Source organism: Equus quagga, chromosome 7 (genome assembly GCF_021613505.1).
Source record: "Equus quagga isolate Etosha38 chromosome 7, UCLA_HA_Equagga_1.0, whole genome shotgun sequence".
NCBI lineage: Eukaryota > Metazoa > Chordata > Mammalia > Perissodactyla > Equidae > Equus > Equus quagga.
Genome location: NC_060273.1, coordinates 61976727 through 62048815, shown reverse-complemented (window position 1 = coordinate 62048815; position 72089 = coordinate 61976727).

The window sequence follows — 72089 nt, the reverse complement described above, 5'->3', positions numbered from 1 at the left end:
ACAATAAAAAATAGGATAGCGAATCTGTCCAGCAACAATAACCACTAACAATCCCACTAACCAGGAATGAAAGAGAAGACTGAGGGTTCAAAAGGTGTTAGAAGAGTCTAGAAAAGGATTTTGTTGCATGTCCCCTCCCCAGCTCAGGGATAAGGAAAGAAGAGTGCCCCTTCACAAGACAAATGTGTTGGAGTGGGGAGGGTGGCCAACAGAAACATTCCCAGAGACTGAGGATGCCTGGAAGAAGATGAGGCTGGTGTCTCTCATCTGCCCGGGTCTTCACAAAGGTGCAGAATTGTAGGATCTAGTGCTTTCCTGGGACTGGGGACTGAGAAGACTCCTAGAATAGCGTGGTATGTCTTTGATGGCATCCATGACCACAGAGAGCAGGCATTACAGAAGACAGGAGGTTGGATGGAGCCACATGCCACTTTAGGGCCAGAAAACAGGACTTGGTAGGGAACAGCCTACCGGTTGGTGAGGCAAGAATGCATGAGTTTCCCATGGGCCAAGGGGACGCTGCAGAAGCCAGCAGGCTTTAAGCCCTCATTATGGGCCCCCAGCAGTTAGATGCTGTGGCGTGGACAACCAGGGCAGGAGCTAAGAATGTCATGAGAGGCTAGCCTCAGTGTTCAATCAGGGCCTCTGAGGATCTGCAGGTGTGCCCATGAAAGCACCAAGTGGACACCTGCCGAAGAGGCACTGATAGCCGATTTCAGCAGTCCTGTACAGGGGTCCCTCTTCCCTTAATCCTCACCTCAACCCTGTCCCTGAAGAAAGCAGCCAGCCACAGGGACAGGAAAGAAACTTAATGACAAGTGAAATAAGAGATGATGCTCCACCCCTCATCCCCGCTGCAGATCCCTATAGCCTGAGTCGGGGGTGCGAGGACTTTGAATGAGATGGGGGACTGAGGTTCAGTATAGCCTAGCGGGGACCGTTTAATACCTGAACTGAGTGTGAACGAACAAAACAGGACTTGTTTTCATAACCTAAACTGATCAGAAAGTGGGAGATGGATCTATTCAAGATATCACCCAGGGGCTGGGAGGGAGTCTGTAGAGTGTTCTGGAGTGCAGCGTCTAGAGAGCAAAAGAAATCCACTTGCTGTTTGTGCTCCCCTTGAGTTCTGCCTGCTCAGTAGACTGGGTACAAATATCTGGTGCTTAACTCAGGCACTGGTACGTGGCTCAGCTGTCAGATGACAGTGATTAGTACTATTGTCTTTATCTTAACATTCGTTGCAAACTGATTTAGACCTTTTAGTCAATATATAGAAATACAATCCACCTAGTAAATGAGAGGATGGAGAGATTTCTTACCCTATTTCAAAAATCTCTTAAAGCTCCTGTCTTCACTGGCAAATCCAGAACCATCTTCAGAATCAGGCTGCCGTGAAGTCTGTCGATTTACTGTAATTGAGTCCTGCAAGGGCCCTTCTCACACCTCGAAATATCATGGTGATGTTGTGTCTGCCACCAGCTTCAGCCACAGGGAGGGAGCGTGGGGTTACTGGTGTGGCTGGCCATCCCCCCAACGCCTGGGTAAGGTGTAATGAAAGTCGGATGCTGCTGGCCTCGCTTTGGAACAGAATCCCCAGCATGCTTGGAGCCTTCCTCTCATTGTCCCTCACCAAAATCTTCCTCTTCTAGGGCTCGTTTCCTCCAGGTCCTGCTCTCTGCTGTCCTAGCATGTCTGAGAAACCAAGCCATTTGTTGACATATCTCCAAGAGGCCAAGGGCCTGAATGTGAATCCTTGCTCTGCCATTTACTCTCTAGGATCGCTGGGCAATTATCTTCCTCTCACCTGGCTTCTGCATTCCCCTCTGTAAGATAGGAATGGTGGTGCCTGCCCTGTTTTCCTCTCATGGCTACTCTGGGGTTCAATTGCAGTTGTGGATATGGAAGGGTTTGGAAAACTTTAAGTACAATATAAATGATGATCGAAAGGCTCAGGAGTGTAATGTCCACCTTCATTAAATCCAGACAACACTCTGCATGCAAATAGGTTGGATCCAAAGGACTTCAGAGGTGGAAATTCTAGCAATGTGATAGGGTCAGTGTGAAACACATTTGTCCAACCTCAACCTGTCCCGCTAATCACTTAAAGATCTAGGTGTGCTTCTGATGCTAAAATTCCCCTAGATTCAGTGTTTGATCCAGCCCACTCCAGGATCTGCCCAAAATTTGCTGTTTAAAAAAAAAAAAGAAAATTACTATCAAAATAGGTTTCTTTAGAACTTTCTCCCTTTTCCCCGTAATCATTGCCCAGGCTGAGCGCTCGGGGCCTCTAAAGCAGTCAATATCACGGCTCAGCCCAGCCTTCCTCTGACGTAAGAGATTGCATTTTGTCTGATGCCCCAGTGTGGGTCCCCTCACTTGCCAGTGGGGTCAGACTCACCTGTATGGCTCTCTGCACTGGCCCAGAATCTTCCAAGGAGAGAGGCCTTTGTCCTCAGCGCTGACAAGCAGCACCAACTCTGTCAAGCCAAGAAAAACATTTCCATCGGCCGCCGAGAGGTAACGTCCAGTTCCACTGTGGCTCCAGACTGAATCCAGCAATTAACTCCGCGTCCGCCCCTGCCCCAGACCTCAAAAATGTTAACATCTTGCACGTGTCAAGAGGGTTATTTATGAAACTATTTGCTTGTCAACCCCAGGAGGACATTCTGTACTTTTTTGCTGAAATACTGTATATTTATGAACCGTGGCTGGAAAACTAACTTTGGCAGGAGTATTTATCGGAGAAAAACTCTATCAACCCCTCGCACAGCACAGCCTGCATTCGTTCACCATTGCGCGGTGGCTGGGCAGGGTCCTGGTAGAGAGCTAGTCCGAGGCTCGCTGCTGCAGAGGATGAATTCCAGATGTGTGCTTCCTCAGGGGAAGGATTTCAATTCAGATAAGAGGCTTGCTTTCTTTTTTTTTTTTTTAACTCTAGCACCCCATTCCCAATCTTGAATAATTAGCCTTGAACATTTAGGACTGGCGGTCAATTCCTTACCTGCTGCACTTGATGCATTAGCAACCCCCATCCCTGACCTTATGAAGTTTCCCAGTTTGGAGAGCTAGCCTTCTGATGTCCCAGTTTTAGGATCTGGTTATCTGTTCCTAGCGTGTGACATGCAGTGAGCCACTTGGTTGGAGAACAGGAGGTTTGGTGTAAAGTAGGACAGTAATATACCCACAAGGAGCTGTTGACACAAACCTTCCCCATGGAGCCAGTGTACCTTCAATCTGTCCCCATGGTCAGCTCCATCAGCCAATAGGGTTTTCTGCCAACAGGAATGCAGAGCCCATCCATCATCACAGCAGATTTCTTGCTCTCTTGTGAGCTTGGGAAATGAACTTATAATTCGTTTTTCCACTCTTTTCAGGATTGAAGGACCCAAGGGGCGAGTGGTCTGTGAGTGTGTGTATATTGTTCAGTGACAGATGAAAGAACCTGTATCCAGGGACCTAGAGAGACCTGGAGGAACAGAGAGATGTGCACACTCAGAGGGCGACACGTGCGATTGATCCTCATGCAGTCTCTGCAATGTTTTCCCATAGCTGTAATGCCTCCATTTTTCATTCTTAAAAGCCTTTGAACCTTGATTAAGGGCTTATTCCTAAAAGTCTTGATCTGTGATGACACGCCCAGTAGGTATACTTGGAGATAAAGTGAAATCCCTTTGCTAGTTTCCTTACCATGCCACATAACAGTCATCCTAAATTATTATCATTATTGTCATTTATCAAATATTTGGCATTTAGCACGATCTATTTCCAATTCTCGGAAACTGCAAAGATTTTTATCATCCGTATTTTACAGTAGAAAAAACTGAGACATGGTGAGGTTAAGTGGTTTTCCAACAGCCACACGGCTGATTATGAGGGGAACTGGTATTTGAACCCGGAATGTACTGGTTCTGTGATGGGAGAGGAGAGAAAAGAGATAAGAAGCTGAAGGAAGGAGAGAGGCGGAAAGTTGAAGCATAAAACAGAACCATCAGCACTTGGAGTTTGTTGCCGTTTGCCCTGAGCCGCCCTTCCAGCCGCAGCTGACCTCCTTGAGGGATGCATGCCGCCTAGAGGACACGCCCCTGAGTGGAGGGCTCCAGGATGCACGTCCATGGGGGCTCGGCGGGTGAGAGGTCTCCATGGGAGAGGACTCGTGTCATCCTTGGGTTTTTTGGCAATGGAGACATCAGCAGATCCAGCAGGGGGTTATTTGGGGCCACATGAGGAATCTGAAATCCTGAAAGCTTCTGGGGTTGGTCACTGGGACTCAGACTCCCTTGAATGTCTCTCGGCGCCAAGGTCAGGGCACAGAATCAAGCTGTCTCTCCTCGTTCCTCTCCTGCCCCAGCCTTAGCCCACCCCACCCATGGCTGGCACCTTGCCGGCAGGGAGCAATGCCTTCTGGGAGAGCTGGGTTGTCAGGACCTCAGGCCATCATCCAGGCTTGGGAGACTGTGGGAGGGCTCCCCAGGGGTGTGAAGGCAGCCCAGGCTATAAATCCCAGGCCTGGGCATGGGCACAGAGCCAGCAAACTCACTTAGACAGCAGGGGACAGGGAATGAGGACGGCTTGAGGAAAGACTTCTGGCAGACTCCAGACCTTGGCAGGGAGGGGGCTTGGCCAGGAGGATTCATCCAAAAGTGGTTTGTTTCCTGGAGTCACCAGCCCCGCATTTCTGAGGCTCCACATCCCTGTGAATGTGAATGGAGACCGTGTGACTGTGTCACAAAAGCTCCATCCATAAAATTAAGCCCCAGGCTGGTTCTTATGCTTATTCTGCTGATGTGTGAATTTAGGCATATCTCTTGGCGCCTGAAAAATGGGAAGAACATTTTTTAATCTAACGAAGATTAGATGATAGAAGTTGTGTATTTGAACTCTTAATTCAGTCAGTCGCCTTCACTTCTGGGATATGGGACTTAGGATGAGTGACTTAATCTGTTTCCTAGTCTTTAAAGTGGAAATAATGAAATACCTACTCCGTAGAGGTGTTGTGAAAATAAACTAGAACACGAATATAAGCAGATTTGGTTCCTGGCACAGAAGTGCTCAATAACTGTGAGCTTTTTAACATTATTATTAATTTAACTTCCTGCTGACAAAATAAAACCATGGGAATGGGAATGTGCTTGAGACACTGTGTATTAATGTGAGGAATTATGAGTCTCAAAGAGGAAAAGTAAGTTCAGAAATGCTACCAGATTTGGCCAAGTTGCATAGCCAGGCATCGCTGGTTTGGGAAATGAACTCACATCTGAGATTACAAGAAAATTGCTTCCAGGCTGACCTGGGAAAGTGTATTTGCTGGGAGGGAGGCGGGCAGGTTGGAGAGCTCAGGAAAGGGAAGGATGCCCTAGATTGGGAGTCAATGACAGTGTTGGTGCTGTTAGACCTTCCGAGGAGGATGAGGCCTCCAGAATGTACCTTTGTCAGTCACCCAATGGCCTCTCCTTGCTCAAGGTCACCGCCCAAGAGAAGAAGGAGTGATATAAGTTTTCCAGATGTGGACTGATCCCAGCCGGCGAGGGCTAGTGGGAAGACCACCTGCATTGAAGGCAGAGAATCCTACATTTAAATCCTCTCTTAGCCACTTCCTCACTGACTTTGGGCTACTTACCTTTAATCTCAGTTTCCCCAGGCTGTAAGGCATGGATAATAAGTGCCTACGTCTTGGGTTTGTTGTGAGAATTAAGAGAAGTAATTAGTAGGTGCTGGACTTATTGAGTGCCTTACTTTTCCTTTCTGCTCGCCTCAGTGAAATGGGCCATTGGACAAATTCTGTGAAGTAAGAGAGCCCTCCATATTTGTGAATGCCCTGATGGCTAAGTACTAGATATTGGAGGCATGGGGTCAACTTCTAGTCAAGATGGCAGAGTCAACTGAGATAAGAAGCCCTGCTCCCTCAACATTAGAAATGTCAGAGTAAATATTATTTTTAATTTTTAACAAAATATATTGGCTGAAAATCAAAAAAGAAGATCTCCAGGTGCCAGAAATGAAGGGAGGAAACAAAACTCTTTATATGTCCCTCATCTCACAAAGAGAGGAAGTCCCAGGCTTGGGTCTGCCTGAGGAGCTCTGGAAGCCTATGGCTCCCAGAACAATGACCTCGGAACTATACAAAGTGCTCAGTCAGCAGAGAGTTGCTCTGTCTGCCGTACTACTCTTAGAGAAGCAGGAAAGTGGATTCAGACACTAGAAAAATTAATCCCGAAGTATCCAAAAAATTCCTTTACCCAGAACCCCACACTCAGCTGCCTTCATTTAGTCCAGGTTTTACCAAGTATATCAGGAAATGATCATGCTGACTTTTCCTTTTATCCGTAATCACTCAGAATATTTAGCCATTTTTCTTTTCTGCATTACTTGGCTCCTTTGGAGGGGAGTGGGAGACCCTCCTCCAACAAAGATGAAATAGTCTGACTGTGGTTTTAAGGGACCATGAACATCTTTCTCGTATGCCATTAAAGACTATTTACGGGGGAGGAAATGGAGACAAGGGCTTTTAGGGTGGAGAGCATAAGTGAGAGTCAGAGAAGGAAAGAGGAAGGAGGTCAGAAGACAGTCTGGTGTGGAGGGAGGGTTGTTCAAAAGAGGGAAGGGCCCGGGGTTCAAGCGAGCAGAGGACGACGCTGCCAAGGGCTCCATTTGAGCCAAGCTGGACTAACCAGCCCTCATAGGATCCGAGAAGAGAATGATGCAATCTGAGCCCTGAAGGGAAGAGAATTAGAGTCAGCAGAAAGCTCTGTACCTGCCAGGAAACGTATGGTTATTAGGGCCATGTGCATTTAAGATACAAAGAGAAACTCACTCCTCAGAATCTATTCCTACAAAGGAGGAAACTGCAAATGTTTCCTAATAAGAATTTTTTTTAGATTCATGAAAATGCCGCCAACTTAAATCTCTAACTGATAAGGAAATTTCCAAGTCATTGATGCTGAGAGTGGAATAATGAAAATGAAATAAAACATGCCTTTGAACCCTAGCTGTACCATTTACTAGAGGCGTGAAACGAGCACACTTCTTATTTCTGAACCTGTTTCTCCACCTATAAAATGGGGATGATAATAGTACCCACTTCATGAGGAACATTGTGAGAATTAAATGAAATTGTGCATTTAAGTGTTTATTAAGGACAGTGATGGTTCATCATAAACCCTAGATAAATGGCTGTGGTTCAGGTTGTGATTATTATTATTAAGGCAGAATCGGGGCTCTTTTCCTCAGATGCTCATCAGCTATTTTGTGACCTTAGCTGACTTTGCTTTGAAAATCTGAGTTTGTAGATACACTGGTCAAGTGTATATGAGCCTAGTTGTAGGCTGCTTGGGATTGCATCCCAACTCTGCCATTTACCAAAGGAGTGAGTTGGGACATATTATATAACCTCACTGAGCCTCACTTTTTCATCTATAAAATGGGGATGGTGACAGTACCCACCTGATAGCAAACTCTCAAATGATGGTTATTACTGTTAATGTTAAGAAGGCAAGGTCCTTCCTCTGCTCGGCTTCCTCTCGGTAGCCTCTAAAGAGAACAGTCCCCACGTTCATGGCAGGGATTTTGTGCTCAGTAGTTCAGAGGTCTGCAGGCAAACTACAAACCGTGACGAAAGGTGTGGAAGCTCTTGTTGTACGGATGGGATTCGTCACTGATTTTCCAAGTCAAGAATTCCAGATAAGGTGTTTCAGCCTTCACCTGCAGATCCTGACAAATACGGTGGGGATCCACAGCACCCTCATCCGCTACATATCGTCACCAGAATAAAAAGTACAAAAGGACGTCCATATCGGGAAAAAGATACAATAAAGATGCTTGGATTAGAAAAAGCACATACTTCTCAGGTTCACAGAATATCCCCTCAGTGAATGCGAAACTCAAAGCGGTGGAATGTTTGATAAGAATCAAGCTGCTGAAACTGCCACAAGTCACCCAGCAGAGGAAGATGGGGGCAGGGTGTGCCCCAAGAGCACTGGGAGTTAGGAGTATGGGGGCAGCTAAACCCTGTGGACCAGGAAACAATTAAGTCCTAATGCCAGAGCAATTTCAGATTTAAAAAGGCAAATCATTTTTATTTAAAGGTGGTGAGAAGGTGTTTTCATTGAAATATATTTTAAATACCAAAAAAAGAAGGCAAGTACCAGAATTGTTTACCTTCCCTTTGTGGATCTGAGCTGGTGGATGTCCTCGAGGTCAGACCCAAGCCGTCACACCTTTCCCACTGTCCTTCTTACCTTTCCCGCCTACACCATGAAAGGAGGCACAATGAGGATCAGACCCCCATTAAAGCCCTGTCCTATGCTAGGGATCCATCTATGCCCCTCTCAGGTTCTAATATTCAAATGACATTGACACAGTTGTTGCTTCGGAATCACCACACAATTTCTCATCATTACAGGGGCAGCCCAAATATCGGCAGCTGAAATCAAAAATAATGTTATTAGGGGCAACAAGAAGAAGTGGGCCTGAAATTACCTAACGGTAAAATCAGCCTGCAGTAAACAATCCTGGTTAATTGTCCAGAAAAAAGAAGCTTCCATCTCCACACCCACTTCTCCCATCCCTTTTGAAATCCGTTTCAGAAAGTTGGAGACATAAATATAGACGGGAGCTCAAGTAAGTGGCAAGTCAGTCAAAATATTTAAAGGGAAGGAATCTCTGATTCATGTGCCTCTGGTTGCAGTTTGTCATTGCTCTTTTCATGCTTAATGGGCTTCCCCGGGCAAGACTGGGAAATCGAGAAGACTGGGAAACCGAGAAGCACCCGGGGCCACAGCCCATTCGGGTTCTCCCTCATGTCACGTGACTATGCTGTACCAGCATCCAACCTCATCGACGGAGCAACAGAGACAGAGTGAGAAGTGTGAGCCTGTTGGCGGGGATATTTGGAGTGTTGGATTTTTAAAGCCAGGGAACAGGGCAGTCAGACTAGAGAGTGGTTTAGAACTCAGATGGTGAAGGAGGACAGACCTGGTTTCAATCCCACCCCTTCCTGTGTGGCCTTAGACAAGGACTAACCCCCCACCCTTAGACAAGGCCTGGGCTCCCCACCAATGAAATCTCATGGGGCTATTGAGAGAATTAAATTAGAGCGTGGATGTAAACCATAGATCACAGGGCGGGCACATTATAACTGCTCTGTAATTTATTCATTTAACACGTGTTCAGCCAACCAATAAGCAGTGACTTGATATTTTGAATGGAAATCTCAGGCGCAGAGGAGGCAGGGGTTTGCCCAAGGTTGATATTCAGTTATTAGAACTCAGGAATCCCAGTTTCCAGGCCAGTGCTGTTTCCCTGACTGGGGCAGTACAATCTCAATCATTCCTCCAGCTCTTGGGCTGGCCTAGTCGTGGGAAATCAAGCCTGCCCTATTTCAGAGGCATTAACCAACAGAGTGTGATTTTGAGGACACCATGAGACCCCAAGTGCCCTGGGAGCCCTCCCTAATGGATTCTCCTCTCCTCTCTCCCGACCTGAGGTTCCCCATTCTCTCTGGGTTAGGCAACAGAGCAGAAAGGGACCAACAATTCCTGAATTCCATTGTGTGTCAAATACGATTCTTGGCATATTCAATGTATCTTCTCATTTATTCCTCATAATACCTTTATGAGGTAAATATTTTTGCCCCCAATCTGCAAATGAAAAAACTGGGGCACAGAGATGTTAAGTGACTGTCATGGGTTAAATCGTGTCATCCCTCCCAGAACTCTTCTGTGGAACTCCTAACCCCCAGTACCCCAGAATGTGACCTTATTTGGAAAGAGAGTCATTGTGGATGTAATTAGGTAAGTAAGATGAGGTCATTAGGGTGAGCCCTAAACCGCTGTGACTGGTATCCTTATAAAAAGGGGAAACTTGGACATAGAGGCATGCCCAGAGGGAGAACGTCATGTGAAAACGAAGGCAGAGACTGGGGTAAAGCCAAGGAATGGCAAAGACTGCCAGCACACCACCAGAAGCTAGGGGAGAGGCCTGGAACAGATCCTTCTTCACCAGCCTCAGAAGGAGCCAACCCTGCCGACAGCTCAATCTCAGACTTCTAGCTTCCAGAATTGCGATGTAATAAAGTTGTGTTGTTTAAGCCACCGGTTTGTGATACTTCGTTACAGTAGCCCCAGTAAATTAATATAGTGACTGTGGACCCTCAATGGCCACTAGCTTGTTCAAGTAGAAACCTGAGAGTCATTACAGCTTCCTTTACCCTCCAATCCAATCCATCACCAAATCCTGTTGATACTTTTCCTACTTAATGTTTCTAATTCATCACCTCTTTCCGTCTCCGTTGCCATTGCTATCATCCAAGCCACCGTCATCTCTCAGCTGGATCACCACAATCATTTTACATCAGGTTTCCCTGACTCTCGCCCTATCCTAACATAAATTCACTTTCCTCACAACTGCCAGGGTAATCTTCATCAATCAGATCTCATCACTCTCCTGCTTAAAAACCTTGCAATGGCTCCCCAGTCCTCTTGGGATAAAACCTAAACTTTTTCCCCGGACCAGCAATCCTAGTCCCTGCCCCAATCCTACTACATCTCATCTTTCATCTCTGTGTTTCATCCACATTGGCTTACTTTTAGTTATTCAGTTTCATCAAGCTCTTGACTATCTCATGGTCTTCGCGCATGCTGGTCCTTACGCTTGGAATGCTTCCACACCCACCTACCACCCACATTTTCCCTCCTGCTGACTTCCATGCAGCCTTCAGCTCTCAACCTAAGTGACTCCTCAAGAAGACTTCCCTGACCTCCCTCTCCTTCTAATCATTTCCACCTTATCGTTCTCTGACTGGGCACCATGTTCTTTTTCTTCAAAGATCTTCCTACAATCTGTATCTGCGTATTATTTAATGCATACACTACTCAAGAAGACTTTATAAGAATAGAGAGCTTGCGTTTTGTTCACCATCATACCCCCAGTGCTTAGTACACAATGCCTGGAATATTGTTGGCGTTCAATAAATATTTGTTGAATGAATCCATGAAAGTCGGCCTTGGCATTTAAGCTGGGTTCTGTGTGACTCTGAGGCTATTCCACCATAGCATGCAGGCAACTGCCTCTTGATGGTTATCGTTAAAAATTAACCCATTATGTAACTTCTGCTTCTGACTATGATGGAGTAGCTTGATTTAGACCAACCCTCCCATTATATTTAGTTAAAAATAACTATAAATGCTGGATTAAAGACCAAAAAACAGTCTGTTTGACAGCGTCAGAGAACAATCAAGGACGCCAGGACTTGAGGGCACAAGGTGCCAGAGGAAAGGGACCCCAAGAGAAGTGAGCCTGACATTTTGCTCCACCTTCTACCTCACGGAATTTGGTGCATCCTAGGCTGAGTTGGCGCGAGGGGCCAAGAAACCAAGCAGAAGGCAGCTGGTCAGAAACTAAAAAACTAACTCTCACACAGCTGGATGACATCAGCTAGAACCTCCAAAATTTCTCCTACAGTCAGTCCAACATCTTTTCTTTGCACCCTGCAAGCAGTCTGTTGTCTTCAAAGACCTAAGGTGAATTCCACGTAAAGCTGAATCCCCTTGGACAGGCCCAGGCAGAGCACAGGGTGAGGAGAAGAATCCTGGGTGACCGGACAAAGCTGATAATTTGAAGTGGCCAACTGAGAGCTCAGCTCTGTGGAATTTCACTCGGAAAATGGAAAGCGGCCTACTGTGCAGTCGGCACGCAGACGTGTGGAGACCCTCTGCAAAGAGCACGCAATGCAAATATCAGCCAAGGAATGACTTCCCTTTCAATGAGCAATGAAATTGGCTTCAAGTTATTAGAATAAGGGAATATTACAGCTGGAAAGGCCCCTACGATTTGTCTAAGCCAAATTTTTGAAACTTTTGCTTTCACTGACTGAGGCCCTGAGATGGGAAATGATCCCGCTGTGTCCACATAAAAAAATTGAGTTTTTTCTTGAACACAGGCGTCTGGGCTCCCCGCGCTGCAGGACTCCCTCCCGGCTTCACTGCCTCACTGAAGCTCCGAGCTCAGAGGACTCTAGCAGCAGCCTATCAACACTGCAAACAGCTTCAACAAGACTATAAATGTCACGCCAGACTTCAGATGATAAATGCGATTTCTCCTCCGCAAAGAGAACCCTAATGGGGGAATACAATGGGATTCCCATGCAATTACGTTCTTCATCTCCCCAAGGACACCACAGCAATTTCCCATTTGTAGTGTTGTCCTAGTCAATACAAAGGAAGTCATAATTCACTGCTATTATTTAAAATAGTCGAGATGTCCTGGCTTTTATAAAGCCAGGTTGGGCAGGATGTTTTCTATCAAGTAGCAGCTGGGTCTTTCAAAACACAAAGCTGGCGCTTCCATCTATGTTGTTACCTTGAAAATAGCAATGGAGCCTCAGGGTCTGGGAAAAGGGCAGCCAAGGAGGTGGTAGGAGGTCCAGGGTCTAGCCCTTGCCTTGGCACTTTCTGATCTAGATGCTTTGAGCAAATCTCTTAAGTTTGAAATAATGTGAACTACTTTGTTGAGCTCTGTGCTAAGAACCAGCAAAGTTCCTCTCCTGCTGCCTTCACAGCAATCTCTGAGGCAGAAACTGAGGCAATGGAGGACTTTTGACTTGCTTAAGGCCATGGAACTTGTATGCTAGCTGGGATTCAAACTCAATCCCAGGGCAGTTGGTTCTAGAGCTAGAATTCTTTTAGTTTTGTTGTGCTTTGTTTGTTTTTATCAATGTCTTGTTGCCTTGGCAACGCTTCCTCATCTGCATGTAACCCCAGTGTCAGCTGAAGCTGCCCATCCCTCGGACATCTAAATAAACTTGACCCAAATGTCTCCCTATCTACGGCCTGCAGCAGACCATAATTTCTCCACATCCTCAAGGGCATGCCTTGTCATGGGCGTCTTTGACTTTGGGTCTTCAAGTACTGTCCCTGTCTGTTCCCAGAGGAGAAACTCAGATCCTATGAGTCCAAAACAGAAAAACAGGAAAGTGCAACTAGGAATCCATGGGTTTAATGACTTTAAAAACAATTTGAGGGGCCAGCCTGGTGGACTAGTGGTTGAGGTCACACCTTCTGCTTCGATGGCATGGGGTTCACAGGTTCAGATGCTGGGCACTCATCAAGCTATGCTATGCTGTGGCAGCATCCCACATGCAAAACAGAGGAAGATTGGTACAGATGTTAGCTCAGGGCTAATCTTCCTCACACACACACAATAATTTGAGAGGTCATGGGAAAAGTCACAGCACATAGTTCAGCCTCTCCTTCACTCCACCCCATCTGGCCAACTCTCTCAACTCCTCTCTCCTTCCTCCAGGACCCAGGAATGTCTTGAGTGCAATAGTTCTAGACCTTTCTCAAAAGCCTTGAGGTTGGCCAACATTCATGGACTGCAAGGACTCACCTAGCCGAGTGGGCGTATCCAACCAAGCATCGTCTCAATAAAACCAGAGTTTTCTCTAAACGAGAGTTTCAGGCATCTGCTGAGAACGCAGATCTTTTTCTAAACCTTCCATGCAAGAGGAAGGGGTTAAGAGAGATCAAAGCTGCCCAAACTCCAAACTGGGTTCTCTGAACCCCTAGGACCGTGAACTCTTTTCAGTATTTCCAAAAGCCAGATGAATACTGCACATTTATCTGAATGAAGATACCTACAATGTCAGGTGTCTTTGCTGAGGGCTAGAATTATATCAGCTCTGTGTGGTATCATGGTTTTCTCATCTCATCAAAAACTCTGGTAGACAACTATTTATTTCTGGTTTAATTAAAAGAGCTCACATAAATCCTTTATTACTTAACATTTTTGTTCATTCACTCATTTAATAAACATTTATTGATCAATTACTCTATGCCAGGCTCAGGTATTCAGTGGTAATCAACATGAATTCCCTGCCTTCAAGGTGGTGACAGACAGTAAACAAATAAATTTGCATAATAGTGTTAGATAGTGACTTGGGGACTTAGATTTCGGGATATATGCCTGAGTAAGTCCCCCATTGAAATCCAGCCTGAACTTTTTTTTACAAGTCTCTCTGCAATGGTTTTAACTCAGAACACTCTCCACCCAGAATGTAAGCCCCCAGTCTTCATTGGATTATAAACATGAAAATGCTTCTTTTGGGGATACGTGATATTATTTCAGCAAATGCTACAGGCTGCACAGTTATACCGTGACTTCAGTATCTGATTTGCATACAATACAGGTTGGATCTTAATTTAGACCTGGGTGCCAAAGCCTCTCCACAGAAAGGGAAGAGGGCAGAGGAAGACAGCTGAGAAAGAGCAACGTTCCTTGCTGTTCCTGCTCCTGCTTTCATCTCCACGGAAGCACAATTAACCAGGCGGCCCCTTCCCACTGCTTTCATCACCCTCACTCAGAGATGAGCTTTCTCTGGGCACAATCAAGTGCTTTCAAAGCTTAAAAGTCATGGCTTTTGAGTGAATGTAGCTTGTCTATTTCCTTTTCATTCAGAACATGAGGGAAAGACAAGATTGCTCGTTGACAAGTGGATTAAAAGTAGGGGGTGGAAGGGAAGACTACAGACCAAAGAGAATCTATATTCCAAGAGCGTGTAAGTAACTCTTCAGTGGGGATGTTTAAATATACAGGATTCTGAGCAGTCTGTTAAGATTTCATAGACCCATAGAAGAGAGTTGGAGAGAATCTTAAGAGACCTACAGGTCCAATTCTGTGCTTGCCATAAGGGGAAACTGAGTCTCAAAAAGGAAAAGCAGTCTTTTGAAGGCCACACAGTCGGTTGTTGGCAGAGGAAGGGCTAGAACCCTGACCGGTGCCCTTGCTGTCACCCCACACTGTCTCCATGTTCCCTTTCTTCATTTATCCTCCTTCCTGTTGTTTTTATAAATTTGTGGCGGCACGTAGAATCACCCCTTTTGTACTAACCCAAATGTTCTCTAGTTTTCAGCGTGGAGATGTGCTTCAAGAAGTTAGCCTGGTTATTCAGGGAATAATTTCTGCTCCGTTCTCTGAAATCACCAATTTGTAATCTGAGTCACGCATTTGTTTGTGTTGTAACTTGCAAGTGACAATCTAGAATTTAAATTGTCTTAAGCAAAAATAAAAAGGGACAATTTGTTAGCTGCAAAACTGAAAAATCTGGGGGTAAATCTGACTTCAGGCATGACTGGATCCTGAGGCTCAAATGATAGCATTGAGACTCAGCGTGATTTTCTCCACGTCTCTCTTCCTCTGAGTGGGCTCCTTTCTCAAGCTCTCCATCCCGGGATGGCATGATGGCTGCCAGCAGCTCCACGCTGAATCTTGTTCTCTTAACAGCAATAGCTGGGAGCTGATTCTCTTTCCCAGCAGTTCCACAGAATTCCCATGGAGGAATCTCACTGGGTCTCACTGTGTATGTGCCTTTTGCGGTCCTGCTGTGCTCACCTCCTCCTGGACCCTAGAGATAACTGTCATCATGAGATGGTTGTGGCACCAACATAGGGCCATTTTGTTGTTATTACATGACTTGTGGACAATGCAGCACGCTGGTGTTAATGGCGAACTAAGAAATTGACGAGACTTGCTAAAGTCAGTTTTTGCAACCATGATGCTACAGTTTTATAGTATAATGCTTCACTGGAACCTTTCTGAGATCTGTCAGGGCCTCATGCCTAATGGGCCCATTTCATCACCACCAACCCAAGAGCATCTTCCATGGGGAACTGGGGCATCTCAAGAAGCTGAAGTCTCTGAAGATCCCACAGCCTCTTGTTTCCTGGTATATTCTGCTGATAACATATCCTTTGTGCTTGTCAGAGTAATCTGCAACTTCTGTAAGAATTCAGTTCAGAGAGCACATTTTTGACAAGCTTCTGATGACTTTCTGCACATCTCTGAACCAATCTCTGTAGCCACAGTAATCTTATGCTATAATTGGTCAGGCCTGAGTCAAATGACCGCCTGAGCAGCTCCACATGGCCACGTGGCAGAAATAACTATTGTGCTGGATTCTTCAACAGTATATTTTTCCTGGAGACAGCTGAACAGCTCCTAAGAGCCTGGAGTGTGGAGTGGCAATTCCAGGAAGGAAAATCAGGGTGTGTTACCAGAAAAATGAGAAAGGGATGTTGGGCAGAGAAGAGAGATGGAGATCCATCACAAGCAGTGCTCTCCCATTGTTTCAAATGTATAAACCTTGCTTTTCCAAATCAAGTTTAAGCTCTCTTTTTCTTTTTCTTTTCTTTCTTTTCTTTTTTTGTTTTGGTGAGGAAGATTGGACCTGAGGTAACATCCATTGCCAATCTTCCTCTTTTTGCCTGAGGAAAACTGTCACTGAGCTAATATCTGTGCTAATCCTCCTCTACTTTGTATGTGGGATGCCGTCACAGCATGGCTTGATAAACACTGTTTAGGTCCACACCCGAGATCTGAACCAGCGAATCTCGGGCCACCGAAGCAGAACATGTGAGCTTTACCACTCTGCTAGACAGCCAGCCCCAAGTTTAAGCTCCTTGAGAGTGAAAACGGAGCTGTCCCTAATCAATAGTCTCTACATTCTTATTGATTAGTCAAAAGCAAATATTTATTGGGCACCCACAGAGAACAGGATGCTATGATGCTGAGAAGGCTCTTAAAGATCAGACATTGCTTCAGATTTGGAACTCCAGTTTAGTGCAACAAACATATCTTAAACGTCTACGACATGCCAAGCATGGTGCTGGTGCTGTGGATACAAAGTCGAACAAAATATAATCCCTGTGTTTACAAAGCCTCATCTAGCGGGAGTGAGAACAGTGATGCCAGCATTTATTGAGAGTCTACCATGTGTCTATATTTCACACGCATTAATCTTAAGTCTTAGCACAACCCTCACAAGGTATGATGTAATACTTCAGTATGATTTTCCTGAGACCTAGAGAATGACACCTAAAATCTGATAGTCAAGTGTGGAGGCCAAATAAAGCATTAAGAATACCCAAAGTCACACTGCTAATCTGTAGTAGAGTGGAGAATTCTGGTTGCGAGGTAGTTCAGAGTTGGTTCTGATCATTTAGATGTATAGATATCAAAATATGAGGGGGAATAAACAGAGAAAAGAAAATCCATTGCAGATGCACTTTTAGCACTCTTTGTTTTCTGAAGAATTCTAAAAAGCCCTTAAGACCCTATTGTTTGCTGCCATACACATAGACACACACTCCTTTCACTGTACTTTCGAACATATCGCATCCTCAACCCTTTTCTATATGAGTTACAAAGCCATTCAACCATTAGAGGAGCTCAGTGCCAGACAAATACAATGTATTATAATTTCCATTTTGCTCCTAATTATTTTTTTTCTTTAATGGAGCATACTCTTTGTGGCCACCGAACACTACTTCTGGTTGATTATGCTCTTAGTATTTAATAAGTTTCAATAGGAAATGAGCAAAATTAGTACAGTATCTTGAATAATGAGCTATTAATGTATTTCTAATGACCAAGATGTTCTGACAAGAAACTTGTTGGTTTTTGTCACTGTAACATTATTGGAAAAATGATCTGCACGTAGACTGGATGGTGTTTTACTATGTGGAGTGGGGTGATGTTTTAGTACATTCAGGGCACTCTTGGAGAAGCCAGCTCGATTTAGGGAAGTTGTCACAGAAAGAAGAAAGAGCTTCGAGCTCAGAACTGAGTATGAACTGTAACATTTTTATAGTATTCTAACCCAAATATATATTTATATATTTCCTCCCATAGAGGATCTCACTTTGTCTCCTCTGCTCTTTGCTTGTTAGTAACTATTAACCCATTTTACAGATGGGCAAAGTGGAAAGGCTAGTCCTTCTCTTTTCTTCTCTAAATTAGAAGGATCATTTCTTTCTGGGTCTGACTTCCAGCACAATCATAGAGTTGCTATTTTTTTTCTTTTTTTTAAGTATAAGAGATTATATAACATTTCTGGGCCTTGGTTTCTTCATCTGCTAAATGGAGATAATAAAGTCCATGTGTCATAGGACATTACAAGAATTAAATGAGGTAATTCATTTAAAGTACCCCTAGATCTTCCCCTCCTTTGTTCTCTAGCCTACCTGCCCCTTTTATCCCTAATTAATGTCTCCTGCCAAAGATATTACTCCTTGGGGAAGTTCTGCATTTTAGTAGCCTTTAACATCCTACTTAGGTTGTGAGCTCCCTGAGGTCAGGGACTGTATGTGTAAGACACATTTTCCTTTTTAGTCCTCGTGTTTAGCACCATATTGAGCACAAAGCAGGTGATCAATAGATAACTATCAAAAGATTGCCTACAAGGTGACTTCCAGCACTTCTATGCTATGACCACTTCCAACAGACTTCTCAAGGAGATACAGAAGCTAAATTTATACCTAGAGTCACCTGCGCCTTTTGTAGAATCAGGGCCCTAGAATCCCAGGCTTCAAGTGGAGAAGCATGAACGTGGCTCACCCAATGATCATTCACTAGGACATCAACACTTTTCAATTCCGTGATAGTAATGAATTTAATTGTAAGGAATCTATGGTTAGACACCATCTTTCCAGCAACAAGTAGCTGCAATTGCTTCTTTAGGATAAATTTGAAGGGTAATGTTAAGTAAAGTTGACCCAAGAAGAGAAGAAAGGAAGAAGCCAAGTATCTAGCATATTTGTATGTAACGTTTTATTTTAAATGATTATTTTTGGTAACTAAGTAGACTGGGATATTTAAGGTAGGGAAGAGTAAGGAAAGTAAAGTGTATTTGCCATCTAACAGAACATTTATGATGATGATGATGATGACAGTTACCATTTTTTGAGCAATTACTACATTCAGGTACTATGCCCATCAGTTTTCATCTATCGTTTCATTTCATCTTCACAACACTAAAAGGCAAGTGCTATTGTTCCCATTTTACTGATGAAAGAGAAGTTAAATCCTTTGACAAAGTCAATAGTCAACAACTGGTAGAGGTAGAATTTGAACCCAGTTCTGATGACTTAAAAATAGCATATTTTTCCAATTTTCTAGCTCAATCCTCAGCTTCTCCCTTCTTCTAATGCCAACAATACATAGTAATTTAACTAGAAAAAGATTACTATGACTATATGTTGAGGGAATAAGAAAAATCCTATGCTGCATGGACAGATTTATTTAGCAATGTAATAATAATAATTGCCAGGGCCTTATCCAGGATTAACGATGGGTCAGAAATTTTATACAGAGACATTGCAGGTATCATCTCTCATCTACAACTCTGCAAAGAAGGTACAGTAGCCCTATCTTACAGACGAGGAAACTAAAGTTCGTGCTACGAAATAGCCTCTCCTGGCTCCCAGAGGTGGTGAACGGCAAAGGACAAACCTTGAAGACAGGGCATTTTTTTCCTTTGACCTCCACTGAGGCAGCATCATACCAGGAAAACCCTTTGTTATATAGAAAGAGTGGTTGAGGACAAGCTGTGGAAAAGACATCATAATTCAGCTTGCTTTCCAAGTTCTGAGACAAAGGAGGGTTTGGAGGAGTTCTTTTGTTTTTTTTAAGAAACTATTCAAAAGCATCTCTCAAAATGTTTGGACCTTGAGTAAGGAACGCCAAAACATGCTTGTTCCCTTGAGAATGTTCTTTGCTGTCTATTAAAATCTCTATGTAATTTCAGGAGAAATTTAATCCATATGTATCTGATCCGCTTCCTCAAACTTATTACCATGTTTTGTAGGGCCTGCTTGAAGTCTACAACTTTTGGAGTTTCTCTGAACTACTTGTCTTTCAAGGAGGAAGTTATGTTTCCCACCAGGGCAGAGGACTTGGCTCTCAGAGGAAAGGGGATGCATTCCAAGCCCCAAGGTATGTGTGATTTCCAAACCTGCCTGGTGTCTGCTTCTCTCCCCATCTCCTGGAAGCCTCGGCCAGTGACACTTCACACACTGCCCTGAATCAGGCTGTTTCATTCCCCATTTCCTCCAATTCTCTGTTCAAAATTCAGTATAGTGTTTGAATCTAATTTTTCTCTCCCTGAATTATTTTTAACATCATTGAAATTTATTGTATGGACAACAGAAATGCTTTTTAAAGAGACAAAGAATAGAGACGACATTCCATAAAAAAATTATTTTCTTCGAGTTTTTTTCCAACTCTTTTCTACGTATAGTCATAAATTTGCACACAGCTGCAATCAAAGTGGTGATATGATTTTATATCATGAAAATTTTACTTAAACATAAATGTGTTGCTTGCTTGCTCTTGGTCTTAATTATTTTTAATGCCTGCACAATATGCCATTAAGTTGATGTCCCATAACATAAGTTCAGAATTTTTAGTTTCTTTCAAATAGTTTGAGATACACGTACAAAAAGTTAACACATTCAGAGCTCCAGAGTTCCATTTTGGTATGCAAATTAAATTTCTAACAGACTGACCATCCTCCAAACACCAACTATAAACTCTCAAGAACATGTTTAAAACAACTATCAGAAGACTCCAGAAAGTGAACAAAAGTAGTATGGGGGACTGGAATTGGCCACCCCAAGATATGTCTCTTTGGCATGAGGATTATTTGCGGCTGGTTATTTTTAAAAAACTGCGCACAGGAAAGAAACTCTGAAAAGTAGAATTTACTTACCCTTTGTTAAGAGACAGTTACCTTTGTAAAGGAAATCTCCATCTATAACAGTGTCTCCCTCTCTGTACCAGGAAGAAGGGAGGATGAGCTTATCTCTAGAAACTCTTAATCAATGTGGAAGGCAAGGACTTACATCTGCATAATAATCTTACTCTTGTTTACTGTGTTTGTCTGGTAATCTCCCATAACTGACTCCCCCATCCCCAACATCCTCCTTGTCTTTAGCTGAAGATGATATTTAAGGTGGTGGCTTCAGCCATTTTGGTGAGTTGCACAGTTTGCCTGAGCCTCTCCCATGTATACATGTTATAAAGCTTTGTTTAATTTTCTCCTGTTATTCTGTCTCAAGTGATTTTAATTCATTCTCCAGCCAGAAGCACCCAGAGCAGGTAGAGGAAATGTCTTCCTCCCCTACAGTAGGCATACTTTAGAGAAAAATCAAAACTTGGAAGAAGGGACTACTACACAGAGAGTTTCTAGTTTTTATAGCTTTAGCCTTAGGTGAGACCTAAGAAGTGGTGCCACGTGAAGCAGTTAAAACTACAAAGAAAACCCACCATCTTTCTAACCTGAAGAAACAGAGGTCAGAGACTAGTCAACCACAGTTACTAGACAGTGAGGGGAAAAACTCAGAAAAGAGAGGGCCAGAAAAGGGGTGCCCCAAATTCTATGTAAAAACCCTTTCTAAGTATCTGGCTAACCCCTACACCACACATGTGAAGCAGACACATAGCATCTTGTGGCTAAAACTGGACCAACATCTGAGCTGCCACCCATTACAGGCAATAATTGTAGTTCAAGTCTAAACAAGTTAATTGCCAACTGAAACAAAAACATCTGCACTCTTTCAGGGAGTATAACAGAATCCCGAGTCTTCACAATGTAGCATTTGTAATCCCCAGGATATAGTTCAAAATTACGCAAGAGATGAAGAACCAGGAAAATGGGAATCATTCTCTAGGGATGACCAAGCTCCAAGATGACCCAGATGTTGGAATTATCAAACAAGGAGTTTAAAGCAGCTAATATAACCACAATAAACAAGAAAAAAAAATACCCCTATAATGAATAAAAATCTAAGTAGATAAACGGAAAATATTTTTAAACTCAATGGCAACTCTAGAACTGAAAAATATAATATATGAAATTTTTTTTTAAAGATTTTATTTTTTTTCCTTTTTCTCCCCAAAGACCCCTGGTACATAGTTGTATATTCTTTGTTGTGGGTCCTTCTAGTTGTGGCATGTGGGACGCTGCCTCAGCATAGTTTGATGAGCAGTGCCATGTCCGCGCCCAGGATTCGAACCAACGAAACACTGGGCCGCCTGCAGCAGAGCACGCGAATTTAACCACTCAGCCACGGGGTCAGCCCCATAATATCTGAAATTTTTAAAAAATCATTGGATGAGTTTAATAGCAAATGGAGTTGACAGAAAAGCATTGGTAAACTTGAAGACAGAGCAATAGAAATTATGCAATCTAAAAGAGAGAGAAAAATAAGATTTAAAAAAATGAACATGGCCTCACAGAACTGTAGGATAATATCAAAAGATCTAATATATGTGTAATTGGGTTCTCAGAAGGAAAAGGTGAAAAAAATGGAGTGGAAAAAATATGAAAAGAAATCATGACTGAAAACTTTATAAGTTTGGCCAAACACCATAAATTTATAGATGCAAAATACTCAACAAAATCGAAACAGAAGGGAAAAATTGCCTAACACATTGTAGTTAATTGCTGGAAAACAAATACAACAAGAGAATCTTGAAAGCCAGAGAAAAACAGCACATTATGTGAAAGGGACCAATAACTCAAATGACCATGAACTTCTTACCAGAAATCATGGTGGTCAGAAAATAAGGGAGCAGTATCTTTCAAATGCTACAAGCAAAAAACTATCAATCCAAAATGCTATATCCAGGGACATAATTTTATATACAACCTCTTCAAAAAGGGGGCTGACATGACATTTTCAGTTAAAAGAAAATTAAGACAATTTGCAGCCAGCACACTTGTACTACAAGAAATGATAAAGGAAATTCATCAAGCTTAAAGGAAACGATACCAGAGGAAAACTCAAATCTTCAGGAGGGAATTAAGGGCATCAGAAATGGTAAACATCTGGATAAATAAAAAAGCTATTTCTTTAAATGCATATGACAGTTTAAGGAAAAAGAATAATATTGTCTTGCAGTGTTTATAACATGAGTACATAGACTATGTATGACAACTATAGCACAAAGGGTGGCAGAGTGTGGGGGGTAAATGGAACTATATCATTGCAAGTGTTCTATGTTTTACATGCAGAGGCACAGTATTAACTCTAATTAAACTCTGAAAAGCGAAAAATTTGTATTGCAGTTCCTTAGAGTAAACAGTAAAAATGTAATGCAAAGGGGTAGAGCTAAAAAGCCAATGGAGACATTAAGTGGGGATTCTAAAATTAAAATAACCCAAAAGAAGACAAGAAGAATAAAAAACAGAAATCAAATATTGAAATGGTAGATCTCAATCCAACCATATCAATAATTATATTAAAAGTAATGGGCCACTAATGTAAGATGTTACTTAATAGGAGAAACTCGTTGTGCAGTATGTTGGAAGTCTCTGGATTATCTTTACAATCCTTTTGTAACTCTAAAACCGTCTTAATTAAAAATGTAATGGACTAAACACTCCAACTAAATTATCAGAATGGATATAAAACCAAGATTAGACCATATGCTACCTGCAACTCACACTTTAAACATAAAGACACATATAAGTTGAAAACAGTTGGATGTCCTATGCACATCCATGGAGTAAATGCCTGTACCAGGCATACAGTAAGCATAAGAAGGCTAGAGTGGCTACATTAAATTAAAATTAGACATATTTTGAGACCAAAAAATGTGATACCAGAGATAAATAGGGGTATTTCAAGATAACAAAGGGTCAATTCACCAAAAAGACATGGTAATCATAAATATGTAAATACCTCATAAAAAGCTTCAAAAGACTTGAAACAAGAATTGACAGAATCAAAGAAATACATAGATAAATCAATAATTACAGTAGGAAATTTTAACTCCACTTTTTTACTAATTGATAGAACTAATTGGGTGCTATGATGGAGGCCCTCAAATATCAGTAGCTTAAACCAAAAGGAAGCTGTTTACATCTCTTCTTCTAGCTTGTTCCTCCACTATCGCAGAGCGGTGCCTCTATCCACATGGCTCATGATGGCTCGCCACCATATCCTCTCTCTCTCCAGTAAGACGAAGAAATGGGAGGGAGCATATCCTTTCCCTTTAAGAGCACGACCAGAAGTTTCACACATGCTTCTGCTCACATCTCATTGGTCAGAATTTAGTCACATGGGCACTCTCCTCTGCCAAAGAGGATGGAAAATATGATCTTTATTTTCTGCAGCCAAATGCTGAGTTATAAATCAGGGGTTCTATTACCTAGAAGATGAGAGGAGGATATCAGGATGTGATGGGAAGTCTCCGGCATCCTGCATTTTCATGATGTATTTACCTGTAGAAGGAAAGAGTTCTGTGAACTACCAAAATAATAAGTTGTCATGTCATGTGATCATAGATCTTAAATCCCAAGGGACTTAGGGGATCGCCTGGTGTGGCTCCCATTTTAGGTTTGAAAGGCAGTACCACATTTCACGGGCCATCTCAAAGCCTTTGGGAGCCTGGCTTGCTTGCTCGTCCTCGCTTCCTCAGCATCTAAAACAACACCTGACATGTAAGAGTGGCTCAATAAAACTCGTTGAATAAGTGTATACATGTTTCTCCATTTTATTTCCTCATTGGGAATTTCTGGGTCTGTTCCATTAAAAACACCTTAGAAATCATTTGGGGCCCAATTTGACAAGGAATGTTAGGAATCTTCTAAGACAACTTAAGAAAGAGCCTTTATGAAGGGGGCAGAGTTGAAAGAGAAGCACCATCAACCTTGCAGTCAGGATGGACTCAGGGGACACCCTGAGCAGCCTTGGCCCTCCTCCTTCACGACTTTCTGTGGTGCGATCTCAGGCCCTCTCAACCAAAAATGTCTCCCTCATTGGCCTGTGCAGAGGCCTGAAATTCCGCCAATAATCCTTCCTTGGGGTTAACTGAAGGCCCCTGTGAGAATATCAGTAAGCGATCTGAGAGGGCACAGTGACCCATCACATCACTGTGAGTTAACACCTTCGTAGAAGATGATTCCATCAGACTAGTAAGCAGGGGCCTGAAAGAAAGGAACAATGAGAAGCCAAATTTTTGTTAATTGTGGGGAGGAGTCCAGATCTTAGTGAGCTGCCAAAAAGAGCAGACCAGAGTCGGGGGAGAAGGTGAACAGCCCAGCCCAGCCAAGAGGTAACCTAAGGACACTGGGTTCAAGGGAGAGGGGGGTGGAGACCCAGGCTCCCAACTACAACCCCTTAATTTCCCAGATGGTCACAGGTGCTAGAGAAATATTTGTTGAAGAGGTCAATGGGGTGTGATATTTATTTAATTTATTTATTATTAAACACTTATATCAGGCTTCCTGTGTGCCAGGCAGCATTCTAAGTGCTTAACAAACGTTAACTTGAATTTAACCAATGCAACGGCCTTGTCAAAAGTCAGAGTTTGCCAACTTCACCGTTTTCTGGCTGTGTGACCTCAGGCCAGTGACCCTTGGCCTCTGAGGCTCCTTTTTATCCCTCAGGAAAGGAGTACCATAGTGAAAGTCCCTCAGAGTCACTGTGAGGAACTATCGAGTGAAGAGCCATAAAGGCACTTTATAGACAGTGAAATGTTTTGCAAATCATAACAAATAAGTAAGCCTAGGACTAGCTTGATCTCTAGAGCGAATAGCAACAAAAACTCATCCTGGTGGTACTCATGATTGCTAACCTCCTTTCCGTACGTTGTGGGCTCTGGAATTGGATGACTTTGTTCAAGTCCCCATTCCCAATCTTTTAACTGCCTGACTTAAGGCGAGCTGCTTTATCTCTTAGCAATTCCACATTCTCCTCTAAAAAAACCAGGGCTGATGATAGTATCTACTTCATAGAGTTGTTGTGAAAACTTAAAATAAGATGATAAAAATGAGGCATTTGGGGCGCTAGCCCCGTGGCCGAGTGGTTAAGTTCGCACACTCCACTTTGGCAGCCCAGGGTTTCACTGGTTTGAATCCTGGGCACGGACATGGCACCACTCATCAAGCCATGCCGAGGCGGCGTCCCACATAGCACAACCAGAAGGACCTACAACTAGGAATATACAACTATGTACTGGGGGGCTTTGGGGAGGAGAAGAAGAAGGAAAAAACAAAAAAGAAGATTGACAGCAGTTGTTAGCTCAGGCGCCAATCTTTAAGAAAAAAAAAATAATAATAAGGCACTTGGGACAACAACCTGGAGTAAATGCACCATAAATGGTACCTACCTCTGCTCTTTGAAGCTTCACAATGTTACGAAGTCAACGTTATTACTGTTATTGTCCTTATTTTCTAGAGGAGAAAGTAGAGGCACAGAGAGGTTGGATCACTCACCCAACGCCGCATACCTAGGGAGTGATAAAGCTAGGATTCCTGGGCAGGTCTGTCTGACTTGGGCATTTTTGTGGTTGCCTAAGCAAATGTTCTCATTGCCCATAATGACACAGCAGAAACACCTAAGGGAATTCTTGAGCAAAACAAAAAGAATTACAAAGCTAAAAAAGAAAGAGAGCCGACTAGTACCTGACTTCTCCTTAACTGCCAAGTTGTTGCAAAAAGGAGACAGAACTCTTCAAACAGAAGTGCTGGGAATTGGAGAGGCTCCCTGAAGCCATCTGCTCCCACCTCCTGCCCAATGCAGGCATGCACAGCCTGACGGATTATCAACCAGACTCAGCCCCGCTCTCTCCTGGGCCATGACCTACACCTCGCAATGAGATAGGATGGAGTTCTAGCAAAGGAGTGTGAGCAGAAGGGATGTGTCCCTCTTCTGGGCATGGCCTGTAATCCCCCTTTTCCCTTCTAACTGCTGTGTGCCATTGAGCATGTTGACCTAAAAAGCCACATACTGAAGATGACAGAGCCACAAGGTGACAGAGGCCTGAATCCTGGAACCACACCCTAGAGAAGAGCTGCCTACCCATCAGAAACAGCCAGCTGAGACTTTACACGAGCAAAACAACTTTCTGTCAGGACCGAACCACCATATAGTTTGGGTTCGGTCATCCCAGCGGCTGGCGTAACGAACCAAAGCAGGGAGGAGGAGAAGGAGGGTTTCCAGCCTCCCTGACTATTGGCCGCGCAGCCTCTGCTTAAATCCTTCCTCTGGTGGGGAATTCATTCCCTCCTGAAGTATTCATTCATTCTTCATTTGTTCAATCAACACCTGTTTCTTGAGCTCCTACTATGTGCCAGGCCCCGTGCTGGGCCCTGGTGAAGTAAGGATGAATGAGGCGATAAGAGTTCTGCCCTCGTGAAGCTTATCACCCAGACTGAAAGGCAGAAACTAAACAAGCGAGCAGGCAGAGGCATGATATTTACTGACTTTCATAAGTAACTTACCAGAAATAAACAGATTGATGGCGCAGAATAACTGGGGGGAGGATCAAATTTAAATGGAGGAGAGGAAGAGGGGTTCATGGGAGCCTCTGAGGAGGTGACTAAGACCACAGATACAACAACTGGCAGATATCCCTGACTGCTAAAAAAAAAAGTTGGGTTTGTTGTTGTTGTGCTTATATTTACAGGAAAATGTGTCTCTTTTAGTGCCATCTCTGGTCCTAATTATATAGTCTGAGGTCCCAGAGAAGTCTATTTTCTCCCATTTCCAATTGAAGTTTCTCCACCATCCAACATTTGCAGACAGCTGTCACCTCTCTCCTATCCCCCCGAGTCCCTCCTCCCCCCCGGCTCCCTCAAGCAGCCCCCACAGGATTTGGAGGCCCAGACACGTGCTGCAGGTGTTAAAAACAGCAAGTGGCTTGCTGCAAGGATCCAGGTAAACGAAGGGGTCCCAGAGACCCCCATACTGAGGCTATGTGGATCCCCAACATCTTGGGGATAATTGGCCACACTCCTGAGACACTGCTTCTTCATTTTCCTCGGGCTGCTTGCTGACTGCTGACTGCCATCAGGCGTTGATTCTCTGACACGGGGAGGGAGCAGGCAGGGTTAGAGCCTTCAAGGGCTCCCTCTGGAAGCCTTCTCTCTCTCTCTCTCTCTCGAAACAATTCATTTTTTTGATGTTAAAACCATGTCCTTCCCCCCTGGGTTGAACACCAAAACAAAGCCAGCTGTCCCCAGTGCTGGGCCTAAACCACAGGCGTGTGGCTGGAGAGCCAAGAAGGCAGCAAGAGGAGCTGCTCAGAGTCTTGCCCCTCCAGGTTCCTGCTAAGCTCTACTCAGGAGGCAGGGAGGCTGTGTTGCCCAAAGGCCCAGCATCCTCCTCGGCAGAACTAACCAGGACGGCCTCAAAGACATTGAGTCTGCCCTGCCCCCGAGGGGGTTCACAGAGGATGCAGAGGCCTATGCAAGCTTCTGGGGCCTCTGGGTTAGCTGACACCCTCCCCCACCCCCCAGGAAAGGTCCCCAGGAGCCCCTGGGGGGCTCCTGGACAGTCAGGAAGACTGAGGCCCTAGACCCGGGCACAGTGTGGACCACTGTTTTCCTTGCTTGGTTTGGGGACAAAAAGAACCACTGCTCCTTGCTTTCTCACCCTTTCCACTGAAGTCACTGGGCCAGGACAGAGCCAAGGCTTCCAGAGGACGTGGCAAAACGGGGGAAGCAAACAGTGGTATGATAAGCACAAGACACACTCTGCCCAGATCCCCCCAAGGCAGGGAGGTCAGAGCAGAATCATGCCACCAGCAAAAGTGGCCTTCAGTGGCCTTCGTGCCACTTTGTCCAATTCCTGGGATCTCCTACACTCAGCCTGACCTATAGATATGCTTTCTCTGACTCATATCTGGCCTTCTTCCTTCTCCTACACACCCTCCCATGCTCAAGTCAGGCCAGTGCAAAATTTAAGGAGGTCCTCAGTCTCTGGATTGTGCAAGTTCAGGGTCAGCCCCGAGAGTGTACACCTCCTTAAATTTTGCACCCTAGGCCCCTCTCTTGCCTCACTCCACTCGGCCATGCACTCGCTGCCCAAACCTTGTCACGAGATGATCTGGAGAAGAGCACCCAAGTCATCTCCAGACATTGCACGTTGCCAAATATTCCTGGGGGGTGCAAAAATGCCCCCAGATGAGAAGTGACACATACCCCACCATAGCTAACACTATAAGACTCTTGGGACTGACACGCGTCTTTCTTAACCCACAGAGCCTACAAACAAAATGGTTTTGGCCACCAAATCAGGGGCAGCATGAATTGGTCCCCAACAAAGAAAAAACAAATGCCCTCTCGCAAAATGTTGTTTTATCTCCTTATTCTCTGGTGTACCAGGTTTTTTCCATAGTCATCTGTTCTCTGGTTGAGTAAGTAACGGAGTGGGGGGCAAAAAGTGATGAAACCTAGTGGTGGGTGGGATATTCCACTCCAGGGCTGTTTGCCTCCAGACAAAACACAAGACAATAGGGGGCTAGCCCAGTGGCCTAGCAGTTAAGTTCACGCACTCCACTTTAGTGGCCCGGGGTTCACCAGCCCGGATCCCGGGTGCGGACCTATGCACTGCTTGTCAAGCCATGCTGTGGCAGCATCCCACATACAAAGTAGAGGAAGATGGGCATGGATGTGGGACATAATGGATGTTAGCTCAAGGCTAATCTTCCTCAAAAAAAAGCAGGACAGTAGCTCCAATTTGCTGTTTTTAATGCTAGGACAAACCTCCTGCAACCCTAGCTCGAGATAGACATGACAGCATCAGGAATTTATTTCAATTATCCCTGTTGTTTAAGGTAGACTTTTTACAGCTATTTGTGTCTATGCCTTTATTTTTATTGTGCTTTTTGAAGATGACAAGAGGAAAAAATAAACTATGATTTCGTTCAACAGATGCTTATCGAGCAGCTACCATGTCTCCACTGAAACAGTCTTTCCCATGGGCACGAGCAAAGACACGGTGGAGTGGAATTCCCAGTTGCACTTGAGGAACTGCATGTCCTAGGTATGGCTGGAGTGTAGGTTCATGTGTGGAGTGTAGACCCAACAAGGGACAGGCTGCAGGGCAAGACCAAGGCAAGATCCTCAAGGCCTTGAATGCCAGGCTAAGAAATTTTAATGTCATTCTATGGGGTATAGACAACAGGGAGCCAAAGAAGACTCAAGCAGGGAAGTCACTGAGATCTACTCTCGAGGAGAGGCAGGGAACAGACGTTTCTGCATGAGAAGAGTGAAGGGTCGAGGACTCTCCTTCTTATTCAATCAATACCTGAGGGGCTGCGGCGTTGACACCCACCATCAGCAGAGCTCACCGCGCCCCTCCCCCGCCCCCCGCCCCATCCTGCATTTTATCTCCACCCTGTTTCTTCACCGTTTGGCACAGCTCTGCATGAGAGGCGCGGGGGTGGGAGCCAGGAGCCTCCCTAGGAAAACAAGCAAGGTTGCTACATTGCTCAGGGTTGATTCTTGGCCCCGAAGGGTCACAGCGCTTTGCCTCTGAAGGGAGTGGGAGATGAAGCCGCCCAGGTGTGGCTCAGAAAGCAGATCCAGGCTTGGCAGCACTTGAAAGCGTTTTGGAAACTTCGTACCAGGTTTTGTTTTGTCTTGATCTCAGGCCCTTAGAGTAAGCTGAAGGAATAGCCTCTGTGGGCTTGGATCCCCTATCACCCTCCAGCTCTCACAAGCTGTGAGGGCCTTTGCTGGCCCAGAGCCACCTCCCACCCCCTTGTCAGTGTGGTCCTCTTCTTTCCAAAATCGAGCCTACCTACCACAGAGGGACCAGTGTCCACCAGGTCAGCGTGCTAGGGGCTGCTGATGACCAGCTCTACAGTCATACCTGTGATTGAGTGAGTGGGTCCCACATAGGGGGACGCCAACCTAAATACATGTCTCCTGTCACCTAATAGCCAGAACAACCTAATGAAGTAGGTACAATCATTTTCTTCATTTATCAGATAAACCAAGGCACAGAGAGCAATTTGCCCAGCCATGCAGATAGTATTTGGCAGAACCTGGATTCAAACTCAGTTCTTACTCCAAAGTTGGGGCTCTTTGGCCCCCAATCTCTCGTTTCTCAATGCTTCCCTTGGGCAGCAGCCCCTTCCTCCATCCACCAGCTATCCACTGCCTTGACCCTATGGTTTCTCAGATCAGCATCTAGTTCTTCCCGTGTGCAGCTCCCGTTTCAGGAGAGGCTCAGCCCTACCATGAATTAATGCTACGACCCTGGGAAAAGCCCCTTCATCCATCTGGGCCTCAGTTTGCTCAACAGTATAATGGGGCTGCCCTGCCTGTTTTATAGAGTCGATGCCAGGATTAAATCTGTTCGTGTGCCCCTAAGGCCTCAGTAACCTGTGATAGGCTCGTAATCGGAAGGTCTCATTTCGATGATGCAGAAGTGGCTCACATAGTCAGAGACTCGAGCCCTGCCGGGGGCAGTGAGCACCCAGGAGGTCTCCACAAATAGACTCAAGCAACAGGTGTCTGCACCGGGGGCAGCTCAGCATCTGCCAACTCCACTGGCAAAGCTCGTTCTGGGCTCTTTCCACAGAGAGAGGTCACATTCCACGGCCCAGCAGCCCAGCACAAGGAAACAGCCCTGCCCAGACACATTGGAACAGTGAACAGCAAGGGGTTCTGTTTGTTTATAGAAGGTTTAAGAGCCTCCGAGTTCACTTGTTTGCTGCTGAGGCGAGAAGAGGGGAAGGAGGGAGATGGGGAGGAGGGCAGCACGGAGACTCCCTGTTCTCAGCTGTTAAACAGAAGCCCTGCTTCCCCAGGGCCGAGGCCAATGGCTTTCCCGGCAGGCCGGCTGTGCACTGCTGTGCTCATTGCTCACACTTGGGTCTGACTGACAAGGAGCCTGGAAGCAACATCTCAGGGCTCGTGTCACATCGGCTGCGTTAGTTTCCAGAGATGTTGTAACAAAGTACCACAAACCCCGTGGCTAAGAGGGACAGAAATTTATGATTTCACAGCTCTCGAGGCTAGAGTCCAAAATCAAGGAGGCAGCAAGGCCACATTCCCCATGAAACCTACAGGAGAAAGATCCTCCCTGGCGTCCTTCAGCTTCGGATAGCCCCTGACACTGCTTGGTTTGTGGCTTCGCACCTCCTGTCTCTGCCTCACTTTCACGTGGCATCCTCCCTGTGTCTTCACCCCACCTTCCATCTTTGAGCATCTGCATCCAAATGTCCCCTTCTTGTAAGGACACAAGTTGTTTTGGATTGGGGCTCCCCTAATGGCTTCATTTTTACTTGGTTGCCTCTATAAAGGCCCTATTTCTAAATAAGGTCACATTCTGAGGTACTGGCGGTTAGGCTTTACCACATAATTTTAGGGGAACATTTCCACCCATAATGCCTGGCCTCCTCACACTGTGTATCTGGTAGCAAAAAAAAAAAATTGGCTCAAAAGATCTGGACTGAGCCCTAGTTCTGCCCATAATTGACTTCTTGGTTTTGACGAGAGATTTTGAACACAGCTCCTCGTCTTGCTGACTTGGGGAAAGATTATATGAGATCATAGAAATCACTAACTTTATAGCTTGACATGACGTCTGAGGTCATCCAATGTCTTGCTGACTTGGGGAAAGAGTAAATGAGATCATAGAAATCACTAACTTTATAGCTTGCCGTGACGTCTGAGGTCATCCAGCGTTTCCCAAAGTGCTCCCGAGAGTGCTAATCCCACAAAGTCCTCTTGGGATAACACTGGGGACTGTCGCTATGTGTCCCTCTCAAAGACTCTCAATGGATGTTATCAGGACAAAGGCTCTGAGAAGTCCTGCAGTGAGAAAGCCTTTTTTATCTCCCAGACTCATCTCGCCATGGAACAGCAACAGAGTCAGAATTCAAACCCGGATCCACCTAACCCTGGAGCTTTCCTCATAAGCACAACTCAGTGACTTACACCATGTGTTGCAGACGTCTGTCGTGTTTTCTGACTTCTCAGCTCCTGGTAAATGCCCTTGCTAGATGTGGATGATTTCATCCCTGTGCATCCTACCTCTCCGAGGTAGAACCTAGAAAACTCAAAATCGAACTCCAGGCTTTCCTGCAACTTGGATGAAGGTGTGTGTCTCAGGTTCTGCCGGATAAACACATTCCTATAAACTTTGATTCCGAAGAGAGCAATCAAGGAAAGGGATTTCGCAGGAGATCCATCTTTGCGGGCAAGAACGGTAGCAAGGGGTCTGACTTTTGGGGTGATGGAGTTTGCAAGGTTGAGATCCTGGCACAGCGGCAGCGGGGGTTTCCTCGATGGCTTGGTGAGACAACAGCAGGTGCAGTGGTCCCCCCAACGTTACGGTTCTGTGGAATGATATTTTCTTTGCTCCTGGAAGCCCAGTCAAGCCTCTCTCTGCATTTCTCCTAAGAATTCTGAAAGCTCCCAATGCTCTTTTGATAAACAACGTCTCTGCCCAATTAGCCCGTCAGCTCTGTTGCTGGCCACCAGAGACCCTGAGTCACATGGGCTGTGTCAGTGAGGGAAATGCCTCTTACTACACAGAACTCTCCTGACTCTGTGTCTACAAAGTAACGAACACAGCTAGTCAGTTCCTGAGCAATTTGATCAAATTCATTTTGATCCTAAAGGGCCAAAGTTGTACAAGTCGGTTTAAACCATACTCATCATATTACCTGCCAATGACTAAAATCTCTAGGTCACATGTATTTTGTGCCTGGAGTCTAGGTGTCAGAAGCTAGCAAGAAGCTAGACTTGCCTGAGTGAGTCTGCTGAAAGAAGTTTTACTGAAAATTATATTTATCTTTTACTCCAACTTTTCTCAAATTTTATGTCCACAAATATTTTTACACACTTAAAAATAGTGAGAACCCAGGGGCCAGCCCTGTGGCGTAGTGGTTAAGTTCAAGCACTCTGCTTCAGTAGCCTGGGGTTGGCAAGTTCGGATCCTGGCACAGACCTAACACCACTCGTCAAGCCATGCTGTGGCTGCGTCCCACATAAAATAGAGGAAGATTGGCACAGATGTTAGCTCAGCGACAACCTTCCTCAAGCAAAAAGAGGAAGATTGGCAACAGATGTGAGCTCAGGGCCAATCTTCCTTAAAAAAAAAAAAGGAAAAAAAAATATTGAGAACCCAGACAGCTTTTGTTTATGTAAGTTAGATCTACCAATATCGACTATATTCAAAATTAAAACTGAAAAAATTTTAAATTATTTGTTTATAAGTTCATTTTCAAAAATGATAAAAAAACATCATATGTTAACATAAATAACACATTTTGGAAAAGTAACTATTTTCTAAACAACAATAAAAAAGTTAGTGAGAAGAGTGGCATTGTTTGACATTTCTGCAGATCTGTTTAATGTCTGGCTTAATAGAAGACAGCTGGATTCTCCTGTTTCCTTCTGCATTCAGTCCCTTGTGTGTCGCATGTCATGTAGCCTCTGGAAAACTCCACTGCACACTTACGAGAGAATGAGAATAAAAGAGAAAATATCATTTTAATGTTATTATGAAAATGCTTTTGAGCTCACAAATCTCTTGAAAAGATCTCAGGAACCCTCAGGGGTCCCCAGACCACAGTTTGAGAACCAGTACTCTAATCTCTCTCTAAACTTTTTCATGCTTTAAACCCTAGGTTTCGAATCCAGGATGCAGCTGGTTCACATGCCATGTCACTTTCCCATCCTGACTGTCAGCCTAACGATGCGGTGCCATCCTTCAGAATTCTTTTACTCACTGGTCCATAATGTCTCTGCCTTGAGGAATCGATGACCATTAAAAGCTTTGCTCAAGACGGCAGGGAGCCTGGTTCTGCCACTAGCTGGCTGTGTGACTTTAGATAGCTCAGTTGTCCTCTCCGGGCCTTACTTCTACACTTGCCAAATAGAGACTTGTTTACTTCATAAGACCGCTTAAAGGTCAGATTGGGTAGTAAACAGGAAAATGCTTTTCACACATCCATGTAATAGAATAGAATACAATTATTTTAAATGCATGTATTATTTAGGATGTTTTGGGTCGCCAGTAACAGATAACACGACTCAAACAGGCTTAAATTACTGACTCATTTAACTGAAATTCTAGAGGGGGCATGAGCCTCGGGCAAGATTTGATCCAGAGGTTCCTGAAAGAGTCTGGACTCTGATTCAGGTTTTCTGCCAGCCTCTCAACTCTGCTCTGTACAGCTTCAGTCTCAGCTAGCCGTGCTCCTGTTAGTAACAATGACCACTGGACTTCTAGGCCCACCTTCTTAGGCCACACCACTCGAGGTAGGGAAGAGAGAGTATCAATTCCAGACGCTTCCATGAAAGAGAGACAAACTGTCTAGCTCAGAAGTTCTCAGCAAATGTCTCCTCTTGGGTCCAAACTGGGTCAAGTGCCCCTCTCTGAACCAATTGCCAAGGTCTGGGTAATAAGATAGGCTGATTGGAGCAATCCCATCAAAGTCCACCCTGGAGCTGGGGGTAAGATGACTCTTCCTGACCACTGGGCTTGGAAATTCCGCACTCTGTTAAGAAACGAGAAGGTAGGAATAGTTGTTTGGAAGGCAATCAAGGAATGTCCAATACGACATCACAGATCTGTATTTATTGACCAAGGAAGATAATCACAACGTACTGCACAGTAAAAATTAAAGAAGAATATATCTAACAAGATCGCCATACATATACATGGGGGGGGTGTATATACATATAACTGCTTAGGGGTAATGACTGAGGGATGGGATTATGGGTGACTGTGCACTTTTGTTTGCTTGTTTTTTACCATCTAGCTTTTATATAATAGAAAGTGTAGCACCTTATGTAAAATTTCAATAGGGAAACAAGTCTAAGGTCCTATAAAGACATGAAGCACGACCCCTGACCGTCCCATTCTCCACTCCCAGCACTCGCTAGTCTTCCATCCTAGGACCTAAGGCTGACCTCGGCTACCATCCCTCATGTCACCTAATAGAACCCTAGGCAAAGGGCTGAGCCACCCCCAAGAAACTTCTCCCATCTGTGTACATTTCGCTTCAACACCCCTAAAGAATCGCAAAACCAGGCTCTCTTGTTCAGAATAGAAATCAGTCTATTTTCATGCATATGCAATTCTAATTTTCACTGGTTCTCTTCCCCTCTCCCCCCTCCACCCCGCCCCAAGACCTCCATCAGCTCCCATGACCTCATCATGATATTTGGAATAATAGTCTTTTCCCACAGGTCATCAGCTTCTAAAATAAATATATTTCCATCAACGGAAGCTGCAGAGTCACTGAAATTATTATACCTCGGTTCAGAGTCACAAGCTCATTAAAGACTGATTATTGTGTTTTTCCAAAAAGAATGGCAGAGGAAGAAGCAAGATGATTCTTTTTTATTTAACTAGGGAAAGAGATGCACAGGCAGATTAACAAAAAGGCCGCCTTTGGAGGAGGTAGCTAAGATAGGTAGTAGGCAAGAAAATGAGGGAACAACGGAAAAAACCCACTAAGCCTTGACAAGCATCTCATTGGCCTCTGGAATTCCTCCAGAGATACCAAGAGCAGTGAGGCAGCTTGGTCAAAAGGAAGAAAACTCAAGAATGGAAGTCAGAGATTCTGGATCCCATACTGCACCTTACTCTAAGAGGGACCTTGTCCAGCTCTCTGGGCCTTTGAAGTTGGGTAAAATCAGAGATGGCAAATGACTGACATCCCTCCACCATCCTCTCCTTTCTCTTCCTGGCAGCCATCACTAATCCATCCCAGAATCCTTTCCCAGTGAGCCCAGATGCAGCCTGAGAATCAGCACTGTGCTCCAAGGAGCCACTTTCCACTTACCAATGGACACGTGAGGGGGTCCATTATCCCTGGGCTAATGATTCCTAAAATGCCCATAAAATTCCGACACTCTTGACTCCCTTTGCTGACCCAGGCTTACTTCATTTGCAAATGCTCATAGCTGGCATTTAACAATCAGGCATAATGTTAATAATAACATCATTCATAAAAACAGCTGAGAGTTACCGAGTGCTTACCCTTGAGGAGAGATTGAAACAAGGGCGACATAATCTGACGTTGAATGTCGGAAGGATTGTCATGTGCAAGAGACAGTGTAATCTGTGTGACCCCGAGATACAGGACTGAGGTCACTGAGTGCAAGTTATCAGAAGACTGATGGCGGTGTTTGCAAGGCCATAGGCTGACCATGGACATTTCTCTGTCTCTGGAGGTCTTTCAGGCAAAATGGGCTCAGCCACATCCCAGGGAGACTGTAGAACATGGGTCACAAGGCCAAACACCTACACAGGCCAGGCAGGTAAAGTAATTATGTGAGGAGGACCCAGCGTAAGCAATGCAGGGCACAGTGAGGCCTATGGTGACCGGACCGTGCATGCCCAGTCTGCAGGGGGCAGCCACCAGTGCGCTCCAAACAGATGCAGCCATACATTTATCTCCTCCCAGCCCTCTGCTGCCCCCCCCCCCCCCCACCTTTCCTGCAAGCCTCTCTCTTGTTGTTTCCGCGCTAGGCAGCTAGCAGTGTCTGCCGCAGACGCATGTGTAAATAACGAGAAGATGGGGTACATGTCAGAAACGAGGTGCCGTGGGAACACAGAGCAAAGAGAGGTGGATTTGGCATCATGGGGTTGATGGAGACTTCCTGGAGAATATGGCATTGGCTCTGGACTCTGAAGGGGGTTGGAGTCTAACTTGCAGCAATAAAAAGGAAGGGCCTTCCAGGCAGGAAAATAGCACGAGCAAAGGCACTGGGGTAAGAAAATGTTGGAGCAGAGGGGCTGTGAAGAAGGAAGAGAGAAAGTTGGAAACATAGGTCCCAGGCAGACCACAAAGGTGCTCAGATGCTTTGCCGAGGGACTTGAGCTTTACGAAGCAATTTAGAGGTTCTTATGCTGTTCCCCACTCCTCAGCTTCCCCAGAGCAACCCTCCTGGCCTCTTGTCCCACTCCTTGCTCACGCCTCCCCTGGAGGGGAATGGGAAATAGGCACAACTCAGCTGATCCGAGGGTTGGGGAGGAGGAAATGGGCGTGGGTGGCCCAGTCTGCGTGGACCTCCTGCCCACAGAGCATCTGTGTTTCAGCCTGCTCCCCACCATGGCATCGGAGGCGAGGGTCCTCCCACGGGGAGCCACTCTGCCTACAACCAAATAAGTGTGTCCAATCCAAGGAAGGAAGTATGAGAAAGCCTATTGGTCAGCACAACAAAAGCTGCATTCTCCAAACAGCCTCGTCAAGAAGAAAGACAACCTTCTGCTCCTCACGTGCCTGATTCTTGTGTTTCTCAAATGATTCAGGATGCGGGCTTTTGCTGGGGCTGGGGGATGTAATTGACCCTCTGAAGCCTTGCTTACAAACCCCTCCCCAGATCTACTGAATCTCAGAGGTTGAAGCCCAAGCACGTGCCTTCTGAAAAATTTCCCCAAGTGTTTCTGATACACAACCCTGGTTAAGAACTCCTGACACAATACTAGGGAGCCATAGAAGGTTTTTGAGCAGGAGACATATGGCAGAGACTGAAAGTTGCCTACTCAAGTATCTATATTCCTTATCATCCTTATAATAAAACTCTCCAATTTTATTCAGAGCAGAAATGTCCCCCCCGAAAGGACTACATTTCCCAGGCTCCCTTGCAGATAAATATGGCCATGTGACTAAGTATTAGCCAGTGAAATGAAAGCAGAAGTGTTATGGTGGCATCTTCTAGGAAACTTTCTTAAAAGACAGCTGGCATGAACTTTTTTACATTATAGTTTTCACCTCTTGCTCTAAACTTCTGCCTAGAATATGGATGTGATGGCTGGAGCTGTGGCTGTCACCTTGGAGCTTGAGTACAATGACCAAACCCATAGCCCAACAGCTAAATTCTGGAAAGAATCTGAGTCCCTGATGCCATGGAACCACCATACTAGAGAAAGAGACAAAGGCCTATCATGTTCAAGCCTCTGTTATTTTTAGTTTTCAGGCACCTGCTGCTGAACCTAATGCTAACTGGTCCAGAAGGAAGATGGACCAAAATGTCTTTTAATCACCTCACTCCCCGTATTGAACATATTCAAATCAGTCAATTAACAAATTGAGGACCCATAATGTGCCAGGCACTGGGGACAAAATGAGAAACAAAGCAGACTAGGTCCTACCCTCTTAGCCCTTACAATCTATTGGAGGATCTAGATGATGATTAAGTAAATAAATAGTGAAATAATCACAGACTGTAACAAAAGCAATAAAGGAAACAAATGTGGTGCTGAAATAAGAAATGGGGGAGGTGGCAGTGGGCAGAAGACCTATAGTAGAAATAATAGTCAGAGAAGCCTTTCTGAGGAGGTAATATTTAAACAGAGGCCAGAAGAATAAAAAGGAACCAGCCATGTGAAATGGGGCTGGAGGGAGGAGATTTGCAGATGGAACAGGTGGCATATGCAAAGGCCCTGGGGCAAGAAAGAGCCTGGTCTGAAAAAAAAACTGAATGCAGATCGCAGTAGCCAATCTATCAATGGAGCAAAGATTCTCACAGCAACTGGCATTGACTCATTGACAAGAGGATAAATCTACTCCAACACGTACCCTGCTAGCCCTCATTTTAAAATTTTACATCTTATGTGAAGTAACTTTCTGAGTATAATGAATACCTCTGTGAAGCCAAATGGCATGTGTTCATGGCCAAAAAGAAGGGTCAAACAAGCTTTTATGTATTGTGGAGCTGAGGGCGGTGGTGGAAAAGCAGATGGTTTTCCAGTGGGGAAACAAACTTTCAAGGAGAGAGAATATGTCCTTAGAGTTTATTCATGAGTCCACAAAGCTCTGCTTTCTTAGCCAAACTCACCACACACCAAAACCTCCGGATACCAAATATTAGCATCTTTCAGGAATTTCCACTGGAAGGGCGGTGCGTGTGGTGGCTTTTTAGGAGGAAAGGAAAATTTTTACAAAAAGGTCAGGGGAAGTTGCAGTGCTGAAGACTAGTGGGAAAATCAAAATTTCCTGCCAGTGTCTCCCAATCAATTAGCTAACATGACCTAGAGCAGAGTTAAGTCAAGGTTGCTTTGCAAAGCAAGTTGACGTTCTGAAGGCGTTGGTTCTCAACCCCATGGGGGCTGGGGGCCCCGGGGCCCCTGCTTCATGTGTAGAAACTGGCCCATCCCCAAAGATTTGGATTCAGTAGGCCAAGGATGGGGCCCAGGGATCTGTCTTTTTAGCAAGCACCGGGGGTTTCTGCGGTCACTGAGAAACGCTGCCCCATCTGGGCTGCAGGAGTGGGCGGTTAAGGTGAGAAGGGAACGCGGCCAGAAGACAGTCAGAGCTGGAGGAACTCCGAGGGAGGTCTCACGACTTCCAGCTGTCTTGGTATCCGGCTGAGATCACACCTGGCTCAAAACCTCAGGCTCCTCAGTCCCTCCCCACCCTCCCTGTGATCACGGTTGTCACTCCCTGCAGCCATCTCGAGCTTCTAGCCACCCTCCCGCTCTGTGGTAACCTCCTGGAAAAACCCCAGCCTGAATAAATGCGACCTCCTGCCACCCCCAAGCAGCTCACTGTGATTAGAAAAAAGACACAGACCAGGCTGACTACTGGCTGTGACTTTCAGGACACAAATCTTAAATCCCCACTGATCATCTGACTAAGGCCAACGCCTCCATCTGTGCAGGGGACCGCATTGCTCCTCTCCTATTCAGGGACTGTGCTGACATCTTCCTCCCCATGGGCTCCTCCATGAACAGCCTTTCCTTCCTCACTGGATCATTCCCTAAGCTTACGGGCTCACCAGCATCTCCCATCACCTTGGTACCCACCTCCCCCTCCAGTGACCACCCTTTTTTCCCTGTCTCTCCTAGAGCAAACCTCCTTGGAAAACTTGTCTCTCCTCGCCACCTTCAATCCCTCTTCACTCATCGTCTCTGTCATCCTCTTGAGCGGGGCTTCCAACTCTCCAGTGCACAGAAGCATCTCCCCTAAGGTTCCTAGACACCTCCATGTCACCACCCCAGTGGGTTGCCAGTCCTCAGCCTGCTGGCAATTCTTACTCGAACCAGGAGCAGCATTTGGCACAGCTGATCACCCTCCTTGCCCCTAGGTGTCTAGGACCCCAGCCTCTCCTGGTTTTCCATCGGCTCTCTGGATCTCCGTCTCTATTTCTTTTACTGCAGCATCCTCCCAAGCCCTCGATGTTGGAGGACCCCTGGAGATCTGCCCTGGCGCCTCGTCTCTCCAGCTTCTAACCTCACTGCCTCGCTGATCTCATCCAGCCCCGTGGCTTGAATACCATCCACACACTCACTCCCAAATTTCTCTCTCCTGCCCCAGTGTTTCCTCTGAACTCCAGACGTGGATTATGGAACTTCTCACTTGACATCACCTCTTGAACACCTTTTAGGCTTAAAAGTCCAAACTTTTATGTCAAAACGGAATTCTTAATTTCCGTCCTAGACTTTCATTAAAAAAAAGAAATTTAGGGTCAGCCCTGTGGCGTAGCGGTTAAGTTCACACGCTCCACTTCAGCGGCCCAGGGTTCACAGGTTTGGATCCCAGGCGTGGACCTACACACTGCTCATCAAGCCATGCTGTGGCGGCGTCCCACATAGGAAATGGAGGAAGATGGGCACAGATGTTAGCTCAGTAAAAGTCTTCCTCAAGCAAAAAGAGGAAGATTGGCAACAGATGTTAGCTCAGGGCCAATCTTCCTTTAAAAATAAATTTAAAAAATCTTCTCCTCCCCCAGTGCTTTCCATAGCCTAAATGGCACTCTATTCACCCAGATTCTCCTGCTGAAAAGGTGTCATCCTTGACACATCTCTTTCCCTCACATTTCACATCCAATTTATCAGCAAGTCCTGTTGATTCTAAGATCAAAATGTACCCCAAATCTGACCACTTTTCACCACCCTCACCCAACACCATAGTCCCGCCATAATTCCATCAGAGGACAACTGCAGGAGCCTCTCAGCTCAGCTCTCTGCTTCCACTCCTGCCCCAGCTCCGTGGTCTGTTCACACAACAGCCAGAGGGGTCTTCTCCATTATTGAATCAGAGCATATCATTTCCTTGATCAAAACCCTCCAACACTTTGTCATCACCTTTGGAATAAAATCTAAACACTTAGCAGGAACAATGAAGCCCCACACAAGGTCCAGCCTTTCTCTTCTACCTCATCATTTTCTTTTCCTTTCTTTTTTTTTTTTGGTGAGGAAGATTGGCCCTGAGCTAATATCTGTGCCAATCTTCCCCTACTTTGTATATGGCATGCCGCCACAGCATAGCTTGAAAAGCAGTATGTAAGTCCGTGCCTGGAATCTGAACCCACAAACCCTGGGCCACCAAAACAGACAAAGTGAGTGAACTTAACCACTAAATCACTGGGTCAGCCCCAACCTCACCATTTTCTTTTCCCTCTGCTCCAGCACTCAGCCCTCCTTTCAGTTCTTCAAACAGTCCAAGCCCAAGTCCACCTCAGAGGCTTTGCCTTCACTGGTCCTTCTTGCTGGAAGCCTTTCCTCTCAGCTTTCCCACGGCTCACACCTGTACTTCTTTGTGTTGCAACACAAATGCTACCACGATACAAGCCCTTCTGCTCCAACTCCATCCCCACTCCCTTCACCTTGCTTTGATTTTCTTCCCAACACCTGCAACCACTGTGGTAGGCTGAGGAGTAGTTCCCAGGGATGTGTGCAACCCAAACTCTGCAGCCTGTGAATATGCTGCCTTATATGGCAATGCGGACTTTGCAGATGTGGTTAAGTTAAGATGAGGAGATTATCCTGGATTATCTGAGTGGGCCCAACCTAGTCCTAAGGATCTTTATAAGAGGAGGCAGGAGGGTCAGAGTCAGAGAAGAAGATGTGACGGCAGGAGCAGAGGTCTGAGCGATGCGAGGAAGGGAATTGCCACACAGTATGTGCAGCCTCTAGAAACTGGAAAAGCCAAGGAAATGAGTTCTCCCCTAGAACCTCCAGGGAGAACACAGTTCTGCTGACACCTTGATTTTAACCTGGTAAAACCCATATGAGACGTCGGAGCTCCAGAACTGTCAGATAATGAACTTATGTTGTTTTAAGCCACTAAGTGTGTGGAAATTTGTTACAGCAGCAAAAGGAAACTAATACACTAACTGAAGTTATATTGCACCATATTTGCTTAACACCCGTCTTTCCTCTCAGAATGTTCACTCCATGAGGAGGGCACTTAGCTTGTTCTTTGCAGTATTCCCAGCACTGGAAAGTCTCAGCCAGGGGCTATAATATTTATTGAATGAATATACAACCGGTGTGAGTTGGTCTTTCTTTTCAGTGATGAAGGAGAAAGAAGGAAGCGGAGCTTGGAATTAGAAGCCACTCGGGGCACCCCAAGGTCCCAGACTGTGCTGAAACCACACTATCGAGTCATATAGGCCTGGGATTCATGAGGGTGTCTTTGTCACCTCTGGGCTTAGATGACTCCATAATCTTTTAGCCCTCTGCTCTTGTCATCTCTGAGCTCATGAAATTCCTTTGATGCAATTCCAACCTTCCACATCACAGTTGCTTCCGCTATCACCATCACCACCCACATACGATTACACAGGGCAGTGCTGGTTAAGTTAGTGACTGCAGACTAAGAATTTTAAGTAGCTTTGACAATACCCAAGGATGTTAAAGTCAAATGCTCTCCTTTTCTTTTTTACTACTGATTCCATCTCTAGTATAGGAGGAGATGCATCCAGAAACATTTAGGAGAAATTGACTCCAACTCTGTGCTCAGGAGTTTTCTGCCACTTGCAATGTATTTCTTGCTCATGAGGCTCAAGATGACATTTAGCTCCTTTGTCGATACATCTGAGAGAGAGAGATTGGTGAATAATGCAACTCACCACATGGAGAATCATAGACAATACCTCATGGCACATACTGAACTATCAAGGACTCTTGTTCACCAGTTATGGAAAATCCTACTCAAATTGTCTTCCCACAAAATGGGATGTATTGGCTCACATAACTGATTGGTCCTGTAGGTGCCAATTTCAGGCATGGTTTAATGGTCCTCAGGACTGGTCCCTCTCCATCTCTTGACTCTACTCCCCTTCGTGATTTCTCCATCCTCAAGCTCTTGGTGTGTCAAGAGGGCTACCCTCTCCTGATTGCTATCCTACCTGCTTCAGACCCAATGGAAAAGAGAGCCATGTTTCTTGCTCAACCGTTCTATTTGACCAGAAGTAGGTCATGTGCCTACCCCTAACCAATCACTACAGCCAGAAGGGTGAAATGCCAGGCCTGAATCCCACAGGCTCATTCCTGAAGCCAAGGATGGAGTCAACATCACTTCGCCCAAAACACATGGATTGTGAGTGTTCTTATCAGGAGTTCTTAGAGGAAAATAGGTACGATAACCAAAAGAAGGAGGAATGGAAGCTTCCTGACGAAACAAAAGCTGCCTATGAACATCTCAGACACGTGCTCATCCAGTTCCTGCTGGGTTACCTCAAGGGACAGGGAGCTTGCTACCTTGTGAGGGTGATCTACTCCACTCCTTGTCCTAAATTACTAGAAAAATCGTCACTTCATCAGGTCATGTATAACTTCCACGGACTATGTCTGAATCTATTCCTGCTACAATACAGGAGGAGCATATCCAGGCACATTACAGCCCTTCAGATAAGCAAACACAGTTCTCACAATCCTCTCAAGCTTCCATTCTACAGGCAAACATCCCAGTTCCCTCAACTGTTCTTCGAATGCCATTTCACCCTCCTCCTTGTGAGCATCCCTCTCAACTTAGAGCAGAGCCATCACACCCATCAATCCTGACACTATAGAGCGGAGTCATAGCTCACATAGAAAGTGGACTCGAAAATCAGCACACAAGGCAAAAACTGAGTGCCACCTAAATCACCCTGGAAAAGAGGTGCCACTTTGGAGAACAGCATTATCACCTCTCAAGAAATCCACCAGTGCTGGAACAGATCATTGCTCTTTGCTTGATCACGAATCAATTGCTTGCATTTAGGGAGCCTCTCGTGCTTTAACACATGGTATTATAAGATGTGCCTACGTAGAGTAGAACCAGACTCAACGCAGGGAAGTGCTCAGAGAGACACAAAGGAAAGAAAACTAGCAAAGAGAATATCAGATTAACAAATCCCAACACTTAGCCGCAGGCACACATACTCATTGAGTGGCAAGGCAAGCAAGGCTTCTGTACAATTCTTTTTTTTTCTCTCTCTCTCCCTCCTTCTCCCTTCGTTCCCCTCTCCCTCTCTAATGCTGCTGACCCAACCAAGTCCATGAACTTGAAATTAGGCTTCTTTATACTTTTATTAATAAAATCTAAAATTATTAGCCACACTGTATTTTTAGGAGTCATTTTATATTAACTCATTTTAAACTTACTCTCAACCAGACTTCCAGGGTTTATAATCTTTCAGCAGAAGGACAATTATCAGGTCGCATCTCCCTAATACTCTCTTTATGTAATTGATTATTGGAATCTAAATACTGTCCCTCCATATTTACTCCTGTTCAATTTCAATCTGCTGGTTTTAACCATGATTCTTACCCATGATGAGCATTTGGGGATCCCAGTTCCACCACACCCTGCATTCATTACCGTTCCCAGCTCAGCATCAGGGACAGATATGATGAACTGTTGTCCAAGCCAAATGTTGCTTAAAGTATGGGCCAAATGGGTGAAGCCTGAGTGCAAAGCCCTGAGCCAACTATCAACCTCTTCATTCTTCTGTTCCAAATATAGTTGCTCACTCAGCCAAAAAATGAACCATCCTAGTCACATATCTCATCTCATCCCAAAAAGATGCTACTGAAGTTCTGCTGAAACCCAGACTCGCTGCGTATGTCATTCTCCAGAGTCACCAGCCTCACGACACCTCTAAAACCAGCTGAGATATACCTGGCAGGAGTCTTAGAGAACCAGGCTGAATCACAGCCACCACTCCTTAATCCAGTTGCTCGTCACTGTCTTTGCAAAAATCCCATTCTAGAATTTTGTGGCCAACTGCCAGCAAGTGGGCACCTATCTCTGTTTCATTAAATTCCATTAAAAACCAGTTCTCCAAAGTTCTGCTCTAGGAGGAAACTAGGAATGCTAAAGCTAGAGCTGAAGGAGCTTAAATACCATCTAGTGACACACTGTATCCGTATTTACAGTGATCCCCGGTAAAGGGGTGAGGTGTCTTCCTGCTGTCATCTGACTTTCGGTGCCCTCCCATGGAAGGGGCATACTTCCCTGTCCTGTCCATGCTAGGCTTGGCCATAGGGCTTACTTTGGAAAATGGGGTGCGAGCAGATATGAAGTAGGCCCTTTGCAGCAGAAGCTTTAAGAGCCATTACCTAACTCAGTCCACCCCCTCCAGGGCTGCCCCTCCAACCTGGGCCTGGAATGAAGATTCCCAGTTTCTGGCACAGAGAGAGAACTCATCCATGGTCAACATGGAATATGAGCAAGAAGTGGACCTTTGTTATTGTCAGCCACTGAGATTGGGGGACTATTTGTTGCCACTGCAAAGCTGACTAATACAAAATCCTTCATACATGGGGAAACTGAGGACCTAAAACTTTAGGTGACTAGCTAGTTAGCGTAGCTATTTCATACCTATCAGTGGAGCTTGAATTCAGGTCTCCTAACATTCAGGTAATTAATTTACCCTTCAATAGATGCACGCTGGAATCTTTTTGAGGACTAAAGAACAAATCTCTCAAAGTTAATGAGGAAAACTTTCTGAGTGAAGTTTATTAGGGTCCTCCTACTGATATTAACAGAAGACCCACACAACGAGAACTAAGAAGCATTTTATGGTGTCTTAGTTCGGGCTGCGATAACAAATTCCCATTGACTGAGTGGCTTAAACAGCCAAAATTTATTTCTCACAGTTCTGGAGGCTGGAGAGTCCAGGACCAAGGCACTGGCAGATCCAGTGTCTGGTGAGAGCCACTTCCCGGTTTGTGGATGTCCTTCTTCTCATTACATCCTCACATGGTGGGGAGCAGAGAGAGAGAGCAAGCTCTTGTGTCTCTTATAACAGCACTAATCCCATTCATGAGGGCTCTACCCTATGACCTAAGCACCTGGCAAAGACCCCACCTCCTAACACCACCACATTGGAGATTTGGATTTCAACACACGAATCTGAGGAGACACAAACATTCAGTCCATAACACAAGGGAATTTAGGCATCCAATGTGTATCCCCAACCACATCTTAAAATAAGCAAAATTTGTTTGGAAGTTTTCAGTTCAATAACTATCACATGCTCCCCATGGACCCATCAGTGTCTAGGTGCTGGGTGCTCAGGTGGAAGTCAGACCCAGGCCCCCTTCCCCACAACCAGACTGACAGCCTAGTCTATTGATCCGATAGTGTGATCTGGGAAATATCTCTCTTGGAAAGTGCTCTTTTCAAAAACAGTCGATACACCGTATTATTATTTTTCTCCTCCTCAAGGATTCATGATGAAGTTAGCTTACTATAGCTCTAAGAAGTCCTATAGCGGAAAACCTGTTCAACTTTGGTTAAGCCTGTGTTTCTCCAACTAATTGGGCCATAGAATCTCCATTTTGAATAATAATTTGCATCCTGCAAACTTGTGTTTCAACGTACAGCCTTACGTAAGTAATACCCTCTCCCTGCTCCCAAAGCTGCATACACCCTCACCCCAATCCAGCCAGTCATAAGGGAGGAGGTGCCTCCAAGTCTCCTCTTCTCAAAATTGGCCAGGCCTTGAGTCCTCCTCCCTCTGGTCCCCTTCTTTCCACCAGTATAATTACTTCCTCTGGGCTCATGGGACCCTGGAGAGGAATAGCTTGAGGCACATCTAGCACCAGTCCCGGGTAAGTGGATTTCATGTTTACCAGGAAGGACTTCCTGGAGCAGGCCAGGAGATGGGGCTATTTTGGTCCGGGCAGGCAGTAAATCACAGCACAGAGACAGCTGCCCACTCCTCCTACTGTCAGGCTGCCCTGGAAGATGTTCTCACTCCCTGCAGTCCTGCAGTCTCTTCTGGAATGTCACCCTAACTCTGCACTGTTGAAATAGTGCTGGGGTTACACAACTTGCCTGCATAATGTGTGCTGCCTCCCTTCTCCTTTGCACTTTCCTTCTGCCTGGAGTTACCAGCATCTAGAAGAAGAAGGAATTCACATCCAGAGCTCATCAGGCCCAATACCCTTGTGGGGGACTGGAATTGGCCACCCCAAGATATGTCTCTTTGGCATGAGGAATATTTTGGGCTGGTTACTTTTAAAAACTGCAGACAGGAAAGAAACTCTGAAAAGTAGAATTTACTTACCCTTGGTTAAGAGACATTTACATTGCAAAGAAAATCTCCATCTGTAAAGGTGTCTCCATCTCTGTACCAGGAAGGAGGAATGACCTTATCTCTAGAAACTCTCATCAATGTGGAAGGCAAGGACTCAAGTCTGCATAATAACCTGACTCTTGTTTACCGTACTTGTGTGGTAATCTCCCATGATCGACTCTCCCCTCCCCCAGCCCCATCAATGTCCTCCTTTGTCTTGGGCTAAAGATGATATTTAAGGTGGTGGCTTCAGCCATTTTGGCAAGTTGCTCAGGTTGCCTGAGCCTCTCCCATGTATACATGTTATAAAGCTTTGTTTAATTTTCTCCTGTTATTCTGTCTCATGTGAATTTAATTCGTTCTCTGGCCAGAAGAACCCAGAGCAGGTAGAGGAAATGTCTTCCTCCCCTACACCCTCATTTTACAGATGAGAAAACTAAGGCAAGAGAAGCTAAATGATGTGCCCAGAGTCAGCAATTAGGAGCAGTAGCCCGAGCCTGTGGGCCCCAAGTCCAGGATTGTTTTCCATTTTATAATGAAGTGTCAGCAATAGCAAAGGGCTGGAAACAAGCTATATCTGCACAAAAGTCTATGGTGTGAATATATATATGCAGAATACACACACGTATATATATGCCTCTTCTTTTTAAAATTACAAATAAAATCATACTTATGCTTCTGCAACTTGTTTTTCTCTTGTTTTTCACTTCCTAATGTTTTAAACATCTTCCTTCCCTCACGATTACAGCCCGATCTACCTCCTTCTAAAATTCTGGTCTCCCTGTGTGGCTCTTGCCTTCTCAGCGTCCTTGCTGAACACAGCAGTCAGAACAATCTTTTTAAAATGTAAATCAGATCCTAGTACCTCCAGGCTTAAAAACTTTCACTGCCTCCCATTACTCTTAAGACAATGGCCAAACCGCCCAATCCAGTCTCGAAGGCCTCAGGGGACCTTGCTGCTTCCCCCTTCCTGGCCTCACCTCCAGCAACCACACAGACTTCTTTCAGTTCCTTAAAGGCACTGCGCTCTTTCCCCCACCCCAAGGCCTTCTAGAAAGTTCTTCCCTCTCAGTGAAATACTCCATGCATGCATATACATGTACATACATATACAGGCATGCTCACTTTTGCACACACATTCACACATACAAACACACACACCTCAGCTAGACTTGAGAGTTCAACTCAAACATCACTCTGTTTTTCCTGACCCCCCTCCACTTCCAACCCCACTCCAGACTGTATCAGATCTATTACTACTCACCCTCATAGCGGCATCTGTTTTCCTTTCAGTCTTTATCCAGGTGTACATATGTATATATAAATATTTGTAGAATTATTTGATGAATATATGTCTCCCTGGTGAGACTATAAGGTCCATGGGGCCAGGGGCCGGCTTTGTTCACCACTGAATCCTCCGCATTCAACCCAGTACCTAACAAATTGCAGACTTTCCATTAATATTTATGGAATGAATGAATAAATGGAAATGCCAAAGGAATAGAGGATTGTACAAGTTGTAAAGGAAATAATGTCAAAGGAAAAGATCCTCCCTTCCTTGGATGAGTCTGTACCCTGGAATCAAGGAGGCAAGGACAAGTTGCAGGCCTTAAACCCAAGACTGAAAGGCATATCAGCTTCTTTATTTTTGAAAATCAGTTTATTTCCTACTCCGAGCCCTCAACCTGCCAGCCTGGAGATGGAGGGGGAGAGGCTTTATTGGAGCACCTGTCTCCCCTCCCCGTCATGAATAAACACCATACAATCATGTGATGCTTCAGAAACAGAAAAAGGGTCTGTAACCTCCAGCCTAACGTGGAAACCACCAATGTCACCAAGGTCCACCCCTGCAGTGACCCATTGAAACACAGCAGCCCTACTCTCTCCATGACCTGCATAGGGCACAGAACTCTGCCATGACCCAAGTCACCAGGCCCAGGGTCCTGCTTTCCTCAGAGCACCAAGCTGCCATCCCCACCAGGTCTCCTCATCTCCTTAGGGAGCTGCCACAGAAAGGTGTGCCGGTCCACATGTCCCATAGGACCTCCACACAGAGCAGAAAGCTCCACTCTTCAAAAATGTGCCTAGGACATGCATCCCCTGCTCCCTACATCAGTCTGCCCCAGCCCCAGATCTCTCTTCCCTCTCCATTCCAGAGGAGACTTGCTCATTGCCTCCTTTTCTCCTCCCTCAAGGACACCTAATGGTGTTGACGCCAGCCCTGATATCAGTTTCCCTACATTAAACCCAGCATATATGGGGTTAAAACCAAAACATTCATTCCCTGCTTGCTCCCTGGCTTCCTGGCTCCAGAATCCGCTATCCTCCATGGAGACAGACACTGCCAAGGATAAGCACCTGGATTCATTATCTCCTCCCCACAAAGAGATACGGGCTAGTGGGAAAGCTGCTAACCAGCAAGTTCATGGGCTCCCTCCTCTCTGCAAGTAGTCTCAAGGCCAAAGACAGGCTGGTAGAAAAGCTCTGACCAGCAAGGCCATATGCTCCCCCTCCCCTACATAAAATCCCAAATAAAAACCCTTCCTTTTAGCTTTTCGGGGAGCGTGGGATTTCAGCATTAGCTGCCCTCTCTCCTTGCTCAGCACTCTGCAATAATAAAATTCCCACTTTCTTCCACTACACCCAGTGTCAGAGATTGGCTTGCTGCGCAACAGATGAGTGAACTCACTTCAGGTTCAATGTCAGTATCTCTTCACAAGGTGCAGACGAGCTGTGGGCTGCAGGCTGCTTCTGTGGACAGGAATCCGTAAAGCAAGAAACCCAAAAAGGCCAAGCCATCAGCTTAAAATGGAGGAGGAAGAAGAGACTTGAGGAATCTCAAAAACAAATGAATATTCCAATAAATCATTTTGCCTCACCAGTCACTTTGATGCCTTACACACCCCCACCTCCCACCTGAGCCTGACCCTACTGTCGTTTGCAGGAAGGTTCGCATCCCTGGGGCTCAGAACCTTCTGTCGGGAGGGGCATCCCTGTGGGAGGAGCTGAGGATCAGAGGAAAGAGAGCAACTTGAAGAGGGACTGGGGAAGGGGTAGGGGGTACCAAAAAGATTGAGAGGCAGGAAGTAGGGAATCTGGCAGGATGTTTCCCAAAAGCCAACATTAGGAGACTCTTCCCCTTCCTTATGTCCACAAGCCCTCCCCTCTTTCTCCCTGTGCTGCTTGAAGGCGCTCTCCTGAGACCTTCATGGTAGAACTGCTCACACATCCATGGAAATTCAACTGGGTTCAGTCTGGGAAGACAAGAACGGGACTCTTGCAAAGGGTGGGTGGTGAATGGAACTAGCCCTCCCAGTACTGGACTGCAAGGCAGGATGACCACAGGCCAACTCCTTCACAGCTAATCAACCAGAAGGATCTTCTCACCTGGTGGAGCAGAACAGAGGGCCCCTGCCCACCCACATTACATGAATTTACCCAACGGGGAGATTCTTTCCAGTAAGCTGTGGCCTCTCAGCAGGTAGATGACAAGGCACGGGGTGGATTGGAGATGAAAGAGCTCTTCATGGCCCCTCAAGCCTGATGTCCCCATCCAGAAGGCTTTCACCTGAGCTCAGCTGTTATCTCTGGCACTCCCAGCCCTCCTAGGAAGATCTGCCCGGCTCCCACTGTGGCGCCAGCTCTGGGGCGAACCACAGGAGGTTGGGTGACTTATTCTCTTAGCTGATCTGTAGCAGCCACTAGGTTGGCTCATGACTCAAAGGCAGAAATTCCTCCTGTAGTTTATTGGCACTGGTTTCTGCCAAGGAGCTGGGAAGGGGACAAGCTCTGGCCTCCCTAAGGGCCTCTGCCTGACACATGAGCCCGGACTCAGTCTGTGACCTGGGGAACCACCGATCACACAGGATCTCGAGCTGTGTCCAAGATGTCATCTGATGTAGAGTGTCTCCTTACCACGGGCCCTCCTTGGCCAGAAATCTCCAGCAGGATCCTGGTGGTGACAAGCAGGGTGATGATAACCGCCTCACCTCACTTTGTCCTAGACGGAGATAAGAACCCCAGAGGACTAAATACCAGTGTCTGTTCAGCCCTCAATGAATGCTCGTTGAGTGAATGAATAACTGAGGGGGACACATGGCTTCGTATCAATAAATATGAGCCATCTACACGGTTCCAGAACTCCTTTATGTGCCGTGGGGAATACAAAAGCTGTTTTGGATGCTCTCTTTATATGATGGCTGCCTAGGTGAAGAAACCAAACGCATGCAACGAGCTGTGTGCATTCCATAAACATTTGCTGAGCACCTACTCTGTACTGGGATCAAGGAGACACGGCCCCTGCCTCCAGGGAGCGCACACTCTCATGAGAATGACAAGAAATCAAATGAGTAATTTACAGGAAAGTGTGATGGATATTTCCGAGTGCTGTGAAATGCAAAAAGAAAGCAGCTTCCCTGGAACGTGCTATTCAAGAAAAGGCTTCCTGGGGAGGGCAGCAGGAAGGGGACGGAAGACAGGAGCCCATGTGACAAAGACTTGGAGAGCCAACCAAGGATGGACAGACCAGCTCAGAAGCTGGTGCAGAAACTGAGGCACGCCCAGCTTCTCACATTCAAATCATACCTGTCGAACAAGCTATCTTGGACCACTTTCTCACTTGGAGCCTGAGTTTCACCACCTGTGATAGGATGGTGATAATAATACGTATCACCATCTCTTTGGGTGGCAGGGAGAATTAAATGAGTTAATTAACACAATGAAAAATCTTAGCAGAATGAGTCTCCATATGCAACAACTAATATTGTAATTACTATTTTAAGAGCTTAGCTGAGGCTGGAACCAGGGTGATCATAACAAGAGGCTGAATCCAAGTCATCCTGTTGGGACAGAGTTATGGGACGTGGTGACAGGCTGCGTGTGGGTCACTGAGAAGGAGAAATGATGGGCAATGATGTTCTCGTCATTGATGAACAGTGTGGAAACAGCAACAAGCCCTGAATTAGGACACAGAAGGCTTGGGCTTGACTCCTGGCTCTGACATTTGGCGGCAGGGTAACTCTGGAAAATCACTGAAGGCTCTGAGCCTCAGTTTTCACACATGTAAAATGGAAATAACATTGGCAGCTCTGTGTACCGTAAAGGGCGGTCCTGCAAAGCAGGCAAAAAGTGGATGTGAAGGCCCTTTAGTGTGAAGTGCTACCAACATGTGAATTATTATTATCTTAAAGTTTCCTGCTTGGGAAACCCAAAGCACATGCTTTGACTGAACCTCCAGGAAAGAGGAGATTCTAGCTTTTTTTCTTCTTCTTTTGTTTGCTTTTAAAGTTTCTAAAGCTGTGTTTCTCAGCCTTGACTGTGTCTATAAATCACCTGGGGATCTCAGTAAGTGCAGAGACTGACTCAGTAGGTCTAAGAGGGGGCCTGGGTTTCTGCATTTCAAACAAGCTCGCGGATGCTGCTGCCGCTGCTGATCCATGGACCACACTTTGAGTAGCAAGGTTCTCTAGAGGGCAATGCCGCAAAGCAGTCACATTCCTCAGGGTGAGCTGACAGCGTAGTCTAAGGGGAGAGTGTTCGGGATCCACAGCTGTCAGGGTCCCACCAGCCACCCTTCCTTTACTGACAGTCACTCTATGGTGCTTGCTGAGTGCCAAACACTATTCTAAACACTTGGCAAATATTTACTCATTTTATTCTTGCAACATCCCTCTGTGATAGGTACTATTTTTGCCCCTATTTTACAAATAAGAAGACTAAGGCCCAGAGAGGTTAAATTATTTGGCCGAGGTCACACAGCACTCAGTCCTTATACCTCCAACCCCAGAGCTGAGCCCAGAGCAGAGTGTAATAAAACACAGCACATTCTATGATCAGCTGCCCCTCCAAACCACAGACCAGAAAAGCAGCTGCTGGTATGTCATCCACTGCCGAAGGCTGGTTAGAGCTGAGTCACGAATGGCAGTGGCCTAAAGAAACAGCCCCAGATCAGCCCTGGTTCCTGTCCCACCCGACATTCCTTTCCTTTCCATCCTGCGAGCCGCCAAAGATCTATCCAATAAACCCTTTCTTTGTGCATATCGCAGGGCTTAAAAGCTTGGCTCTGAAGCCAGACTGGCTGGCTTCAAACGCTGGCTTCACCAGTTCCCAGTTACTTGGCTGCTCCAAGCTCAGTGTTTGCATCCCCAGTAGAGGGATGATCATTGCACTGACCCCATAGAATTGCTGAGAGGATTAAACGTGATAATGCGCGTTAAGTATTTAGCCCAAGGCCCGACACACAGCATGGGCTCCGTAACTGTTCTTGGTATGATTATTAAGGCAAACGTCAGAATAGGTCTGCAGCCCCTGCGCTGTGAAATCAGCTGCCACACCGCCACCCCATGACCCCCTTCCTCAGACTCTGGGAGAAGCCACCCAGGGTGTGAGGGCTGGGGCAGCAGGAGAGACTCGCACTTCTGACAGGAAGTTCCAGGCCACTGCACCTGCCAGCTGCCTTCGACACTGCTTCTCCTAGAACACGGGGAACACGTCACATTGATGGGGGCCCTTTATCTCACATCAGGGAAGCACTTTGCACAAATGTTTGGATCAACTTTTCATGCCTCTGGCCCCGGGCCCGCTTATGAGTCAGGCTTGCAGTCTCAACTCAGCACCACACTTGCTCCAGAGATGGTCCTGAGGCTGCATGCCCATCCCTGCCTGCCTCCCACCCACGTCCCCCCACTCCTACCTGCTGCCACCAGCCACTGCCCTGGGTCCCCCAGGAACCCAAGGTGAAAGAGGGATGTTGAGTGACGTGAATGCCAATTGCCCAGGAGCCACACTGGTCCTCCAGGATGTGCTAACTGCTATTAAAAGATACTCCAGGTCATTATTGCAACATTATAGGGACACAGCTGATTGCAGCTTATCTCAGACTCCCTTTGTGTTCCTAACGGAGGGGAGCGGCCTCGGGTGAAAAATCCCATTTTGTGCCTTTCTTCTAAAATTTATTTTAAGAAAAATAACCAGGGGCCAAATATGATACTCAACCATTGAAAATGAGTAAGATAAGGGTTTAGGTACAGAGCAAGCAAATCACAGAACAGAACAGAACTTTTCTCAGTCAGGTGGACATCCGAGATGACGGGCACAGGGACGAGTTAAGGGGCAGAAGATAGTGAATGACCCGGCGAGCAAATTGTCCTCTTTGATTCTCTTTTACACCTTCCGATTACATCAGGGAGAAACTCTCCTTCAGAGCTGGTGTGCCTTTAACACCCTCTGACACAAGCTCGTCTCCCTTTTTTAACAAAGAGAGAGCTGGCCCGCATCGGCAGGCTCCCTGGCTCGGCTCGCTTGGGTTAAAATCTCAGCTAAGGCCCACACTGACCCTGGGACCTGAGGCAAGTTACTCAACCTCCCCGTGGCTCAGTTTCCTTATCTGTAAAATGGGGAGAATAACAGTCCCTCTTTCACAGAGTTACCGCAAGGACTGAATGAGGAACTGCATAGGAAGGCTTGGCACAGAGCACTCAGCCAAAGCGAGCGCCCATGATTTGGCAGTCAACAGTATCTGACTGGAATATAAGAGCTTTGTCCTCCTTGTATTTATTTTTTAGTTTCTCTTCTACTTGGGGGACACAAAATTGTTTTTCCATTTTTAATAGCAATATAAAATGTATTTATAAAAGAAATGTATAGTCATGCATCGCTTAACAACAGGGATACGTTCTGAGAAATGCGTTGTTAGGCAATTCTTTGTCAGGGAACATGATGGAATATACTTACACAAACCTAGATGGTACAGCCCACTACACACCCAGGCTACATGGTACTAATCTTATGGGACCACCCTCATATATGCACTTTTTTGTTGACCCAAATGTCGTTATACAGCACATGCCGGTACTTAAAAATCAGCCAAAAATAGCATATTAACAATAAAACAGATAATATAAGGTTGTGGCAAAAATCACTGAAAGCGGTACTTGAATGACTAAATTTTGGGAAGGCTGATCCAGTCCAATCCATTCACTTTGCAAGTGAGGAACTGAAGCCCAGAGAGGAAAGTGACTTCCCTGAGGTCACACAGCAAGGTAGCACAGAGTGCTTCTAGAATCCAGAACCCTAACTCCCAGTTGAGTGCTTTACCCGACACACTGTATTCAGGTTCACTAAGTTGATAGTGTCTTAAGAAAGGACAAATTAAAAGGCATCTTTGAAGTGAGCGGCTACTCTCTTTGAAGCCCTAGAATGGGGGCTATTATATGGAAAGCCTCAGCTACAATGAGTCACTTTGCTTACAAAAAAGAGAAAGAAAGAAATAGTATAATTTTCAGGGTTTTCAAAGAGTTTAGGCAAGGCGCACAAACAACTCAGAACCCAGGACATTGTTTTCTTTGGAGAATGTGCAAGATATGCCTTTGGGTTCCTAATTTTTTTCTCATAAAAGCATATTCAGGCTAAAGCAGAAAATACTGTGATGATTTTTTTTTATAAAAGCAGAAAAGGGCAGGCAAGAGGGTGTTTGTCTTGTTGGAGAACAAAGGATTGATTTACGTGGTCCGGCGTAACCGCAGGATAACAAGATTACATCGAGAGGGAAATCAGTCCAGCGGCAATTGGAGAGCAGAAGCCAGGCTACCTCCAGCCCTGGTCTGAGCACTTACTGGCTCGAAAACTGCACGTGGAACTCCCAACCCTCTTTATCCTTTCTTTTCAGTAGACAAGACTGGGGAGTCTTTTAATTTCCCACTTTCTTTGGCATTGATTACTTACAAACGCTCTATCGACCAGGGGATGGGCTTAGTTCTATTAGTGGGAGGGACCACCCCCTCCGCCTGCGCCTGCACCCACTGCAACGAGCAACACACTGAACTTCATCTCTGAAGAGGCCCTTCCCTCCTAAGACCGAACTCACATCTGATGAATGGAAACGGGAGAAAAGAGGAAGAGTTGGAGGTGAAACCAGAAAAGGGGTCTCCCCAGGAGCATATTACCTGATGTACCCCAGTGTTCCCCGGGCGTCCTTCCCGCCCTTTACTCTGTATGAGGATCGCAGACTCAAGAGTCCTCAGGGGCCAGGCAGCTTAGGGAAATGAGAGGAGCGGACCCTCTGGGGACGGTGGGGACCTGGAGCTTGTGTGCCTCTCTAAAGGGGCAGCAGCAAGTCAGCTCCAGTTAGCTATTGCCTTGTGATGTGGGCCCAGTATGGCCAAATCTTTCCATCATTAAAGAAAAGCCAGGAACTTCGACTTTTATGCTATTTTTTTCTGATTTTTAAATGTCAGTGACTAATTCACTTTTTTCCAAACATCAGGGTAGGCTCAATACAAGTGTCTAAGCAGCAGATCCAGCCTGCAGGCACCTCTGCTCTGTGCCCTCTCCCTAGGTAATCTCATTCCTTTCTGAGCTTCAAGCAGCACAAAGCATGGGTAGTGATTCCCCCGGCCACACTGCAGCCTGACCCTCACCAACGCTCTAGATCTGTATTTCTCAGCTCAGGCCTTCCTCCTGGTTTTGTTGTTATTGTTGTTGTTTGTTTTGGATCAACATTTAAGGCATGGATGGAGAGAAGTAGACGATGGTGGAAAGAGAGGAGAAGAACCTAGTCAATGGCATCCAACATGGTAGAGAGGTCAGGATTATCTCTTGTTTTTCTTGTAGCCTCAACACTGAACACGGCGCCTGGTATACAGTAAGTGCTTAATAAATGTTTGTGAAAGGACGACAAAATGATGGAACAAACTGGAAGACAAACAGAGCCTCTCTGTTGTCCATAAGGATCTGAAACCAAGATTACCAGCCACTGTAATGGAATCAGGGCTGGAGAGACTGGAGCTTATGAAGTCTGAGGTCAAACTAGGAGAGAAAAGAAAGGTAGAGAATTTTAAATCCCATAGCTTGAGTCAAAGTTGGGATATATCATTTGGAGACAGAAAGCCCAGATTTGAGTCATTGCACTGCTAATTAGTAGCCACACGATTTGGGGCAAGTCATGAAACCCCACTGAGTCTTGGTTTCTTCATCTGGAAACTGGGGCCAGGATTATCTAGCTCCTAGAGGTGACTTGGAGATCAAATGAAATAACGGATTTTAAAATACTTTGTAAACTGAAAAACACCTGTGAAGTGGCAGAGGGGGATAGGGGAGTCAAGTCACGTAGAAGATGATGAGTCAGAAGGACAATGCAGAGCCAACATGCTTCTTGGGCTGTCTGCATCATTTAACGTGTCAAAACAGCTGTTGGCTTAGCCCTTGGCTTGAGTCATCCTGATTAACAGGTGCGTGGCCAGCCAGGAGTTTGACTCCAAGTTGACTGGACAACTGAATGGGGAGGAGCTCCTGAACTTGGCCAGGGACTGGAGAAGGCTAAGACCTCGGCCAAAAGAGAAAGCAACTTTCCCTGTCCAGCCCAAGGACAAGTGAGTCTGCCATGAAACTCATCCTACAGTCTGTCTCCAAGGGTACACGTGTAACACTTCTTCCAGGGTGTCTCAGCGTTGATGACGAGGGCACTCCAACAGACGAGCTCATTCAGGGTGTGAATTATTTATGTTCATAACATGCAAGTTTACAAAGGTCCATTAACAAAAATTACATCTGGCAACCACTTGTAAACAATTACAATAACTGTGGTTTTAAGTAGAGAGTGAGATAATACAATAGAGCGGCCGTCCTCAAGCCTGCAGAGTCTCTCTCTAACTGACCTCAGCAGCTGGAGGCTAGAAAAATGGTTAAGAACATGGGCTCCGGAGACAGACACACCTGGTTCAAACCCCAGCTCTGTCACCTTGGGCCACTTAACCTCTCTGAGTCTCAGTTTCCCTAACTGTAAAATGGGAATAATAATAGTAGCTACTTTAGAGAGAGGTTGTTAGGATTCAATGAGATGACCTTTGCAAGATGCTGAGCATAGCGCTTGCCTCAGAGAAAGCGGTCCAAAAATGAAGACAGCCTGTCTTCTTCCACAGCCGCTTTGGAATTCCATCTAAGATCTAGTCCCCATCTCACTGGGATCCAGAGGATTCTAGACTGTTAAAGGTGGAAGCACCATTTAATTGAGACTATTGAGGACAGAGGGGTTTTTTCGTGGAGTCAAAGGGTGTCTTGAAGGTCCATAAGAGGCTCTCTTGGGAGACGAAGACCTCACGTTGGAAAAGCTCTAGACCGCCCATGAGTTCTTCACCAGAAGGGCCCCACTTTGATAGGTTTTTTTAATATGGGAGTTCAGTGTAGGATTTCGCTTCGTGAAAAGCTTTCACTAGCAGAAGAGATTCAACCTCTTCATCGTACAAAGAGAAGCTGAGAGCCAGAGTGAAGTGATTTGCCCAAGGATACCTCATGAATGCGTAACAGACACAGGACTGGCTTTTATGTCTCCAAACCTTGCTTAAGCATAAATAATAATGTCTAAATTGTTAATTATTGGATAACTAACATCCCCAATGCAACTATTCTGTCCTTAATCAGATCAAAGTTACACTCAGTTCAATATGCTCCTTCCCCTTGAGACATGGGCTAAAAAGACATTATCTCATGTCCGAGGGAGGTGGAGAATCTCACGTAGGCATAAACATGTGTAATATATACCTTGTGGCTGTGCATGGGTGCCTTGTGCCTGAGACCTGCAATATAACCCAAGAAGCTTCACCTTCTGTTGCTTTGCTTTGGATTTTATTTTCAAACTGGTGGAAGAGCAAACCCAGCCAAATTAAGAGAGATAGGGAGGAAATAAGAAAGGAGGGAGAAAAGGGAATGCACGAAATCCCAAATTAGAAGGGTTCTGGATATGTACAGTCCTAGCCCTCAGGAACACCCTTAAATTCTCATTGTCCTGTCCTCATGTGCATCCTCAGAGCTGGCAGGTCTTGAGTGTTTATATGAGCCAGGCCATGTTCCAAGCACTTTGCACGTATTTTCTCACTTGAATCTCTCAAGAAGCCTAGGAGGTAAGTATTGTTATTCCCGTTTTACAGATGAGGAAAGAAGTACAGAGAGAACTAAGTAAACAGTACAAGATCACAAGACAGGGGCAGAGACAAAATTTGAATTCACATCCATGTGACTCCAGAATTATTGCCCTTAAGCGTGGTATACAGTGGACTCACGCTACTGCCACATGTAATTGACACAAATTCAGCTAGATCATGTTCAAATAAGCAAAACAACCAGAGAGCGAAATAATACAATAGTGTAGGTGGTCCCACCTGTCCTTCTACCCACTGATCACGGACCCCAGGGTGAGTGTCAGATAGAAGATGTGCTCTGACAGTCGGTCCATGGCCGCATGCCTTTTGTAGCATCATCACCACTGCATAAGAGAGTAACTCTAGACACACTTCTTCATTTCATCTAAATGTAAGCCAGCTATGTCATTTCAGAAGCAACAGCGGTCTGGTCCAATACCGGGAAAAAAAGGGCTATGTTTTGACTCCATCAGTCTCCAACAAGGGCAAGTCCTTCTGAGAGATGTTCAAGGGAAATTTTGACCACATCGAATTTTTCTTCTTAACAGGCTCACTTTAGAATCCAATTCCATTGGAAGTTATGCCTCCTTCTCTGGACCAACAGAGAGCCTGATGGGAAGGTAAGAGAGCCAGCTTTTGGTCCTCACTATGCCACCAACCTGGAGGGAGGCACCTCCTCACTGTCTGCCAATTGAGGGGTTGACTAAGTTGATCACTGAAGAGCCAAATGATTAAGAAGCCCAGACCTGGTATTTGGGTCTAGTCTCTGAAGGCTGATGGAACTGGGTTAAACTGAGTTGAGCTCTACAATGAGGCTGCCCAGACCCTCGGGGGATTCTAGGTCTCACACGGTAGACACTCTCCAACCCAACCACCCTTCCCGGGAACTCCCAATTGTTTAGCGTCTGGGCTGGGCCTCTTTCTAGGTCTACGGGGAACCGAAAGGGGGCGCTTCTTGGCCGGGAGGCACAGTGGCAGCTGGGCTAGGGCTCAGACTTAGACCTGAGGAAACAAAGACAGGCTGCAGAGCCTCTTTCCATCCAAATCAGCCCCCCTCCCTGGCCCGGCAACTGGCCACTTGATAATTCATAATCTCGATGACAGAAGAGAGATGGGGGAGCCAAGAGAAGGCAAGAGATCCTTTCCAGCCAACTGAGATCTGCCATTGAATCCAGAAGTTTATTTTATTAAAAATAAAAAGGGAAAGGAAAAAAAATTGAGCAAGGGCGATTATAAAGTCTGAGACTGCACACGGCTGGGCCGCCTGCTGTAAGACGAGGACGTCCTCCTCCAGCCAGTGGTTTTGTCTTCTCGATGCCAAACAACCAGCCACGTTGGCTTTGTTTTCTTTATAAGAATTGACCCATTTTATTTGAACAAATAGACCAATTGTTTGAGTGCCAGGCAATATAACCTTCATAGTCTTCTGCAACTTAGCAAAATTTCTCATATAACAGCTTTGCACGCCTGCCTGGGCTGATGAAACATACAACTTAATCATCGAGGGCCACGAGCCAAGGTGATTGCTGGAAGAGAGAGTCAAACATCACAGCCTATGTGCAAGGAAGGTCCGGGGCCCCACGGAACTCAGTGGAAAACAGTGCTCTTTGGAACTGGACCCTATTAGAGGTGAGCTCTTCCCCCAGTGGAGTTTCACTTGTAAATACTGAAAGGACCTAGAAAGAGACAGTTCTAGAAGTAACCCTTCTGCTGCTTACACTAGACTTTGTAATGCAGTACCCCCTCACTTCTGTGATCTGCCCCCTGGAGAGGGTCCCTCTGCCCCTAATCAGATGTGCTCTGCAGACCAGCCTGCTTCAGCATCCAAGCCCCTCTCTGCCTCCAAAGGCTAAGGAGGCACCCATTTGCTACTGGTACACTTATCGTCTAATTTTAGGAAGTAGTGTGTGTGTGTGTGTACATATGCATATATATAACTGATATTAATATTAATGTTATATCTCTCTTGTACCTGTGAACTGTAACACAACCCCAGAACCTTCATCTCCCATGGCCTTGCTTTTTTTCTCAAAGTGGTTCATGGATAAGTCCTTCCTTCTCTTACCAGGCTAGAAATATCTCTTGCTTCCCTAAATCAAGAGAATCCCAGTAGATCTTAAAGGAGGGATCTTAAAGGTCCATTTTCCGATCCAGTGCTTGGCTCCCTGTTCCAGAGGCCAGCACAGGACTGGCTCACCGTTGGCATTCAGTGAATATCTGGCAACTTCATCAGGAGGCTGGTTAAAAGGCTGCCCAGGGCTTGCCCTTATCAAAGGCAGCTTCAGGTCCTTGGCTCTGCTTCCTTGCTTAAGCGGGAGCTACAGGAACCTTAGTCGTCATCTAGTAAACACACACACACACATGCAATTGTAAGTTCCACAAGGACAGGTTGGGATCCACACTCCCCCTCCCCCCTTCTCAGGGCAGCTCCTGAGTCAAGGACTCAAGGGCAAGTGGTTAATTTGGGAGGTGATCCCAGGAAGCACCCACAGGTGATTGGAGAAGTAAGACGGAAGAAGGGAAGGCAGGCAAGACAAGATGTGTTAATGAGCAATTGAGTCATATTCCCAATGGGGACCTCTGGGAGAGGATGCCTCAGACTCACCCCCACCAAGGGTATTTCCTGCCAACTCCTATGTGTGAATTGAAGGCTACTCATGCAGATATCAGTCCCCAGGCTGCCCCGCTAAGAGCGGAGCATACGCTGCAGCCCAAGAAAGCGCTCAGGCAGAGTCGCAGGTGCATGCAATAAGAAGCTGGTGAGCAAGGGAAGGATGAGTCCTGGGGGGTAGGAGCAAGGCACTAACAGTGGCTGATACAGCTGGACTCCTCGGTGCCTGTAGCAGGGCCTGGCACATTGCTGGTGCTCTAAAACAAGGTTGCACTAATGAATGTAACGCATTATTCTATTGGCTTTAAAACTTTTTTTTAATTTTTTATAAAGAGGACACTTTCTCCAAAGGAAATCTTATGAGCAAAGATTACATAGTTCTGAATGTAAAGGGCTTAAAGAAGAGTTGCCTGATTTAAGGATAAAAGCCCTATCACCTCCCTCCACCAGACACAGACAGCTGTGAGGGACATCTAGAGTGCCTTGGAGGGCAGGGTGCCAAGTCCTGATTTAATTCATGCCGTTCGTTTTACAGATGGAACCATGAAGTGCCATGTCCCTGGTGACACCACGAGTTAGTGCTGGAAACCAAAGGCAGCCCAGGAGAGTGGGTCAGTGGGCGTGGGCACCACCCTGAGAGTTGACTCAGCCTCAGCAGGAGCCTCCCTTGGAAGCACCCGGGAAGCCCTTGCTGAGGGCTGGGATCCTCTTCCCCCAGGACAGGCAGGGAAGAGAGAATCACCCATTGCAAAGTAATGACACCTTAACTGTCTCCAAGAACACGAGTGATTGAGTCCGTTGTCATTCATGTCCCATTGCTCCAGAATCAAATGTTAGCAGCCAAGAAGGATGTCAGCACCTTCCATTGTCACCATCCCCAAATCTGCTTTCCACAGCTTCGAGAAGGACTGTTAGCTTGGATGGGCAGACTCTACACCCCCAGGCAGAACTGGGTCCCCTCTTCCCTGGGAAGGCATGCCAAGCAAGCACATCTTGAGGGGGCAGCCAGGAGCAGAAATCTTGAAGAACTTAAAAGCATAAGTTTGCGCTAGAAAGCCAAATTGCTAAATTGGAACGAACTCACAGTTCAGACAGGGACAAAGAGATTGAGATGTGAAAGGAAAGATCTCAGTGTCGACTTCCAGGAGCTTTTGCATTTCCTGTGGCAAAGTTTGCCCACCCCTGAGTCTGCCACCAACACTGAAAACTCCCAGCTCAGCCGCCTTCCTTCCAATCTTGACATCAGTCCAAAAACCAGGTACAGTAGCCAAGGCCACCTACCAGTTTTATGAACGCAAGAAGGAAATCCTCTTCCTTAGTGTCTCTGGAACACCCTTTTTTCTACACTAATTTTAAGTAAAATTTACCTTTTTTCCTCTAGCCCTGCTTTTTCTTTTCTTTTCTTTCTCTTTTATTTATTTATTTACTAGCTCTGTGCCTGGCGTACAAACTCTCATCAAATATTTATCGAACAAAGGATTGTATGAATATTTGGATCAATCTTCCCTCTGAGGAAAAGCTTGAGGTTTTGTTGTTTTGGGTTTTTTTAATTTTTTAATTTTTATTTTTTTAAAGATTGGCACCTGAGCTAACATCTGCAGCCAATCTTCTTCCTTTTTTTTTTTTTTCCCTTCTTCTCCCCAAAGCCCCCAGGTTCATAGTTGTATATGCTAGTTGTAGGTCCTTCTGGTTGTGGCATGTGGGATTCTGCCTCAGCATGGCTTGATGAGCGATGCCACGTCCACTCCCAGGATCCGAACTGGCAGAACCCTGGGCCACCGAAGCAGAGCGTACAAACTTAACCACTCTGCCCCAGGGCCGGCCCCTGAGTTTTTTTAAAAGCCCATTTTTTGATCTTCAGAGATCTTCCAAATAGGACAACCATAAGGATGTTGGACAAACTGCATTCTTCCTAGAAGTTGAGGTTGGTAGGTGGAGAGCAATGCTGTTCACAGTTCAAAATTAGGAGTGATGGACAGTAAGGGGCATGCGGCCACAATGGAGACCACCACTGCAGCAGCCCCTCCTGGAGGGGTCTTAGATCCCTCCCCGTGGCCCCAGGCAGGGGGAGGTTCATCAAGAGTTTGCCTCTTGGTTGCAAGGTTGAAATTATTTCCAGTTCAGAAATTTCATAATTCAGGACACCAATTGACTAAACATTAGGATATTTCTGCTACTGGCTATGATCATGTCTACATGCTCAAAACACTTAGCCTGATAAGGTGATTTGGAAAAAAAAGAGATTATTTTGATCCAAAACAGCCACCATGATTTCCACCTAGGAGAGAAGTCTGCAGACATCAGTCCATCTCCGCTGCAGCCTGAGCTTGTCTTTCTTTGGCCTTACCTTCTCATCATTAGCACTAAAGCACCGCGAAGTGAGCAGTAGGTTTTACCTTTGTTTATTTAAATCTGCTATTTACTAGCCATTCTTTTATCTTCAATAAAACAGGCTTACTGTAAACACAATTTTTTTCAAACAACACAGACATCAACAATGAAAAAAATAAAAGTCACTGTCAACATTCTTATGAGCATCCTTCCTTTCACTTCTCTGATTCCATCATCCAATATTTTAACATTATCCTGGTGATTCCAGTCCCCCAAACTACCTTTCTTTAAGTATGTTGGGCTAAGCACTTTATGTTATCTCATTTAATTCTCACAACAGCCATAATGTGGCAATTATCCCCTTTTACAGATTGGAAACTGAGGCTCAGAGAGGTTGTAATCTGCTCAAGGGCACACAGCTAATAAGTGACAGAGCTGGGTTTCAAATCCAGGTTCACCTTATTCCAAAGGGTGAATCTAAAAAAAAAAATAGCTATCATATTTTTATCCTTTTACTATGTGCCAGGCACTGCGCTAAGTGCCTTACATGTATCCTCCCAGACCTTTAAGCAAATTGATAAGGTAGATTTTATTCTACTGTTGAGAAATCTACAGCATGGAGGGGTTAAGTGACTTGCCCAGAATCACACAGCTGGTAAAATGCAGAGCCAAAAAAGCAAGCCCAGGATTTCTGACTCCTGAGTTGGTGCTCTTAACCAGAAAACTACATGGTCCCTCCATCCCACCGCTGAGCCCATTTAATGTATATATAGAGTCATACTCCACACGCTGTTCTGTACCTTGTTTTTCTCGTAGTAAGGGTAGTGGGTTTTCAATCCTTGCCTTTAAATTTGAAACGACATGACCCAATTCTGCTCCCTTAAGCCAATAGTGGGCCCCCGCTCCCTGTACTCGATCGCAGCCCACATCCTGATCGCTCACTCAAGCACTTGCCCTCTGTCCCTCCTCGACTCCTCACCTTGGTCTCCCCTTCGATTTGTCATCTTGCACCTACATCTCACACCAGGTACTGCGCGGAGGCCCACTGACCCAGCCCTTAGGTTTCATACAAACCCTCATCCCTGTCATTTGGCCACTTCTGACAACTCTGGTGAGCCACCTCGCCCCGTCCAGCCGGCTACCCAGAACTCAAACCCTCAACCCAAGATCTTGCCTTGCGAGCAGTTGCCGCTTTCCCTGGATTGGCTCTGGTTTAATAAACAAGTCAGCAACAGAAATTCCACCAGATATCCTCCAAATTCTCTGTAGCTGAAAAGTAATATCCAAAGGTATCACCTCCACTTAAATTAGGAGGTAAGAGTTTCTTGGTAACTATGCACAGACTACCCCACCCTGAGGTTAAATGATGTCCGTCGCTCTGCTTGAGGTAATCTCACTGTGTGGCTTTGAGCAAGTCACCTCAGCTCTCTTGTCATCAGTTTCTTTATCTGTCAAACAACAGATAGAAGTAGATGGTGCCAGGCTCCTCTAAACTCGGAAATTCTATTATTCTATGATTAAAGAAATGACAAGCCTGGTAGATAGTAACCCCATCAATGTTTTTGTCCGGTCATTAGCCAGACTAATGAGGCCGTTTATGCAATCCAACTGCAAAGTTCACTTTGGGGGAGAAGAGGAGGAATCGGGGCAGTTGGACGTTCCCAGGCATCACTGGGGCCAACATTAAGTTGATGGAAGTGTGCTGGCAACAGTGAAAGGAAATCAGGGGGCTCTTCGCATAAGTGGGGTGCACTTTGGAATGAGGGAGCACTTTCTGTGAGTAGAAAGCTATCATCTGAGTGAAGCCAAGACGAAATCTACTTTTTGAAATTTTTTTGTTTGTTTTCTTTTTAAAGTTTGGCTTAAACACTTGTTTTTCTCTGTTCCTTATGTAATCTTGTGGGATGCGGCGTCAGAAAGTCATAAATCATTCATGCTGCTCCGGGGGAAAAAAATCACTTGTGCAGAGCAGATGCAACTTAAAATGAAATGGGAGAAGTTTTTGCACGAAACCCAAAGAAAAGCGTGACTCGTATGGTTCGTAGCCCAGGCTGATGGCCAAGTCCAGCGATCGCTATGTGGCTTGGTCATTTGTTTCTGGCTTCTCGTTGTGCTTCATTTTAAATGGAGACTGAGCTAAAGATACAGTCTGTCACAATTATACTGCATTTTTCCAGGAGTCTTAGAAAAAAGATGCTAGAGTCGTGGCGTTTGTGGGGACAATTGAAACTGGCAGATTTTATTTCCTGCTTGAAGAAACCAAGACTTTTGGATCTTTGCCAAAAAAAATCCCTTTTGCAGTATACCCATCACTGCTGTCCATAATTCTTGTGGATTAATTAAACTCCCTTTGTAAAATATCAATACTCTTCCCCAAAACCCACACAGAAAAACATAAGCAGCCCCCAGCCGCAATAACCTATATAACTGATTCTCAAACATCAATGCCTTAAATAAATTGCTTTAGCTTTATAATTTCTAATGTGGCAGCTAGCTGTGATGAGATTTCTAATAAACAAGCAAATTATGGAGGGTTTTTTTTAACCTCTTTCATATTCATTAACTCATTCGAACTTCACGGAAGTAGCAAGGACCGGTATGTGTTCATTCATTAATTCATTCTTATAACAACCTTAACTGACTGTGAAGCCCTATGCTAGGGCACTAAAGATACAGCAAGATAAGGCCTTTGCCCTTGCGCCACTCACAATACACAGGGTGACAGATATGTAAAAATCATTATAGAGGGACAAAACAAAATGAATAAACTCCCAAAAGTGAAATGGTTTGCCCTAGATCAAACAGCTCGAAAGTTCTGGAGCAGGGATTTCCTCCTAGGTCTCCAAGTCTAAGTTCAGAACACTCTCACAGAAATCCTGTAGCTTTTTGTAAATGGACAAGTTTTGATGGGAGAAAGTGAGGAAAAGAAAGCCCCCAGCCTGAGGTCCTGCCCCTTAGAAGAATAATCTGGGTTAATCACCTTAGGAACCAGTGAGCAACCAGCAGAACTGAGGAAGAATTCTCAGCAGAAACGAGGGGAGCGTTCCCATAGGTCAGATTCACATTTCTCCTAATCGCCCTGAGATAATGTCCAACCTAACGGAGTGCCTGGCACTGGGTTTGTCCTCAAAAAATGTCTATTTACTCTCTGTTCAATTGAATTCTAATTAGTCATGTGACCACTTGTGGCTGTGTTACCAAATGACAGGCAGTTGCCCCCCAAAACTCTTGAGATCTCAGTGATGTTGCCTTGAACCCCCAGTTTCACAGCTCAGGAAAGACTTAAACCATCCTCAAGGTCTTTGCTGTTTCCTGGTCTTGAGAATCTTATCATTTGGCTCCCTGTCGCCATTCTACCCCCATATCCCGAGGCACAGACTTTGCCCCATTTTCCAAGAGAAATCTACTTGTGCCAACCACTTGCTAAGCTTTCAAGAATCTACTGAAGATCAGGCAGTTCTGGGGAGAAATTACATCATGCACAACCCAGCATGGCTGAGTCACCATCTTGCTGGTTGTACCCACCCCGATCCCTCTCATATTTCCCTCTCTCTTTCCAGAGCAACAAATATATTCTTCTTCTTTGTTCAGGCCCAGTTATGCTATATATGCAGAGTCTCAGCGTCTACTGTAGGTGGGCTTATCAAGAGGTTTTTTCCCCACCACGGTGAATCTCTCCTCAGGAAGAATTCTCAGACCAGCTGCCAAGACAATAAAAATTTTCTGCCTCTCCCTCCACTCTAAACTAAACTCAAAGATGTCGACCACTGCCCGTTGTTTTCAGTATTTCCTGTGGCCACGCAATGAGAGCTGCCAGGGGTTCCTACCATAACACAGCTCCTCAGTGCTCTCCTTGCTCAACCTAAGGGCTGCTCTCACTTCATCCAATGCTCAGCCTGTCCACCTGGCTTCGATTCCTTGGCGTCACATGCGTTCTACACTCCGAGTGTGGTGTGATGTTTTCTGGGTCTGTAGCAATAAGCAACAGAAAAAAAAAATCATTAATCACCTGCTATGTACAAAACACTATACGAGCGAGTGGGGAGAATAAAGGATCATGGCCTCTTGCCTCCAGGAACTCATAAGCTAAGCTTTGGTATAAACTTACCATATAATCTTAGGAAAACGACAGTTTCCAGGCTTCAGTTTCCTCACCTGTGAATTGGTGGTGTTATAAACACCTGTTTCATAGGGTCATTGCAAAAAGCAAAGAAAGTAAAGTGGGAAAAAATGGTAAAAATGTTAAGTACTTGGTTTAGTCCATGGCTAGCAAAAATAATAAACGGAGGGCAAATATATAAATCTATACTGATTGCTGAGTGGAACAGGAAAACATCCGTAATACAAGGCAGACTTTGATAAGCTTTATAGGAGAGATACCAAGTGGTGGGGTGCTGTGTGCGAGGGGAAGTTTCCTTCCAGCTGAAAGGCTGGAGAAAGACGACTCAGAATAGATAGAAGCTGAGCTAGTGAGATGATTTATGTAAAGCACTCGTGAAGAATGAGTAGGATCTGGACAAATGGTCTGGGGAAGTTCCCACAAGGAGTTGATAATCGGTGCTGAAAAGTTGTCTATTTCCAGTGGTGTTTCAGTCCTGAAGGCTGCATGCAAAAGTGTTTTATAACTTTTCAACTATAAAATAAAGGGATTTTTATGACCACTATGAAATCACTTGATTTCAGCAACAAGGAGCGCATCAATCCCCAGGGATATGGAGATGAAAGATCGCCCCCTTCTCCACCCTGCACTCGTTGTGCCTGGAAAGCCTTGTTTCCAGATATGCCCGCCACAGTTTAATGGGGATACCTGTACACTAGGGTTTGGCCAGAAGCTGGCGCTATTGCTGAGCCAGAAGCTGTCATCCAGTTGGGAACTCTTTTCAGAGCTAAGTGCGAGGGACCAAAATTCTCTTAAACTGCTGTGGGCAGAACAAGTGTTCACAGGTGGAAGTACCACGGAAGTGGATTTCGGCTTCGTGTAAGAAAGAGCATCCCAACAGTGAGAGTTGCCCAGTCAGAACAGTTAGTGAGTCCCCATTGCCAGAGTGTTCCAGAAGGATCTGGAGAACTAACTCTCAGAGTAGCTGTAGGAGACATTTCTGCACAGGCTGAGGGGTTAGCCCAGAAGATATACACATGTCCTCCCCGATTCACACTAGACATGGGTAGCTGTAGTGGTATGTCAGGCGCTGAGCTGGACACTGGATCACCAGGGTTAAGAAAACAGACACGAATCTGACCTTTCTTGAGTTTAAAGTCAGCCAGGAGGTGGGAGAGTATAAAAGATATTAAGCTAAAAGTCACAAAAATATCAATATGGCTTCAAACTATGACAATTGCTATGAAGAGAAAAAAGAAGCAGCCATGATAGCATACGACAGAGAGGAGGGGGCCTCATTTAGATTGGGAGGTGCAAGGAAGAGTTGTTTGAGAAACTGACAAGCAAGCTGAGTTGCAATACAGATGATACAGACAGACAGACGTATCCTAGTGCCAGTGGGTTAAAGGGGTGCCCCCATGCCTGGCCTTTTTTTAAGTCAGCAGAGAAAGGAAGCCAGCTGCCTGTAAGAATGTGGAGTCGCCTGTCAATCTGAATCTCAGTTGGTGTATCCAAACTCACATTAGGCAGTGTCAGTGTAATCAGGCTTTCTTTACCGCAGTTATTAGTTTCCATTTGCTTTTTCTCTGAAATTTATAAACTCATCAGTTTATTCCTTCATCAGTCCATCAATCCATCCATCCAGTCTTTGGGGGGGTTCAAAGATATCTAGCCCCCAATCTCAACAGAGATTGCTGTATGCAATCTGTAACGGAGGCTGCTATGTACACAAGTTCCTGTAAGTGAAAATACATTGAGAAGATGGAGGGACAACTTATGGAAGTTTGAAGAAGCTAGAAATTCAACACCGATGAGGGCACGAAGGGAGAATTTTTTGGAAAATGTGGCATGTTGAAGCACGCCGGGGAATTCCAAGCAAAGTGAATTCGAAGGAATCAAGTCTCACTCAGCATTTGGGTTCTAAAATCAATGCATAAAGCCAAAAGAAAATCATAACTAGATAGTAATCAAAAGCACCCTTGCAAATCTGTCCAGTGGGGACCACGTTGGAGAATGACGTACTATCTCGCAAGAAATCCAACACAACCGGTGTTTCCTCTCGTCCTGAAAGCAATTGCTGTTGCTTCAGCTGAGCACCAGATATGTCTGCGAGCTTGCTTTAAGGTGGCTTGTTGTATGAAGAATATGAATTCTTAAATGCTGACCTCACACGTAGCACGAGGTCCCTGGGAGCAGAGAGAAGGAGCAGGCCTTCCATGGCTCCTGCCCACTCCACTCACCGCTGACCACGTGCAGAGCGGGCAGAGCGGGCCCCAGCAGCTTCACTAGTTCACTCTTGCTCCCAGCCTCTCTCTCTCTCTCAATCAATTAGCCTACCTCTCTTTATTTTTGCCAAATAAATAGTTAAATTTGCATGCATTAAATATAAATATGATGCGTGTCCAGCACAACATCATCAAAGACCTGAGGTTGGCAAGGAGCTGGCCTGTCAGAAAATAGCTGGGTGACTCAAGATAGCTGAAAGTTGGGGTCTGTGTTGGTTTCCTAGGACTGCACTAACAAGCTACCACAAACTGATGGCTTAAAACAACAGAATATTAGGGGCCAGCTTGGTGACGTAGTGATTAAGTTTGCACACTCTGCTTCGGGGTTTGCAGGTTTGGATCCTGGGAGTGGACCTACATGCCACTGATCAAGCCATGCTGTGATGGGATCTCACATAAAATAGAGGAAGATTGGCACAGATGTTAGCTCAGGGCCAATCTTCCTCACCAAGAAAAAAAAAAACCCAGAAGTTTATTCTTTTCGGCCTTTCCCACTGCACTCTCTTTCCACCAGTGTTAATCCCTAAGGCCAAACCCTGTTTCTGCACCTGCTTCTAGAGAACCCAACCTATGGCAACCTAACCTTTGTTGTTATTCACTTTCTTGTCTTGGCCAAGAACCCCTCAATCTACACGTCATAGTTGATGAGGCGGCGACACCCATCACAGTGGAAGCAATGGGGATGGTGTCATCTCCTTTCCTCTTAAGACAGTCTACAGGCTTCTAAACTTGCCCTCACTGAGATTTTTCTGCTTAACTTAGACTGACAAGTAAGTGGAGATACCATCAGATGGTGAGGCATTTGGTCATTTTCTTGATGATCATCCTTTTCTCGTCCCCCCAGAAGGAATCACCAGGAAAGTATTTGATTGGCAGGCCCGTGGAAACACAACCACCAGCTCTCTAACCTTGCCTCTTGCTTCTTGCGCAGAGGGCAAGAAATGTCTTCTGAACCGCTCACTACCTAGATGGTGTGGGTTGAAGCACATCCTAAGGTTGCTTAGCACTTCTGGGACGT